Consider the following 72,089-nt stretch of genomic DNA (forward strand, 5'->3'; position numbering starts at 1 on the left):
AACTTTCTCGCTGCTGGCGTCCAGTAACCTGTCTGCTAGCCCCACTTTGGAAAGAAGTTTGAAGGGGCAAATTAGGAGATGCGGTAAGGGGTTGATTTTGGTCAAGGGCAAGAGCGTAGAAGGGAAAAACAGGGGAAAAAGGGAAACGAAGCTACCAGAGTGGGACGATTTCTCTGATGGTCGGGACTGTAGGTACAAGCAGGAGCCGGATTCCAAAGGATGTGTATAGTAAGTTGGAAAGAGGGCTCCCAGGGCCATGGTTCTGGCGTTGTTCCTGTTCCTGGGTGTGGGCCCTTCCTTTAAGATCCCTTCCGTTTTCCCATAGGACGCGGTGGGAGGAGGCTCCTTCCTCCCCCAGCACCTCACTGGCTTCCTTGGCACTCAGTACTGTATTGTCTTTCCACAGGCGGCCTTAAAATAAGCGCCTTGCACATTGCCGTGTCTCTTCTCTCCTTCTCGCCCGCAGTCATGTCTGAGTCACAGAGATGGGGAAGCTCGAGGACAACGAGAGGGTGATCCTCAACGTCGGGGGCACCAGGCACGAGACCTACCGGAGTACCCTGAAAACGCTGCCGGGCACCCGGCTGGCTCTGCTCGCCTGCCAGTCCCAAGGCGACTCCCCTGGCGGCGGAGAGGAGCACCATCAGCCGCCGCTTCTGCCCGCCCCCAACCCGGCGCCCAACCCTGGAGGTGGCGGCGGCGGCGGCCCCTTGGATGCTGTGGGCGGGAGCGGCTGGAGTTCGCGCGCCAATGGCGGTGGCGTCACACGTGGCGGGAGCGGCGCGTGCTGCGAATTCTTCTTCGACCGCCACCCTGGGGTCTTCGCCTACGTGCTCAACTACTACCGCACCGGGAAGCTGCATTGCCCCGCCGACGTGTGCGGGCCGCTCTTCGAGGAAGAGCTGGCGTTCTGGGGCATCGATGAAACCGACGTGGAGCCCTGCTGCTGGATGACCTACAGGCAGCATCGCGACGCTGAGGAGGCGCTGGACATCTTCGAGGCGCCCGACCTGATCACCGGCGAGCCGCCTGGCGACCCCGACGACGACGAGTTAGCCGCCAAGCGCTTGGGCATCGAGGACGTAGGGGCCTTGGGCGCCTCCTCGTCTTCCTCCGCTAACGGTTCTCCTCTCGACGGCAAGGGCGGCCGCTGGAAGAGGCTCCAACCGCGCATGTGGGCACTCTTCGAGGACCCCTACTCTTCCCGCGCCGCCAGGGTAAGGGGGACGCGACGGGGAAGGCGGGAGAGCACGCCTAGACAGGGTGGAGGAAGCGCTCCTAATCTCGGAAAGGGCGCTGCTGCACCGTCCTGCATGGGTCTGTTCAAAAGTAACTCCTGAACGAAATGGAGTTGTAATGTTTACTATTTTTATTTTGTACACCACCACCACCATAAGAGGCACCTTACTTCAACCTTTCCCAATGTGGTTTCTGCTCAAAATCTAGCCAGTTTGGGGAAGGCTGTCTTTTTTCCCCCATTTCACATAAGGCAAACCAAGGCTTATAATGGTGACTGGAACAGATGTTGCACTGGCACAGGTAAATTCCTTGCCAACATACAAATCTCAGGTAAACCGCTCATGTTAACAAGATCTTGCCGTGTGCATTAGTCTTTTAGGTATCTGTGGCTTAAGTAGCTGAAATAGTGATATATTGGCATTACACAAAATAGGTGTGGGCATATGAGGATGCTCCAGGGATGGTTATGCACATTATTTCAATGCCCAGATATTGCACAATACTTGTCCTGTTTTATTAAGTGGGTATGAAATTAGAAGGCAGGCATGTCATATAAAGGGAGGGTAACCAAGTTCCCATTCTCTTACAGAAGACTAACCATCACCAAATACAGATGCATAGAAAGAAGTCCACCTTATATCTGTATATTTGTCATATGATTGTTTCACTAATAGCTCAGATTGGTGTATGTCTGTGAAGTTATTTTGTCAGAATAGATTTTCTGTCCAACTTTCTTTAAAAAGTGATGACAATGGTTGGATGTGGGAACACCATATTGAAGTCTGGATTTCTCTATGTCAGGAAGAGGTGGTACACATACAGGAAATGGCTTAGTTTTCTAGTATCTTGGAAGTCAAGTGTGTGAAAGAGAACACTGTTTACAAGAGGAATTGTGGGAAAAGTCAATATCAAAAACTGGCATGAAGCTATGTACTATTTCACTCACTATGTTATTAAATAACAAAGTTGTGAAACTTCAGAAGGATCTATAGACATGAAGTAAGCCTGAATGAGAACAGAATGTCAAGTGTGTAACAGGACAAATAGCACATGCTGATTTTTCCCCCTTTTTCTGCAGCAAAACCTCTGATCCATAACAGTATATTAGAGGTATGAGTCCCAGAAAAATATGAGTGAGTAAATCTGCACAGAACTGAACTGAAATCTTGTAAAGTACCTTTGTCAGGGAAGTAGAACAGAATGGGCAATTTACAACTTACAGCCCTATACTTGGAACTGGCTAGCACATCTCTGAATAAAGATCCACTGATCAAAATGCAAACAAATGCCAAATAAACTAACAGTCCACTTATGCATCACAACAAACTGGCAAGATTTTTCCTGAATCATATGAATTAAGTGCTTCCTCATCTAAAACCCACAGAAAGCTAGTGTTTCATGTAGAAACATTCCAAACAGCATTACCATCTGCCTGATATGTTGGACCTCAGTGTGCAGAGATACATGTTTATTTGGATGCATTAAAATACTGAATCACCACTTGCAGTCTGAAAATAATTACTAACTTAGATGATTTAATCGATTAAAACTTTTCATGGAATGAAAATGTGTATGTGAAGAATTACTGATGAAATCTATTTAAGGGCAGTTTATTTTGAATATCAATTATTGAGGGGCAAATGACAATGGAGTTTCTTTTTAAGAACAAGAAATCATAAGAATATGACTTGGTAATGAACATTGTTTTAAATTAATTCAATTTCAAAAAGTGTGGTGCAGAGGAAAAAGCCAGGACAAACAAAACAAAACAAAAATGTGACCAGTTGTGTTTTAAAATACATAATAGCATAGAAAGGTTAATAAATAAGACTTGTAGCTGACTGCTTAATAGAAAAACTGACATTAAAAGTTATAAAAGTCCCTGGTAATATTATATCAGCTAAGCAGTTTTACATAAATTACAAGAGTCAGTTTTGTAATTAAGCCAAAAAATTTAACTTCACTTTCACTTTATTCTCATATTCATCTAGATACTGTTGATATCTGAAGCAACAACTTCAACTGATACTTCTGTTCCATTTGCTCTTTCACTATAGTGTTCCTGTTGGAACTGAGATCTTTTAGTAGTCCACCTGTCCACCTTGTAATGGAGAGATAGACTCTGGTTGTATAAACTAACTGCCTGTAGGAAAAGACTGTCAGTGGGGAGTGGGGGTGATGAGAGTGGGGGAAAATGCAGTTTTTGTTATATTAAAAGCCACCACTCATATCAAAAGCCTCTAGGATTCCATTGGTGTGGTAAATTTGTTCCAAGCCACTTGTTTTAAGCATAAGCACCAGACACGTAAAAAACTAATGTGGCACAAGCCTATTCATCCATTTTCTACTTCGGCTTAAGCTTTCCTTCATGTTATCTGCTTACCTATTCTCTTCATAGCTATGGCTGCATATGACCAGCCAGCATATATCCTACAGATGAAAAGGAGATCTGTGTACACTGAGCACTTGACTTGGGAGGATGAGTAGAGGGAGAATACTGAGAAATCTCAGTGGTTTCACTAACTCTCTCCTCGCCAACTTGCCTGCCGCATTTTTCTGGTAAGATAATTTCTTTCAGAAAACTTCTGAACTTAAGTTTAGAGAGCCAGGGTGTAGAATAAGTGTGTCCCATTTTTTTTTTCAGCTGGGGATGTAGGAAGGAAATACATATTTTTTCTCCTCAAGCCTCCCGTCCCCATTCTTAATTATTCCCCATTAATCTACTAAGCCATCCCAAAGAAGGTTGTTTATATATTTTCCTTGTATGACATGAATGGAACTTGCAGATTACTAAAGTATACTTTTCTGAAATACAATATATATGTAAGAAATAGATATATGTGGCTATCAAGCTTGACTCCTGGTAACTATATGGATACATCCATACAGTAGTTTTCTTGGTAATAATACAATATAGTAACAAAACAGAAGCTGTTCACATTGGCTTCTTCCGGGATATATTTCAGTTTTCCAACCTAGTCTACACCCTTGGAAACCCCAGGAAGTCCCTCCTCCAAAGTTCAAGTTTCAAGGGCAACTATATGCTGTTACTTGCTGAAGCATATAGAGTATATCAGCTCAGAAAGAACAACATAAATGTAATATAAAATGTTGTTATTAAAGTATATATACTTGTATTACTGTCTATTGGCGTGATAAATAAAATAGTTGAGCAATATCACGAGAAAAAATGAAGAATAATTTTAAAAAATGCATATGAACCTCACTAAAAATACATGATAGTGATTGAACTACTTAGAAGTTTAATGACCTTATCAGCATTGTGTGTCTAAGTCGAAGTAGACATAGCACTCTTCTCCAACCAGCAACTTTCGGAATTATTGGCACATAACTTCTACCTTTCAAAGATAAAAAGATCTGGAAATTATTATATTGGGAATGGTTGGTTGAGATTGTCTTGCTCCTGTATGATAAAATACTGAATTTCTTTATTCATCAGAAACTGTATTTCATTAACATGTTTTTACAACATATAGAGGTGTCCTTAACATTTTAAGAAATTTTATTCAGTTTTCTTTACTGATATCTGGGGCCCCATTTTCATATAATTACCTTTGTTTCTGCCTTATTTTAATTTCTAGATCCCCCAAGATTCTTAGATTACTATTAATCCTAAACGCACTTACTAGAGAGTAAATACCAGTGAACTCAGTGGGACTTAGTTTTGAATAAGCATGCTTAGTGTTGCTGTATATATACGTGACATAACAGTTTCATGAGAGCCAGTTTGGTGTAGCGGTTATGGCACCAGGCTAGAAACCTGGAAGCTCATGGGAGATGGTGAGTGCTAGTCCCGCCTTAGGCACAAAACCAACTGGGTGACCTTGGGCCAGTCACTCTCTCTCAGCCCTAGGAAGCAGGCAATGGCAAACCACTTCTAAAAAACCTTGCCAAGAAAACTGCACCGACTTGTACAGGCAGTCGCCGGGGCTCAACAATGACTTGAAGGCACCAACCCCCCCCCAAACCATTGGGTTAGTCCTTGATTCACAAGATGATTTATAATATAGTTTGTATTAAATATAAATGCAAAGAAACATATGATTATATTAGAATTTTAGCATTTCCTTTTCCCCTGCTTTTGAATGTGACCTTGACCTTAGACCTTTTAAAAGTTTCTACGTAGCTATAGCCATCTATATCTGATCTCCCTCACTTAGCCTAGATGATTAGATGATTGGCATTTTCTTCTCTAAAGCAATCACTAAGGAAAGGAATGAACATCTTGAATCACAAGAGATTCATTGGCCAGTGCTACATTGCCAGAGGCAGATGATACTATTATGGTTCCTGTGATCAGCTAGACTCACCTCAAACAGATTTCAGGCATGGAAGATTTCTACAGTGAGAGTGACTTTGAATAGCAATCAAGCAATAAGGTTTCAACTGTATCTTGGTAAAACAAAGAATCAAACTTCATACTTCTTACCAAGTATTTAATATATTAAGTTTTGTCTTTAAAGAGCACAATAGAAACTAACTACATATGGTGCTTAGCAGAGTACTTTGGATCAGGTGAAGATCAATGTATGAAGGCAGTTGATCCTCATGGATTAACACTCTAACTGGATGTGGGTGAAGAGTGAGCAATTGCTATAAGAAAAAGGGAGGACTGATTGTTAATTTTAGGTTTCCTGTGACTCATGCACTTGCTTCATATTTATTAAGGATGGTTGCTTTCATTTTGTCATACTATTTGACAATGACTGTTCTTCAGAGACTGTGACATGAAAAGATTATTATTAAATACGACCATGGCAATATGGAACATTTGCTATGAGTCCTATTACATTATATAGTGTTCTTATTTTCCAGAATTGGTATAAATTAAAGTTTAGGGGATTCTTTTAACATTTTTGAAATAGCTTGAGAAAAAGCAGTCAGATGCCTGGCTCTTTGTTGTTAGAGAGGCAGAAGGAATGAGATTCCTTACTGCCCAGCATCTGCATTTTCCCTATCTTCAGCTCAACTGTCTAGTGCTCCTCTTGTTGCCATGGAAACAGATCAGCTTCTGACTTCTTGTTTTCATCAAAAATAGCACCCTTCTGCCATTTATTATTCTTAGAAAATATTTCCCATTATTTTGCCATAAACATTTTGTGGATTATCTACAATGTCATTTCAAACAACGGTTGTATATAAACGTATGTGCGTATGTCCAAATTCAGATATGCTACAGTAATCCAAAGAAACACTTCAAAGTCATGATTCAGCCATAGTTTGCGTAAGTCTATCTGGAACAGAAGTTGGCTTGAAACTGTAATGTTCACACATGCAGTTCCAGATAAATAAAATGTGGGCTTTTAAATTGGAAAGCTTCACAGTCAAGTGTGTGTGTGTGTGTGTTGTGTGTGTGTGTGTTTAAATGGCTAAACAGAATGGGCACTTTCTCAGATTTCAACATTTGTTTATATTTAAATATTTTTAAATATAAAATATATCTGGTAATGAGCATGTGAAATGGACAGTTACAGTAAAAATAACTGAGAAGAGTCTTCTGAACCTGACTGTGTTGTCACAAATCTCAGTGGTATAGTGCATGATCTTGCAATGATGGGATTCAGCGAAGGGAAGATGATGGGGAAACACATTTGCTTTGTTGTTCATGTAACTGGAAATATGATGCTGTAACCTAGAATTAGTTAAGATTTTTTTTTCTAAGCTTCATAAGGAGTGTAGTGAAAGTGATATCAAGTAAAAAAAACAGTCTAAATAATTAATCTGCCCTTGTAATTACTTCTTGCCCTAATTTTAGCTACACAGGGTCAATATACTGAAGGCACATTAAAATATATTTATTTTACATATTTCTCAGAATATCTAGAAGGCAGAAATAAAACAAAACCTTTATCTGTCATTCAGTGTGCTAGGGTGTTTCAGAATTCAAGATAATATGACCTTTTAAAAGTTAACATTTTTAACATATTTGTTTTGTCATCGCTTCTACCATGATACATTTGTTAGTATTTTTAGTGTTACAAAATTTTTAGTTATTTTTACTGCAATAGATTTAGTATGGCAATCTCATTTAGACCAAATGTCCCACATAAGGCAAGGTTGATTGGAGATTCTAGCACCATTTAGATATTCCACAGAAAAGCACTGCTAATGCAATAGACTAACTGAGGCAGTTTGAAAGGATACACACTGCAATACATGTATTGTGTTGAAATCAGAATAAGGAAAAACATAAAAAGTCATGAACGGTAGTATAGACAATTATAAAATTATCTGTAGCTTGTTTTCAGAGAGTCACTGTAGTAAAGCAAAAGCAAAAAAGGATTACATATTAGATGTAGTGACAACTATAGGCAAATTATTTGGCATTCTTCCAAATATTTCTCCTTCAATCTCCTGGTCTACTCTTTAACTGTTTAAGTTTAAGTGTTTAAGTCAGGAAGTACAGTCAGGGGACCTCTGGCATGTCATCGGTTTGACTTATGTGACAGAGCAAAGCTTGTAAGTTTTTGGGAAGAGCAATGTTGTGGTGAAAAGCAGTGCAAAAATAATGCAGAATACTGTTACTACTGCATGCCAGTACCTTAGCATCTCATGAACTACTTTTCACACTAATAACCAAACAATATGTAGTTTATATACACACTCAGTTAACAGTTGTTAACATTTCAAATTCAGCATTTTGACAGATAGACAGATATAAATATCTTTTTACTAATTCATTTTTTCTTATTATTCAAGTAATCTTGAATAATGTGAGATTGAATGTGAAGGGCTGCTGAGGAAAGAAGGAATTGCTCCAAATCAATTGGAGTCCATCTGATTTTGAATGGGTGTTCCTCTCACAGTAGCCACAGCCCACACAGTTCAGGAAGGACCAAAATCTGGAGAGCCATTTCAAGGGCACAGGTCAATAGTATAGGAACATCTTCCTTCCGTGAATTCCTCATTTCTTTTAAGGATTCATATAATAAATAACTAGATGACAAATATTGTGAATGGTAGATACATTCTACATAGAAAGAAAAGGCAGCATGGAATTATCTAAAAGAAAATGAAAAAAACTAAAATGAAGCATCATGAGATATGCCTCATGGCCTAATCCAGTGTGAACCCATGAATGAAATTCCAAAAATTATTACAAATTTGTGTATGCTCTATTAACTGAAGAAATCCATTAATTTCATAATGATTTCACTACAGTTTTTTAATACCCAGAATATTACATTATTTCTACTAATACAGTATTTTATTTGATATCACTTAAGTTCTGACCAACTCACTATTACGGGATTCTAGTTTAGGAATAAGCCAGATTATCCTGGTATTGTTATAGTATCCTTTTTTATAATTGATAATTCTGGCTGATTTCATAAGAGTTGCAGTTCAACAATATTTGGTGTGCACAAGTTCCCCATCCCACTGGGGATAGTACATAAATATATACTGCAACTGGGTGTGAGACCTACTTAAATTTAGACCATCCTGTGAGTAATCATGTACAGGATTATTTTGTGGGTCAAATAATTCTAAAGTTGATTGATATTGCATTTAATATCTATCTGGTGTGCAAACTACATGTACACTACAAGCATATCAGAGAAAATGGTTCATTGGAATTCTCCCTTATGTGCTAGTTTTTCTTTATACAGGGACATTTTGATTTTTGGAAAGTTTTGAAACAAGCTTATCTCTGCTAAAACAGTCCTGTAAAGATACTAGATGATGCCATGCTCAGTATTTAAACTAGCATTTGAAAGAGGAGATCAAAGGTATTAATTCTATTGGCAAACAAACCCTTTAGGTCAGTAGTTGTACAGGTTTGGGGGCATTTGTGTGAAGTTATTTAGTTCTTTGTGTTTTACAGGGAATGGAGATTATTCCGAGACCTTTCAATCCTATAACCATTAATTTCATGTTGGCATATATTTTAAGGACTGTAGGAACAACAAGAGGCAGGGGATGTCCATCCAATTCATTACATGCAATAAGTGAACTTTAGAATTCCAGACACAGCAAAGTTCTGGATCTGATATCCTTCATCATGGAAAAGCTGCTATTTGTTAAAGGAATAAAAAGTTAAGAACTCAAATTCAATTTTGTGGAACTAGAGATGTGATAAGAGAAAAATATCCTTTAAAAAGCATTCATGTTTTACTTTATCACAAGGCACATTGCCTTCTATAATATTTGCAGTTGTTTGAATGACTCATATGTGAACAGTATCTTGTTACTTGTGGACTTATTTTTTGAGAAGAAAATTCCACAGAAAATTATTTCAGCTTTGAAATGTGATTGTAAATAAAAGCACCAGGATTAACTATCACAACAAACTTCTTAAAGGAACTTTTCCCCCCAAAGAGCCTGGCATTAGCACTAGCTAAACTTATAGGGCCTAACAATATACAGCATCAGAAAAATACTGATAGGCTGAAGTAACCTGAATACTCCGTTGCAATTGTCCTTTACCTGATGCTTTTCACATGGTTTTTCATATAGTTTCTTATATTAGCCTATGGGATTTTAATTACACACTGTACTTCCCAAATGAGAAGTATCTTTGAAATTACAAGGTATAATAGAGAGAATAATATAATTAGAAATGGAACATGGAGCATTGGAATATTGTAAATTCTGTAATCTGCATTAATAGAATCATTGTATCCACTACAATAATAAATAATAGTGCAACTGTATTTTGCATTATTCAGCGTGCATTTGGAATAAAACGCACTGGATATAGAAGCTTACTGCAGTAACACCAAAACAATGAATCATGTGTCTAGATGTCACAATGCAAGCTCTCTCCATTACATACTTGTGTGCAGCACTGTCACATAAGTACAAAAGTGTGGAGTTTGTGTAATGATTTCATAGCACTCATTTTGTCACTTCCTCCCCCTTAGCATCCTTTTGTGGACATCCATGTCTAGGAAACACCTTTTAACTGGATATTTGCAAACCACAGTGTGTCTAGACAGGAACAGCCAGGAGCCTGGAAATCAAAATCAGTGAGGCTTGGTTGAAAGAGCTTGGTATGCTTAGCTGGAGGGGATAAGATCAAGGGGAGACATGGTAGTAATATTCAAGTATCTCAAAAACTGACTTGCAGAAGATGAAGGAGTTGTATGTTATTCTGTAGAGCAGAACAACAAACAGTGGGTAAAATGGCAGGAAAGTGGAATTTGACTAAAAGTTAGAAGAAACAAGAGCCATTATTCTGTGGAACAGAATGCCTTAGAAATGGTCAATCCTGCACTGATAATATTTAAAGTGGGGAGGTTGACAACTATCTGTCAAGATGGAGTGTTTAACTGTTATACAGATCTTTTAAGTTTTCCTTATATTTAAACTCAATCTAGGTACCTCCACCTTATACCCATTATTTCTGGTCCTAGTTTCTGTGGCGATGGAAAATAGTTCCTGAGCATCTTCCCTATGGCACCCTTTTATGTACCTGAACACTGATGTCATGTCTTCTGTCAGTCTTTGTTTCTCCAGACTGAACATCCAAATTTCTTCCACTCAAGTCTATCTTTCACCTTTGCCACTCTCTTCTGAATCTGTTCTAACTTGTCCAAATCCTTCTGGAGATATAATGACCAGAAGCACATACCATACGTCAGGTATGCTCTCATTAGTGCAGAGCAGAGGGGAATAAGGCCTTCATATTAGTACAATACTTCTTGCATAGCCTAGAAGTGTGCTAGCTTTTCTAGTAACTGTCTCACACTGCCGGCTCATGTTCATCTTGCTACCAATGACAACACCCAGTTCCTTCTGTTGAAGTAATACTCCAAAGCCATGAATCCCCAACTTGTCTCTGTGTTATTTTTTTTCCTCTCTAAATGTAATAACAGCTTCCTTTTCAGTCCAATTTTTCATGTGGTCCAGATTGCAATCACATTCTGTCATCCTGGTCAAACTTTCCAATTTTGCATCATCTCCAAATTTGATAAGCAGCTCATCAATCATGCTATCCAGGTCATGAATAAAAATGTTTAATAATACTGCTCCAAGACAGATACCTGTGGGAATCCTACTGGTTATTGTTCTCAATTTGATGTAGAGCCATTACTGCTGATTCTCTGAGTGTGGTTTTCAGCCAATTATGGACTCAACCTACTGTAATAAGTTGTTCCACCCTCTGTAATGTTGCCACCCATTCAAAAGTCTGGGATTAGTACAAATGATTACAAGGATCATTCTGATTTGAGGATGGACCTGCCAATATCTGAATCAAAAAGTTCTGAGACTTTCAGAACTGGCAGTTTTTTAAAGAATATTTTTTCCTGTTGAATGTGCACTGATACTTAGCGTACTATATACCCAAACTACATATTGGATTGTGAGAGAGGAACCTCAGTGCAGAATTTTGAATCAGGCAGAGGATGAATTAGATATTTTTTGTGTGCATTAAAAACTACACAGAATTTCCCCTTCTGTCCTGGGCTCAGTTTTGTGGTAATCTGTCAGACCACATCCATATTCTATGTAGCCTTTGAGTCAAATTCTTTTTAGCTGACAAAAGTAGCATCTGGCATAGAAAACGGAGAAGTAAATATAAGCCAATCTGCCTTTAACACAGTAGAAACCATAACAATTTCTGTAGGTAAATTGCCTTGAATACGTATCCAAGAACCAAGAGCCAGCTGCAGCCTGACAGTCTGATTTGAAAGAGGCTCATTAACTATGACATATTTTTGAAATCCAGATGAAAAACATTGCAGCCCAAGCTTACCATTTAGACAGAAATAGAAGAAAAGGAGTTATCAAAGAAATAGCTTTAAAGTGGTACAGAGAAATTCAAGTTGTGATGCTACTGTACACAATGAAATAAGGAACATTTCAAATTTAAACTTTAATATTGGGGAATCTTTCTGCAGATTAATTGTAAATAATATGCCTTAACCTTTAAAATACTTTTCTAACAGTTGATCCCTTGGTTTATTCATGTAGGTCCTTTAAGGTGATATCTTTATATTATGCATAATTAGGCTGCTTAAATCCCATTGCCTTCAATAGAATGTAAATAGCCTAAGAGTACAGAGAATTACACAGTAATATTAAATATAGTCATATTTAACATGACATAAATTGTTTATTTCAATGGAATTTACAGTCTTTCCAGGCCATTAAAAAAAAAAAGGAAACGACAGTTTAGAAGCAGGCTTTCATTAACCCTCATCCAGTTCTTGCATTGTGATATATCAGCCTCATTTGCTAGTTCATTAGAAAGTAGCCTTGCTACATGGAATATAGTTTAAATGTTTACTGCTTTATTAAAAATAATAATGTGGTATCTAACACTGAAGGAATTATTCAGCTATAAAAACACAGAAAGGCATAGAAAGTAGAGAGAATGGCTTATCGATAGTCCGCATAACATAATCAAGTAAGCATATAAAAATTCCTGCTGGATCTGACCATGGTAAAGAACTTACTAAATTCCCCAGAACCTCCTTGCCTCACCAATATTTGGTTGCTATGAAATACTATATTGCAGGACTTCTATTTGAAAGTTAGCAGAGTTGGAACTCTGGGTTGATTGGCTTGATAACTGACTGATTTGTTTTCTTGGGTGTCCACAGTATTCTCAGGGGCCTTCTCCAACACCGAATTCAAAGGCGTCAGTGCACTTCCTATCCTGCTTCTCCAAAGCCCAACTTTTGCTTCCATAGAGTGTCACAGGGAATACCATGGCTTGTACAATTCTGATCTTTCTAGGTATAGATACATTCTCTGTAAGAAATAGTATCCTAAGGATGCTCACTGTGCTATCACTGAGAAAGAAATTAAGCTGTGGAATCCCTTTACTTATCTCAAAAAGTATTCTGGGAGATACTCCATTTCTAAATAGAAAAGGCAATGCAGCCCATAGTTAAAGATCTTTTCTTCTATAAGATAAGGAACAGAAGTGTACCTTCCATTATCTGTATGGAACATGGATGGTAGATATGGATCTACCTACAAAACTGTCCTTTACATCTTTGACAGAATTTTGTTGGTGTGGGTGAAATGCAATCTCCTATCTGATGTATTAAAAAATCAGATGAATATTCATGGGAAATGCCAACTGTATGATTGTCTTCAAAGTGCTGACATTATCATGATCTAGTTCAGTTGCCTGCTTAATGAAAATAAATAAATAGGGAGATAGACAACAGGTTTTGGATATGAGTGTAGAGGAATATATTTGCTCATAGCACAGGGAACATTTTGTTATTAATGTCTGTAGCTCAGAGCACTCTCAAGGTTAACTTGCTGCAGCAGATATTCCAGCAGGAGTGTTAAATTTCTGGTGACTGAAAGTTAGATCTCGTAGCAGTGGTGTATATTTTCTTAGGACTGTATTTCTAATATCATAGAATACTTTCTCTGCTTAGAACAAATATGTGACCTTGCTAAAACATGGACAGAGAAATGATGAAATTGTGGAAGTATGTAATCTTGAAGATAGAATGTTGTGAACTAAGGTAACTGGTGGAGAGAAAGTAAATGTAAATGAATGTCATTTTCTAAGAGAAATATCACTTAAAAGAGAAACTGCTCATTAGACTTTTACCACCATTTCCTTATTTTTGGAGGTGCCAGTTTTATTATAGCCTGTTATGTTGAAAACAGATGTTCTGGCATCAGTATGATCCACAGCAGGCCAACTTCTGCATGTTTACAATCCACAATATTCTTCTTGCTATGTCTTTTTCTTTCTTTTCTCTACTTATGTATTAAAAAAATAAATATGGGCTAAAAGTTGTCTGCCTAAAGTTCATCCTAGTTAAAGCTGATGAATAAATATTTTGATCAGATTTTATATAACTACATTATATTGTAGATGGTAGGAGTGTTTAATATTTATTTTCTTGTTCCAATTTAAAAGATATTTCTGGTGTAAAAATAGACCAACAAATGAATCTCAGGCATATGACATATTTAGAAATTATGGATGAATATAATTGCCCCAAAAGTCTTGATTCACAACTCAGCTCCTTCTACAATACTGAAAAATATGGTTTAATGCTTCTTGTTTCATAAATGTTCTTTTCAGGAAACAATATGTAAATTATTTCATCCTTTAACACCAGTCTAGCTTTTCTGCAAATTTCATCCCATTCTGCTGACCATTAAACATTTGCAGCTGTTTGTGTTTTCTGATGCTAAATTATGAGAGGACAAAACTCCGTTTTTCCAGTCCACATTTTGATCTCAGGGTCAAGGTTCTATAATGACCCAGAGCAGGTCAGGCCAATTTTATAGCCCCCAATTCCACCTTCAAAGCAGACTGATTGACTTCTGTCTTCCCCTAATTCTAGATATTGACATTTGTGGTGATAGCAATCTAGGAATACAAGAATTACCATTCACATGGGAGATAAATGAATACTATGTTGTATGGGTTACTATGTTTAACTGCTTTTCCTGATACCTTTCTATATGAAATCTGTATTCCAAAGAAGAATCCTAGCCATATCTCATATTCATCTGTCTAGATAACAAATCATCCCAATTTGGAGGGATGAGATCTGTTCTGAGTGTTCATTCATGACAGACAGTGACTGTTAACAGCCCTGGGAAAAAAAAAGTGTTAGTAATCCCAAGTGTTAGTAATTTTTGTGTTGTTTTCCTTTGCTGTTCATATAATCCTTTATTGCTTAGGGAAGGAGGTGAAGACAGCTGTTTTTTCAGGGGTTTTAATTTATAGAATTGAATGCTATTATTGGATGCTTGGGGCTTGATTTTTTATGACTTGTTTCATGTACTGATTTTATTGTTTTTATGGAATAACTAGTTTATAGTCTTGCTAAAGTGCAGCAACCTATAAAAATAGGTTAAGTTAATCAATAGTTATATCTTAGGGTATAAGTGTCCTTCCAGTATACTTTTCTCTTAGTGCATCCTGATTATTTACTAAGTTGGCACAATATAATATTAATTCAAAGCTATCAGTGCTCTGGTCAGACTTTGCTATTGTTATAATATTGATGTGTTTAGTTCCAGGATTAGCTGGGAGTATATGTTCAGTTATAGAGGTGTTAGCTAATTTGGAAGAGGTAGGGGAAGGATTTTGTATAGGGTAGTACGACAAAACCAAAGTCAGTAGTAGATTCATTACACACATTTTGGGGGAGTAAAGTTTCTTCAAATATGGCACAACAGTAGATGTATACTAAGATTATCTGTAAGTGAAACAGGATTGTAGTAAGAAAAAATAGTCTATTATTTATTGTGGATTGTTGTATATATGTATGTTTAACTCTACATTTTAAAGGATATTTGGTTTGAAAATTAACATCACATAGAAGAGAAATTAAAATTCCAAATTAAATATCTTAAAATATCTTATTTTATATCTGTAGGATTTTATTTTACCTTATTTTATTTTATTTTACTTTAATGCAAAGCTTTTCTTCAACTTGAACATTCATTAAAATGATAATTATTGCAATTATTAATACATTGTCAGTAATGTAAGGTTGGAATCATTATGAATTGCAGCTTCTTAAAAAAAAACAATTCTCCAATGATAATTGCATTAATTAATTTGTCATTTTGTTCTTTTGATGCATTGTACCTAAATCAACCATAGGAAAAATATTACTATTATATTCACTTCAGTTTTCTTATGTCTAATAAATCTTTTATCACAACATATTAGACAGAAAAGATTTTTGATTTTTTTTCTATAAAAGTTTAAAAGAAGGTCAGTAATGAAAGAGATGAAATACAAGTCACCCACTTCATTTTTTATATCAACTAAATATTGGCAATTATATGCCTTTCTACTGGTATTGGGTTCACTTTATTGGGAAATATATGCATATATTTACTGTATATGGGATATATCTTTTTACAGTACCTAGGTATCTCTCTCTATATATGTAATTTATTTAAAATATATTTCATATAAATATATGAAATTATATTTCAGTTTTTTGGTTAAAACTCCCAAACCAAGTGAACCAACCTAATTTTCATATGATGTTGAAAAATCATTGCTGGTCTGAGACTGTAACAAAGCTTACTATTCAACTAAATATGAGTTGGTAGCATGATGTGGCAGCAGAAAGACAAGTTTAGATTGCCTTAAGAAATATAGCTTCTGAATCACAAGAAGTAAGAATTCATTTTTATTCTGTTTTAGACAAAATAACATCCAGTTCTGGCCAACTCACTTTAAGAAGGATTTAAACAAGCTGGAACAGTTTCAGTGAACAATAACAAGGATACCAGAAACAAAATTCTTTGAAGAAAGATTGAAGCAATTGGAAATATTTATCTTTTAGAATATGAGAATATAAGGGATATATCAGTCTTCAAACACATGAATGGATATCCCCGAGAGATTAAGGTTAAGATCTAGTTAAGGTTAAGATTAAGGTTAAGAGCTAGTTCCCTCATTCTAGAACACAAGACATAAATAAAATAATAGATTCACTTTACAGAAAGGTGAATTCTGAATGAATGTACATCAGTGGAAACCGCTATCAAGGGAATTGTGGGCTCCTTTTCATTGGACATGTTCAAATGCAGACTTGAAAGGCATCTGTTGTGGATGCTTTAATTTGAGGGAACAAATACACAGGTCGGTGCACCAGTATTTGCTGGGAAAAGGTGGATAGGTTAGTTAGAAAGATATTTTGGGATATTGGAAGCAGTCGGATGGGAAATGAAGATGTCATGAAGAACAGAGGACAGGAAGGTTAAAGGGATATGCTGTAATAGAAGTGGTAGAGGGGGGACAGGAGGTACAAGCTTGTCCTACTTACCCATGATATCACTCTGGGACTCCTCTAAATTTTGTTTTGACCAAAACCAAAAACAATCACCAAAATGTTCCAGGTCTATTTCTGGTAAACTGTGGTTGATTAGAAACAAGTCTTGGCAAAATTGCTGAATGTGATGGACTGATCTAGGTCTGAAACAAAACATGGTCTCCATTTTGTATGTACACCTCATTAGTAAATTTATGAAACTGATTAAATGTATTTCACCATTGTTGTGTAACAGAATTCAGTAAGACTGTGAGGTATGTTAAATTAAATGGAACTTTCCATTAAAAGACAGTTCAGTAAATGAGTGATTAAATTTTTAGTTATGTAGGCTTGATGGTTAATTCTGATATTTGAATATGACTTCTACTTGTGGTGGTGTTGTTTAGTGTTCAAATTAATGCTACAGAAATAAAACTCTGTTTTTATGATGTCTGAAAATAGGGACTGGCAATCTATATGGATTGGGGATACAAATGCACATATGTACACACTATGAACGTACATATTCATAGATGCCCGCACACAAACCACAGACATGTACAAAGCCTTGTCACACTCCAGATAATATTAGTCTAGATACAATGGCATGAGATGAAAGTTGGCAGAGAAAAGGGCATTTATAACCTTGCTATCACACCCCTAGTTTTAGAACAGTGAAAGTGTGTGTCAGTGTCTTTAATTGTTAGCCTGACAATAGATTTAAATCATGCAGACTTTAAAAGTAATGTATGAACTTGTATTTAGAAAGCTGAGAGCTGTGCTGAGTTCCCATTTGTACTGTTAAGATCACCTGGAAGTGTAACATTCCATTAGCTGAACAGACAGCAAAGTTAAGGCTTATAGCTGGCCACATTAAAGAAGTAGAGAGCTGAGAAAATGAAGGAAGCCCAAAGTACTGCTAGCCTTGCTACTCCAAAGGGCTAATAGGCAGAGGTGTGATGTTGGATTGGCTACCTCCTCATCTCAAGTCAAAGAGCCCATTGTACTCGCTTAACCCCCCCCACCCAAATTTTCCCTATGTGGAATTGGTCGCAATATTTTAAACTGTTTTATTGTGAACCGCCCAGAGTCCCCTGAATGGGGAAGATGGGCAGTAATAAAAATATGATAAATAAAATAAAATAAAATAAAATAAAATAAAATAAAATAAAATAAAATAAAATAAAATAAAATAAAATAAAATAAATTGTATGTTGTCTGAAAGAAGCCCCAAAATTACTGAGAAACCATTGAATCTCTGAACCATTTGGGAAGGCTTCAAAGCACTTTGGATTCACTTAATTGAATTTATTGCTTCAAGGCAAGTCAGTTTGTAAATCCCCTTTAGTTGGGTGATTTGATCGAAGCTTCATCAAATCAACTCACTGATTTGAAGCTTCACATTATAAGAGCCCACCAAAAAGGCGTTTAGAGGCTTCATGAGACCACAGGTAGTGGATTACTTCCTTTATTTCAGAAAGAAGTATCTGGAACTTTATTGTAAATGAAAATTCAGTGTTCTTTTAATTAATCGAAAACAATTTAGCTCTGGTCAGTTGGGTTTATATAGAAAATGAGAACCATATTCTATTTCTTAGACCAGCAGTTATTAGGAGTTTTTTGTAAAGAGGAAAATAAATGTAGACAGCCAACCTGTACTAGTCTTCCTATGCATTGTGAACTTTTTTTTACCTAAGAGGTCAGTGTCAGTTCAAATAAGCTTAATAAGAGTTATTTAGTGTAGTTTTTTCTCCCATGAAACTGAATTCTTTGGAAGTGGAATTAAGCTTCCTATAAAGCTCTGATTCACAAAATTCTGTGTTGTAATACAGATTTTCCACAGTAAAATGCCATCTGATTGCTGTTAAAGTTCTTTGTCATATGACTCAAGGAACAGTTTCCTTGAAGAAAGAATGCTTGAGAAGCAAGCTTTCAACTGGTAGTCTTTTACATGGTTGTTTTATAATAACAGAGATGGCTAATCCAGGCTAAGCCTAGCTTAATATCTTGTCCTCATGGGTTAATAAAACTAAAATTGTACAGCACATTTTTGAATATGGGCATTAATACCAAACAAGATCCTCTTAGAATTTGGATTTCTGAGGCATGGATTTGGCTTAGTAAATATTCACATGAGAGTGCCGTAGTTGATTAGACCTTCTTATGTCTGCTGCACATCTTGCTGAACATTTCTTGCATTACAGGTTTTGTCCTCTTTTTTATTGTCTAGTAGCATCTCTGCCTTGCATTGCAACCTAACTGAAGTACCCACAATTACTCTCCATTTATTTTTATCATGGCTTGCAAGCCATACTTGCCTCCTTACATCAGGCTTCTAGAATCTACTAAGGGTATTAATGGTACTAATTCTCTCCACCACTATACCAGAAGTCTTTTTATACTGAACTTTTGAAAAACAACAAAAACAACTAGACAAGATGAAAATAGAGCTTTCTTTGCCATTCTAAGGTCTTAGTTACCCTTCACTCTCAGTCAGTTTTCGGTTCCTCTCTCTATGTTGTTTGTCCATGATTGCAAGTAGCGTTCAGAAGAAGTTGCTTCTGAATACTGAGGTTGTATTTACCTGTCGTGCTACTAATTATGGATAGGCTGATCCTCTGCCTGTGAAATGCATTAATCTTTTTCAAAGCTATCTAAGCTAACAGCCATCACCATTTCAATCAATTAAATATACATTATGCAAAGAAATTTTCTGATTGCAGATGATGATTCACAATGCTTCATCATGGAAAAGCATCTCTGCCCATGACTTGTATGTCAGACAGAAGGCTTGGCTGGAAATATTCCTCATGCGCTAGCATTCTGTGTACGAATAAATTAAGAAGGTTCAGGAAAACATTTATCACTTGATTGGCTGTTGGTTTTTAGCCTGGCACATGCATGTTAACTCAGATGTTCTACTGAGGTTTAAAATTATAGGCATAAATTGCCGACTCCACTCCATTCTGCTGAATCAGCTTTCCTATAACAAAATTTTCAATCCTATCTCATGCCTATTTACTGATTTAAAAAATTATGCTACTTTAACTGGATCATTTTCCAGTTGTATGTATGTTTGGATTTAATAAACAAGGAGATTTGCAGTGGATTCTGTTTCTCCTGTCACATGCTTGATATACCTACCCAATCAAAAGCCTGTTTTCCCATTTTTTCAAAAATATGATTCTTGTGATTTTTACTAAGTTACATTATTAGATTTTGGTAGACTGTCCATCCTAGCAATTTATAGATCATCCAGTGTTTGCTGTGGTGATATAACGCTTGTATCCATTAGTGATATATCACAATAGCAATGGCTAGATAATACAGGTAGTCCTTGTTTAGTGACTGCCTCATTTAGAGAACATTTATAGTTATGATGCTGATGAAAAAGTAACTTTATGACCTATCCTTGCATTTAAGACCTTTGCAGGTCTCTAAAGCAAAAGAAAGCTGAAGTAAGATCATAAGCACAGTTGTGGCTTCACCTAGCAACCACTTCACTTAACAACCAAGTTGCCGGTCCTAATTGTGGTTCCTAAATGAGGACTGCTTGTAGTATAAATCACTTGCATGCATATATTCTGGATGAAACAGTAATTACCCTGTGCCAGCTTTATTAACTGTTTCTTTAAGATGTCTAAAACTACCTGCTGTGGTTGCCATGGTTTAACCATGTATGTCATGTATGTGTATACATGTGTGGTTATGTATGTCTTACTTGATAAGATAGAAGCTATAATCTAATTATGACTTTTTCACATGATATGTGATGTGGGTAAAGTGTTCAGCTACACAGAAATGAAGGAGGGCTTGCAACTCGTATGATCTTATTGATGTCATTAAACAATACTTTCATCAATATATTTATATCTCACCTTTCATTCAGAAGCTCAAGATGGCATACAGTGCACTCCTAATTTTCCAGAGAACAACCATGGACATTAGCTATTTGGGTCATACAAGATTCAACAAGCAGTTCTTGCACAAACATGCCTGTGTATATGTGTAAATGAATGTTAATAATTTATTTCTTACTATTTAGTTTCTCCTTTTACTTTAAGTATTTCTCTTAGCCTTGTCTTTATATTTCTACATTAAAAAAATATATTCTTCCATTTTTTTGAACATTTGGTTTAGGTACACAAATCTACTCAAAAGGATATGAAGAGTTCTAAAATTGTTATAAAATTATCATAGTAAGAAACTATGCAGAATTAAACTTTTCTCAGTCTATTTACATGGGTTCATGTATATCAAACTGTGTAAGATTCAATGATTCAGCATTTAGTAAGATCAAAAGGTTAATGAGAAATATATAGGTGATTTGGACATATACAATTTTATCTAACTGACTTCATTACCAAACAAAAAAGGGTGATCAGGGCTGCTCTGCAGGATCAAGAGATAGAAATAGGGTTCTACAGGATACTGATGGCACCCAACTCCTTCCTAATAATTTCATAGTGATAGATGTTAAACTCCATGGAAGACAAAATAGAAACCCACCTAAGAGTGGGAATGGAAGCGGCAGCTTCCTATTCCTATTCTTCCATTAAAATCCTCTAAAAACACTACAGTAGCTGTATATTACACTGCAGGAATTTTGGACATTTTGGTGCTAAAAATTGCAGTATAACCTCAGTCTGGGTTTTTGTTTTTTGCTTTTTGTCAATGGGAGTAAAAGGGGGGGTAAAAATGGCAATGGAAGTATTTGACCTCCCAGAGGCCTCCATTCTCACCATTAAAAGATCACCAAAAAACAAAACAGCAAGCTGAAAAATACTAGCTTTTTCTGTGCTGATCATGTCCCTGCAGTTTTGTTCAGTCTATTGGTAGATTAGGAACATAATTTGCAGTCCCTGAAACTTCAGATGTTGCCCACCCCAGATTTAATTACCTGTTTTCTTTTTCCCATAATGTCTAAAACTGTTTTGCTGCTAGTCTTTTGAGCACTGAGCCCCAAAGGGGGATACTGAAACCTCATATACCTTTACTTTCAGGGAGATTTCAGACCTCACTGCGTCCTGTTCCAGCACAGCTAATACTGGTCCAGGACATAATGAGGTATTCACCATTATTTATACCCATCAATCTACATCACCTTGTCATTGTAACCCATGACCAAAATAAACACAGATTGGGACAATGTGTATATGTTTATAGAATTGTATCTTGTACTGGTCAGTGACTGTAATAAAATTGAACTGAACACAGATTGGGACTATATCATTGAGCCAAATATCTTTATTTACTTTGTAATGACACTGATCCTTAAAAATCTGATTAGGCAATACTCCTAACATTTTCCCCCAATGATTTATGAATCAAGTTTTATTTGTGAATGTCTCAGAGACATCTGGTTCATTATTGCAGAAAAATACTTTGGAATGTATGGTTCTTGAACTGGTTTAACAAGAGAAATCTTAGATTAAGAACTTTCTTGTACTTTTTAAGTATCAGTGCTTCAAAATATTCCTAAAGGCAGTCAATTAGCATCTCTCTCTCTCCCCCCCTCGCATATTTTACAACTGTCTTTTAGATATTTTAATGGATAGAATTTGGTGTTGTTTCATTTTCTATATAACAAAAGAACTCTTACCCCAAGTACAGAGGTAAGTAATGTTAATATACATGCAAATCAGATGGGATTTTACATTCAGAGTAGTTAGAAGGAAGGACATCATTATCTCTTTGTTGTTTGGTTGGCAGCTGTATATTAGAAGGCATCTAATAATGATTAGTGTTATTTTAGATACTGGAACAGAACAGCAGTTTTGCAGCTGCAGTGCTTATATAGTGAGAATAATCTGTGTCACCAAGTTCTTCCTTTTTTCCCAAATTAATACCCCAGTTCTAGTGAATTTGTGTCAAATACTTTTGCACCACTAATTTAGGTAAAGGTAAAGGTTACCCTTGACATTAAGTCCAGTCGTGTCCGACTCTAGGGGGCGGTGCTCATCTCCGTTTCAAAGCCGAAGAGCCGGCGTTTGTCCGTAGACAGTTCCATGGTCATGTGGCCGGCATGACTACCACTAATTTAGTGCATAATAAAACCCACTGAAATGTCATTATTATACTATACTAAGTCGCAGTCTCAGTATTTGAACATTAAAAGCCTTTGACCAATATAATGAAAGCAAAAGAGGTAAACAGTCCCCTTAGCCAAGTTGGACTTTTGGTGACTGCATGGACAAGCCCATGTAGTTTTCTTAGCAACAGTATGGAAGTAGTTTGCCTGTGCTTTCTTCCAGGATGATTTTTCAACTTCCCTATCTAACCTACAGCCCTAGGATTTCCTGGTCCAGCACTGATTTTTTAAGATCACCCATGTTGCCAGGTGCCACTGAGATTTAGGAAGTGTATATTCCAAATGTTATTTTACAAGAAATATAAAAGTTAATAAATTAAATTTTAACCTTATGCTAAAAATAACATTTTTTCATTTTTCCCAATTTTTTTTTTAATCTGTTCAATTGTGTTCGATTCTTGGACACTGCCTGGACAAATCCCTGCAGTTTTCTTGGCAAGGTTTTTCAGAAGTGGTTTGCCCTTGCCTCCTCCCTAGGCCTGGGAGAAAGTGAGTGGCCCAAGGTCGCCTAGCTGGCTTTGTGCCTAAGGTGGGACTAGAATCCCAAAACTTAGCTGCCTCAATTTATTTTATCAGATGTACATCTTGCCTTATCTGCAGAAGCTCAAAGAGCCTTACATAGTGCTCCCTCTTCCAGTTTTTTCTCCTGACAAAAACCTATGTGGTAAATTTGGCTGAGAAATACTGTCTGGTTAGTGGACTACTGATGTGATGGATAAAATTGTCATCTAGATAGCACCCTGAAATAATGGATATGTTCATTACTTGGGGAAGCAGTCTGAGAGTAGCCATTATGGTCCTCTAAAAATGGATATGGTTTTGTGCATGCTTCATGTTTGAAGTCCAGAGAAGGGAAAGAAGATCAGGTGAGTCTGTGGTATATGTACATAGGTCATGTCTGAGTTTCTGGTAAGGGGAGGGGAGGGGAAAGAGGCAAGTTGCTAAGGAAGACAGGATGGGAAGGTGGATGGTATATCGGGGCAATTGAGATAGCTGAGTATGAGGGATGCCATAAAGGTGATGGGAAGATCAGATGGGTGAGCAGTGCACTGGGGCAGTAGCTGATGAGGGAAGGGAGAGAAGGTTCTTGGAAGATTGCTCAGTCAAATGGGTGAACTAGTAGGTATACACAGGAATAATGGCAGTAGCAGCAGTTAGTTTCTCCTAGCTTAGCTCTTGTATTTACTTGCTGGCAGAATAGTTGGAAAAGAAAATGGTCCTTCATATTCCATAGATGGTTGTCTTTATAAATGCTGGTGGTCAACTTCAGGAAGAGAAAGGAAAAAAATGGGAGAACTTGCAGATAGTCTGGTTTAATAGATATCTCTTCACCCTGGAGGGTATGCATTATTTTTTCTGGGTGTGTGTGTGCAGATGCTCAAACATTCCCATGTTTTCTGATGTGAACTTTCAGGGGAAAATATGTAGTGCTTTTGCTTCTCATCTAGCAAGATACAGTATACTGATGATACTTAATCCCATGCTGACAGGTGTCATCTCCCGAAGCTTTTTGTGCAGATGTTAAAAGTGGGGAGAGAATGGATCCCTGAAGCACTCCATAAATCTGAGGCCTAGGGCTATACCTTTTGCTCCCCTCCCAGCACTGAATCTAACTGACCTAACTGAAATCAAGGAGGTCCAGGAGGGATATAATTCTCCCATCCATTGCAATAATTCTTTTGTAGTCAGGAAGACTGGCTATTATCTGGTAAGAGCCTGCCTTAGTTAATCGCTACAGATCAAGGCTGACTTGAACAATTTCTAAGGAGCACCTGAGAATGTCTCTGCTCTGCACTGACAGTGTGTGAAAATTAGTATATTACCCCAGATGCATGGTGTATTGTTTACAAAAAGGTCAAAACTGATAAGAAATATATTACCTTATTTTAGCTTGCCACTTTGCAGAATGATGGATGGATGTAAAATTAGTGGATCTTACATTGTGTCTGCCTGGGTGGTTTATTTCCTGTGCTTCAAAATATTAGGCTTATATTTTTCTTTGCTGTCTGATTATAAGTTGCTAAGCTCCACAGTTTTGTATAGGAATAATTGTGATCCCATCTAGTTGGTGCTAGAATAGAATGCTTGTGGCATGAATTGTTTGTGTTCCTAAGTGTTTATTCTTGATGACATTGTGCATGTTTTTGCACTGGCTTACCAATTTAGTAACTTTCTTTCACTAAGATCCATGTAGTTCCACTTCTGTATTTTTAAATACAGATAATTTTCAGTTTACGTCCATTCGTTCAGTAACCATTTGAACTTGTGACAGCATTGAATGAGTGGTACTTACAGCTGGTCCTTGGAGTTTCCACCATCACAGCATCCCTGAGGTCATGTGATCCCAATTTCAGATGATCCCTGCTGGCTTCTCACAAGCAAAGTCAATGGGGAAGCTGGCAGGAAGTTGAAAATCATGGTCATGTGAGGTCCTCGCTTAATGGCCTGGGTGGTCCTTGCTTAATGATGGCAACCAGGACTGCCAGAACTGCCAGAATTGCAATTGCTAAGTGACTTGGTCAGATGACGTTGTGCTTTACAACTGCGTGACTTACTGATGGCAATTCCGGTCCCAATTGCCATCATTAACTGGGAATACCTGTACTGTTCAGATTTTGCACTTTAGTATTGCTTGCTAGTGCTGGGATCATGCAAAGAATATTATATTATAATTTGTAGGGTAAAATCAGTGAGCAGTGAGTTCACAACAAGTTAGATTTTCAGCTGTGCAGAGGCATGTCATTTGGGCACAGTGGTGGTGCTATTAGAGAAGAAAAGGAAAATTAGACTTTAGGAAGACTTGGGGACAAACTAGTGTTCAGAACAAGGAAGGTTTATCCAGGAACATACTGAGTTATCTAAGAACATAAACAAAAGAAATAATAACTGAAGATAATAAGAGATAGTACATTGAGGTCTTATAAGTGATGAGGGCAGTTGCATTGTGGTTTATTTAGTGGAATCAAGGACACACGAAGAAAATTAAGTAACTTAGATTCTTCCACACACTTGTTCCTCTTATCCTGTGTTGTGGTTTTGGATCACTACTCAAATGTTCTTGTTTCTGCATCCTGTGGCTTGAATTATTGAAGAAGGGAAAAGATTTAAAAACCAACTGGTTAGAGCTCGAGCAAATGCAGTGCTCTTTATTTCATGCACCACAGGCAGCTGTCCGTGGAGTTCCTGAATGCTCCTGATTATTTTCTTTTTAAAACCAACATCAATAACATAATTGGAAAAATTTGTAGGAAAAATGGACCCTTTTTTAGGATTAGGCCTGCTAAGGTTTGGATCAGTACATTCAAATTTCTTTGTGCAACTGCATTTATATTTTGGAGTTTCCTAAGAAGGATCTGTGCATTTTTCTATTTTCTGAAAGTAACTGTTACAATAGAGACTAATAGCATAGAAATGATAGCTACTAGAAATTTTCTGGTCAGTTTGCACAAAACTCACACAATTTGCAATAGGATAAAGGTACATGATAAATATAGAACAAACAGTGGCAGAGATAGGAGGATAACCTGCTCTTTTCAAGGAAGACCTAAGAGCCTGTTAGATCCCAGAAAATTCTTTTTTTTTTTTAACCTTTTCTGTTACTTCAAGAAAAAGCAGAACTCTAGAACAATTCTACAAGGCACTACTTTAACAGTCCTCCTGCTTCAAGTACTGAGATTGCTCAGGAAAAACTAAATATCAGAGCTGTCAGTCACAAAAGAACATTCACTCTTTTCCTTCACTTCTCACTCTGAGATCTTAGAGGAAAAAATGAATCAATTTTTGCTGACACCATCTGTAGCTATTTAAGGGCACTCCTGTTTTTTCATATTGGCTAGTCCTGAGTTGGAGAAACTACCCCTATTTGATAGTTGAAAACATAGTCACAAGACTTCTTCAACAACAGGAACTTGGTTCATCCCCAAATAATTTCATTCAATTGATAAGAAACATGTTCTGTTTTGAAAATAAGTGACATACTTTGGACTTTGCTGGAAAACTGGTTAAATGTATTAAAAGTATTATTTTATATCCAGTATCCTCCAGTTCCATAACAAGTAATTAATATATTAAGATCTAAGTGGCTCCCTAGGACTAATTTGATCATAAAATCATACAGCTTTGAAAGAAAAGTGTCACAGTTCAGCTCTTGACTAAAAGGCATGTCAGCCTGGCATAGATCAAACTCTGCAATTCAACAAATCACAATAATGTGCATTTATTTAAACTATTTATATATCACCCCATATAAATACGTATTCCAGAACATTTTACAATGTCATTTAATTATAACAGTGGGGGAGAAAATAGGACTGCTATACTGATAGAAAGGCTTTTGTTTCCTATACTCAGCCTGTTTCACTAGGGAAAAATACACATAGTCTGGAAAACTCCAAAATGGCAGAAGAAAACAAAACCCAGTTGATAAGGTGTCAGAAAATACCACCAAACCTGGCATTGGCAGTTATGCTAGTGCAGGGGGTGGGGTGATAAAACCAGTAAATGCAAGTTGCTTCAAGTATGCATCTGTCACATCATTAAGCTCCCACAAATGTACCTCCGTGGCCACTGATATAGATGCAGCCAAGGGAGATTCAAATCCACATGGGTGAAATACACCTTCCCCCTTTTCCCTTCTTTTTTGGAAAAAAAATATTCAGTTGTGCAGCAATGGCAAACAAGGTGTTTGTTAACCAATGAATATGCTCCCAGAGTTTCAATCTCAAGGAGATTTTCATTCCTTTTCTTAGTAAGTAGCATGCATTGCAAAGGAGAAGATATGTACCCCATTTTTAGGGGCAAAGGTCAGCTCAAGTTCTTTGCTTTGTCTGTTAACAATATGTTTACCATTGGGAGCTAAGCTATAGCTTCCATGAAATATGTAAAATACAATGAACTGGCATTTGTCTTTACATACTAATTAGTATCTAAAATTCAATCAATCCATACTGGTGGTCAGAATATTTATAAAAATAGTACAGTACAGTCATAAAAAAACCCTATAAAAATAACAGTACCAAATAGTATAAAATTGGCTATCAGCAGAATTGTAGCATCATAAAAATACTGTGAAAACCATTAAAATCAAGAGAATTCCAAAATTATTTAGAATATCATTTGAAATAAAAATCCTCTTACAGATCTGTGAAGCAAGGAATATCAGTGCTTCACCCTGGAAATAATTATATGGTTTACTCTGTCTTCATGAGCAAGATTCCTCTTAGAACAATGTAACACATACATTGTATAGAAATTCATTCTTAGGGTACAGAATCAACTGAAAGGCACATTTAGCTAAATTTCAACCTACCCTGCAGAGATTACAGACTGAATACTGTATACAAATAAATAATTTTTGACACATCCCTTGTCAGCTAGGTTTCTTAGTCTCCACAGTGCATTGGGATGACTATTACTGCTTCCCATGCGATTATGTGTGTACATATGCTGTAACTTCACATTCCAGGAATTAAGCAGTTTGAACTTAGTTATAGTCTTATAGAAATATCCACCTTTCTTACAAAATGAAAATTTTTTATTGCATGATTCCAAAGTTTATTAAGTTTGAACAACAAATCAATTTTCTCTTTTACTCTTACCTATTTTAAGTGTCAGAATTAAAGGAGAAGGAGAGCTGACCATATTAATGATTGATTGATTGATTTTCTATCCCTTTATTATTTTTATAAATAACTCAAGGTGGTGAACATACCTAATACTCCTTCCTCCTCCTTTTGTCCCCACAACAGCAACCCTGTGAGGTGAGTTGGGCTGAGAGAGAGTGTCTGGCCCAAGGTCACCCAGCCGGCTGGGACTAGAACTCTCAGCTTCCTGGTTTATGAAACAAGGCTGAAACTTTGGCTCTCCATACTAATTAGTATCTAAAATTCAATCAATCCATACTGGTGGTCAGAAATAGGAATTCTTTTAAAAAACTGATTACTATTTGAGCCCATTACATAACTGAAAATTGAATTATTTTTATATTTTTGGTTAGTGGCACTTATCAAATCAGGTTATATAACCTTAATTCCCATCAGTAGATGTCAGCCATAACTACCTATTCAGGAATTACCTCCAGAGTTCTGTGAACTCAGTGCAATGTTAGTCTAGATCCAACCAACTGTAATACATTGCACTATATATATTGTATATGTAACTGTATTGCTCTGTCCCCAACCTAGCAGGATTGGGTCACAGATTCTTTTGGATTTGGAAGCAGTGGCCACGCTAGTATGAATATTTAAGGCTTTATTCCAAGGTAGTATAAGAAAATAGCATAACAACATAATGTGAGACAGCAACCAAAGAATATTCAAGAATACTAAAGAATACTAAAAAAATATAATGTAACCCAAGACAGCAATCAAAGAATACTGAAGAATATAATAAGACAAAGAAAGAAAGACTTTACACTCTTTCTGACAGTCAGGGAACCCCAAAGAGATGATAGCAGGTGGACCCTTCAAAGCCAGCAAGCGTGCAGCATTCTCTTGGTTAGGTCTGCATTGACGTTCCATCCCAAGAAGTTTTCTGACTAGCTTTTATAGATTCTGAACCATAATTAAGCACACCTGATTTTCAGTGGTCTCATCTCACTAGATTTTACCAAGGACAAGGAGGATGAGTCTGTCTTGTTTTGGAATGCTTTGCTTTCCTCCTAGGACTGAGACTATCAAGGTTCAAGAGTCCTTGTTTATATGAGGTGGCAATGAGACCATCTCAAAGTTAAAGGAGTATTTGTTTATCAAGGTTAATTGGATTGAAGATGAGAAATATTCTGCTTACACAGGTGTCTCACCAAGGACAAAGCACAATAAAGTATAACTCAGGTATGATCCTTTAGTGGCTAAAATAAATCCTTACTTAATTCTGCATTACAATACTGAACCATTATGTGAAAATATAACATGATATAGAGTTCTATGTATTATGCACCTAAGGTGCATGCCACTATTCAATTTTTCCTCACCAATCTTCTATTTTTTTCAAAAGGGTTGAACTGAGGGCTTTACAATGATAGTTTTCAAAGAATATCCAGAGCTGTTATTTTTATGCTCCCCCCCCCAATAATGAATGAATGAATTATTTATTTATTATGGACAATAAGTCACTTAAATTAGCCCAGAAGCACTAAAACAGCTAGACAATAAAATGATACATAGTAAAACCAGTAGCAGCATAAAATCAGTGAACGTTTATGTGCCACGAATACTGAGACATGGATTACTAATTTTGTTGGTGACCCCCAGTTAGCTCTTGCCCCACTGTACATGCCATGGTGCAGATTTTTGCTACCTGATAGATAAGAATCTGCCTGTCCCCAACTAAGGGTGAGCAGGAATTTATTCATGTGACCTGAAAGTTTGCTAATGGAGGTATAGCAACTTTACTGCATAGCTCCCTATTGCAGGACATGCCCAGCTATTTTGATCATATGTAAACTATAAGGGTAGGTGCAGTCATCATATATCCTATGCAAAACTGCAGTCTCTACCTCAGTATCAGTTTGGAGCAGCCTTGTCATGCACAGTAATGGACCTTGGAAAAAGCTACAAGTACAATAGAAGTTAATCATTGCCTCGATGTACTGCCTGTTAAATGGTGAGTGAGCACTACTGAGTTATATGACACCAATAGACAAAGCAAAAGACACATATAGATAAACCACATTTATACACCATTCAAAGAGACAACAAAAAACTAAGAAGGAAATATAAAAGTCCCGCAGAACACATCCCCTCCAGCGGCCACACCCAGATAAGCAGGGATTAACACCAGGCAAATAATCAAGGAGAAAGCAATCCCCTAATCAAGGAACTACCAAGGAGAAAACCCCACCCCCACCAACACTGGCAGGGCAAGCTACTGTGTATAACAGGGTGCAAACCCCGCAGTCCCTCGCACTGATGATGTTACCTGGTTGGGTAATGAAACGTCTGCAGGCAAACAACCAAGCTCAGACAGCACCAAGGACTCCCCATATGACACCTTCAAATAATTGAAAGTTATCATTTTAAAGATGGACAAGAGATACATCTCCTCACCATTGAGCCTGTGTAGCTCCATTTAAAATGAATAAATCAAATCAGTTTGCCATGTGTGCTAAGCATAAGCCTGCCAGATTGCAAGTCCTGTTTTTGGAGGGGAGTGCAGGAAAATCTCATTCTCAGATGTAGGGAGAAAATTATGATCTTGTAAAAATAGGGTCTTATTTTTAGGCCCTATTCTGAAATTCAACTTACTATTACTATTGGAGTAAGGTGCTGGGTAAATGGATAGTGAATCATCAATATACTTTTCCAGACCAGGTCACTTTTGCTTAACTGCCAAATGCAAACATTGTGAGGAAGAGAAATATGTACTTATTAGGAAGAAATACAATTTAAACTTAATTAGGATTACAATAGCCCAATGGGCACATAGAGAAAGATTAATAATTTCTGCTTGTAAACCCGTGGAGGGAAACAGATCTAGCCCGCCTCCTATTCAGCCACCCTTCTTGTTAGTTGTAGCACCAATCCATTTTATCTATCAAATTCTACTTCCTGTAGGAACAATATACCATGATTGTATAATAAAGGAAATGTCAGATCTTTTACCAACAAGCAATGCTCCATGAGATCATGGAAAGATTATATGGCAACAGTAAACATCAATATAGATGGTATTTTGAGTTCTGGAAATAGGACTTGAAATCTGAGTCATCTTGCTGGCTAAATAAAACAAGGAAGGTTCTCAAGAAATCCTTGCAGGTTCAGCAGTGAGGCTGATTCTGGCACTTGCTGACAGGATGAATCTGCAGATGAGAACTATAAACACTAATAACAGAAAATAGCGCCCCATACATTTTATTCCCTGTGATGTCTGCAAAGGAGGAATAAACACCAGTGATTTCACTGATTCCTGGGAGTCTGACTCTGGAATCAGGGCTTCTGATTTGTGAGTCTTTAAAAGGTCTTGGTGTGAATCTGTATTATGGAGACTATATTCCTAGTGTACAGTATATTTACATGCTTCAGACTAGCATTTAGGTTTAATACAGCCTCTTCATGAGTTGAAACCAGCATGATCTTGGACATAGGTGGACATATCAAGTTGAGATGATTGTGTTGAGGCTGTCAGGACATACTTAGTTGATATTGTAGTCTCTGTGTCTACTTTCCTTGCATTTGGCTCTAATGGCACCGAGCCCTGCAAGAATTCAAAGGGCTTACTCTCTATAGCATGGGATCTTGCCCAAGATACCTTCAGTCATCTCACTTCCTATTTCAAGAGGTTTTTTGAGTGTTAATTGCAGCAACTGACTGAGTAGTTAAGCCTTGGTAATTTCCAGACCTATTTGCTGGAATAAATCTGCTGCTATCCTTTTACATCTCTTCCTTCTCCATTTTCTTTTTAATAAAAAGAGCAAGAGACATAAATATTATGCAGTCCATAGTATTATGCTAAAATAATACAGAATGATCATTGTGAGTTAGAAATGAAAATAATAAATTATATCAGAATATTAAAGAGGAGAGGCTAGTTATACACCATGTAAAGTATATCATTTGTAAGCAGGTTGTTTTCTTAAAGAAAATGCAGAGTCATTAGGCTGGTTTTTTTCTTTTTGCATAATATCAAGTTCTTACATGAATAATTGGGAAATGATGTTGTGATCCAAAAAGCCTCTAGCTGTTAGAATAATGAGCAGAATAATTATTTTAAAATACTACGCCTTTGAAAGGATTTGGAATCTCAATACTTCAAGCAGTGGGTTCAGTACAGCATTTTGGTCACTTTCTGAAGCACCTCTACAAATTATTCATACAGACCTACTAAATGTACCCATATGACTTCTGGTATATTATCCCTTTGTTTATTATTCATGTCTCTAACTGGCTTCTTCTGATAATTAAGCGATAATCAGTCAACCAGTTTTATGTACAAGACTTTCCTCCGAAAACTCTGTTGACCTTGGTGAAATTCCAATTATGAAGGTTCCTATCCTCAATAACTTCAGCAAAGGATCGTTACCTTGTCGTGGTGCTGGAGCTTGAGCACCTCAATGATGCCATGAGCTAAACTGTGAAGGGCCACCCAAGACGGGAAGGTCATGACAGAGAGGTCAGACTAAATGCGATCCCTGGGGAAGGTAATGGCAACCCACCTCAGTATTCTTGCCGTGAAAACTAAATGGATCAGTACAACCAGAGATATGTCGGTATACCATCGGAAGATGAGACCCCCAGGTCGGAAGATGGTCAAAATGCTACTGGGGAGGAACAGAGGATGAGTTCAACTAGCCCCAGACGTGATGACGCAGCTAGCTCAAAGCCGGAAGGACGGCTAGCGGCCGACGGTGCTGGTGGTGAACGGCGAATCCGATGTTCTAAGGATCAACACACCATCGGAACCTGGAATGTAAGATCTATGAGCCAGGGCAAATTGGATGTGGTTATTGGTGAGATGTCAAGATTAAAGATAGACATTCTGGGCATCAGTGAACTGAAATGGACTGGAATGGGCCACTTCACATCAAATGACCACCAGATCTACTACTGCGGACAAGAGGACCACAGAAGAAATGGAGTAGCCTTCATAATTAATAGTAAAGTGGCTAAAGCAGTGCTTGGATACAACCCAAAAAACGACAGAATGATCTCAATTCGAATTCAGGGCAAGCCATCTAACATCACAGTGATCCAAATATACGCCCCAACCACAAATGCTGAAGAAGCTGAAGTAGAGCAGTTCTATGAGGATCTGCAGCACCTACTGGACAACACGCCTAAAAGAGATGTTATTTTCATCACAGGAGACTGGAATGCTAAGGTGGGCAGTCAAATGACAACTCGAATTACAGGTAAGTATGGCCTGGGAGAACAAAACGAAGCAGGACACAGGCTGATAGAATTTTGCCAAGACAACTCACTCTGCATAACAAACACTCTCTTCCAACAACCTAAGAGACGGCTTTATACATGGACTTCACCAGATGGACAACACCGAAATCAGATTGATTACATCCTTTGCAGCCAAAGGTGGCGGACATCTGTACAGTCGGTAAAAACAAGGCCTGGAGCTGACTGTAGTTCAGATCACGAACTTCTTCTTGCACAATTTAGGATCAGACTAAAGAGATTAGGGAAGACCCACAGATCAGCTAGATATGAGCTCACTAATATTCCTAAGGAATATGCAGTGGAGGTGAAGAATAGATTTAAGGGACTGGACTTAGTAGATAGGGTCCCGGAAGAACTCTGGACAGAAGTTGGCAGCATTGTTCAGGAGGCGGCAACAAAATACATCCCAAAGAAAGAGAAAACCAAGAAGGCAAAATGGCTGTCTGCTGAGACACTAGAAGTAGCCCAAGAAAGAAGGAAAGCAAAAGGCAACAGTGATAGGGGGAGATATGCCCAATTAAATGCAAAATTCCAGAGGTTAGCCAGAAGAGATAAGGAATTATTTTTAAACAAGCAATGCGCGGAAGTGGAAGAAGACAATAGAATAGGAAGGACAAGAGACCTCTTCCAGAAAATTAGAAACATTGGAGGTAAATTCCAGGCAAAAATGGGTATGATCAAAAACAAAGATGGCAAGGACCTAACAGAAGAAGAAGAGATCAAGAAAAGGTGGCAAGAATATACGGAAGACCTGTATAGGAAGGATAACAATATCGGGGATAGCTTTGACGGTGTGGTCGGTGAGCTAGAGCCAGACATCCTGAAGAGTGAGGTTGAGTGGGCCTTAAGAAGCATTGCTAATAACAAGGCAACAGGAGACGATGGCATCCCAGCTGAACTGTTCAAAATCTTACAAGATGATGCTGTCAAGGTAATGCATGCTATATGCCAGCAAATTTGGAAAACACAAGAATGGCCATCAGACTGGAAAAAATCAACTTATATCCCCATACCAAAAAAGGGAAACACTAAAGAATGTTCAAACTATCGAACAGTGGCACTCATTTCACATGCCAGTAAGGTAATGCTCAAGATCCTGCAAGCTAGACTTCAGCAGTTCATGGAGCGAGAATTGCCAGATGTACAAGCTGGGTTTAGAAAAGGCAGAGGAACTAGAGACCAAATTGCCAATATCCGCTGGATAATGGAAAAAGCCAGGGAGTTTCAGAAAAACATCTATTTCTGTTTTATTGACTATTCTAAAGCCTTTGACTGTGTGGACCATAACAAATTGTGGCAAGTTCTTAGTGGTATGGGGATACCAAGTCATCTTGTATGCCTCCTGAAGAATCTGTATAACGACCAAGTAGCAACAGTAAGAACAGACCACGGAACAACAGACTGGTTTAAGATTGGGAAAGGAGTACGGCAGGGCTGTATACTCTCACCCTACCTATTCAACTTGTATGCAGAACACATCATGCGACAAGCTGGGCTTGAGGAATCCAAGGCTGGAGTTAAAATCTCTGGAAGAAACATTAACAATCTCAGATATGCAGATGATACCACCTTGATGGCTGAAAGTGAAGAGGAACTGAGGAGCCTTATGATGAAGGTGAAAGAAGAAAGTGCAAAAGCTGGTTTGCAGCTAAACCTCAAAAAAACCAAGATTATGGCAACCAGCTTGATTGATAACTGGCAAATAGAGGGAGAAAATGTAGAAGCAGTGAAAGACTTTGTATTCCTAGGTGCGAAGATTACTGCAGATGCTGACTGCAGTCAGGAAATCAGAAGACGCTTAATCCTTGGAAGAAGAGCAATGACAAATCTCGATAAAATAGTTAAGAGCAGAGACATCACACTGACAACAAAGGCCCGCATAGTTAAAGCAATGGTGTTCCCTGTAGTAACATATGGCTGCGAGAGCTGGACCATAAGGAAGGCTGAGCGAAGGAAGATTGATGCTTTTGAACTGTGGTGTTGGAGGAAAATTCTGAGAGTGCCTTGGACTGCAAGAAGATCCAACCAGTCCATCCTCCAGGAAATAAAGCCAGACTGCTCACTTGAGGGAATGATATTAAAGGCAAAACTGAAATACTTTGGCCACATAATGAGAAGACAGGACACCCTGGAGAAGATGCTGATGGTAGGGAGAGTGGAAGGCAAAAGGAAGAGGGGCCGACCAAGGGCAAGATGGATGGATGATATTCTAGAGGTGACGGACTCGTCCCTGGGGGAGCTGGGGGTGTTGACGACCGACAGGAAGCTCTGGCGTGGGCTGGTCCATGAAGTCACGAAGAGTCGGAAGCGACTAAACGAATAAACAACAAATCCTCAATAAGCTTGCTTATTACACAATCATTTTGCAGTATAATAATACATCAGTGAATGTGATATATTCACAGTTCCAAAAGAGAATTTTCCGGACATGTTTATACTTATATTTCATGGAAATTTTGTAGCTATACAAACATTAGAAACATTAGCAGCTATACTCCAAATGTATGTAGCTGTACATCAAAATGGTGCAATATTTCAAGAAGGACATTTATTTCCAAATTCCTAAATTTGGAAATTATTTCTCCAATATGAACAAAGGCCAAGATGTATATCATTCCCTTCCCATGCAATTTCATCTTATGGCAGCCCTCCCCAATGTCTTCCAGATGTGATGGAACAACAGCTACAATGCCTAGGCAGGATAAACACTAGTAATGTTGTCTAGGAATTCTGTGAGGTTTTGATCCAGCACATTTCAAGAGAAAGAGGTGACATTAAAGGAGGATCCAGCAACAAAGAAGCATAGTTGGTAACAAATGAAAACATTTTGTAAAGGCCCAAATATCTAGCATTTCTGGTACTTTTCACTTCAGTAAGAAGCATAGTCACTTGTTGCGATGGGTGGCTATAGAAATCAATCAATCAATCAAATAAATAAATAAATAGTCTTATCAGTTTATTCATTATTTTCTGAGTGACACTGAAAATTACAAGTCATGTATCCTAGCAATATATTATGATTCTGAACATATTCAGCATCATTCAACTTCAGCTCTGGCCACCTTCCTCAAAGCCATAGTGACAGTGGTGTTTTGATTTCAACATGCATAATGAGTGATGACACCATTATCCATGTACCATGCCACCTCCTCTCTAACTTGATATCAGATCATCCCCACATCTTCTTGTTAGAAAAAACTCCTGAGAATACCATGGACAGCCAAGAAAGCAAACCAAACCAAACCATTGAACAAATCAATCCATAGTTCTCCCTCAAAGCACAAATGACCAGGCTCAAATTAATCTAAAAAAGGTAAAGGTTTCCCTTGACGTAAAGTCCAGTCGAATCCGACTCTAGGGGGCGGTGCTCATCTCCGTTTCTAAGCCTTGGAGCCGGCGTTGTCATAGACACTTCCGGGTCATGTGGCTAGCATGACGACACGGAACGCCGTTACCTTCCCGCTGAAGCGGTACCTATTGATCTACTCACATTTGCATGTTTTCGAACTGCTAGGTGAGCAGGAGCTGGGATTAACAATGGGAGCTCACCCCGCCGCGCGGTTTCGAACCGCCGACCTTCCGATCGACAGCTCAGCGGTTTAACCCGCAGCGCCACCATGCTACTCTGGACAAATTATGAGAAGACCCAGCTCTCTGGAAAAGGCTCTAATGCTGGGAAAGGTGGAAGGAAAGAGAAGAGGATGACTAGCAGCAAGATAGATGGGTTGTTACAGTAGCGATGAGTGCATAGTTGGAAGACCTGAAAGACCAGGTTAGGGATAGATCATCATGCAGAAGATCTATATGGTTGCTAGGAGTAGAAAATGACTTGATGTCATATGATCAATCAATCAATCATTGTCCCAAATTTTCTCCATTGGAAGACTGTGTCTCTGACTATAGATGGATGGAGTTCCAGAGCTTTAATTTTTTTTTTTTGACATTTCCTAGTCTGAAAGGCATCAATATCTTTTTAACAGAAGTCTTCTAACCATTTCTTTTTAGCTGAGTATGGTATACTTTTATGATCTGCATGGTGAGAACTTGAATGAATTGATTGAATTGGGGGAAATATTACTTTTACATGCTGGTACATCACATTCTGGGTTACTGTTTTTGGAATAAGTAAAATAAGCACTAAGTTGTTACTTGTTCATTCAGACTGTCTTCATATATCAGTAGGACACATAAGCTGTTATAACATTTGTGGCAAAGATATGCAAAAATGCAGAGAATCCAAATGGGATGAATACTTTTTCCACAGAACTGTATATGCACGTCTGTGAACGGATATACCTATATCAGTTTTTATTAAATTGGATATGTGTCAGCCCTTCCAGGTAGACCAGACTAGGAAACCAATGCCATGTAGGTCAGTACTATTTTTTATTGTAAAGCTATAGTAATAGAATTTTGCAAGTCTGAATGTGCTTTCCCCCTCCCTCCCTCCACCGTCATGTGAACTAGGGAGGGGCTTGTCTGAGAAGTTAACTCATGTTACTTTCTTGGCATGGACTCAGGCCCCCTTTTATCTGACTGTTGCCTTGGTAGTGGCTCTTCCTCCTGTCCTTCAAGGCCATTCCCTCCATCCTCTTCAGTATGTAGAAAAGTAATTTTATGCCAGCATTTCCTGTTGCTATATGTAATAACATATTACATAATACAGTAATACCCTCTGTAGCTTCTGCCAACACTGTTAAATGTAAGGTTTATTCCTATTCATTAGTAAATAAATCATCTAGGCTCATTTATTAAGAGAGAGTTCCTAGCCTTTATGGAGAGAGTTCCTAGCCAAATTCTGGCTAGGGTCTCAAGTACTGTCTGAACAAAAATGAGATAGAATTACAGAACTCAATCTGTTATACTATGGGTATTAAATTTTTCATATTAGACAAATTGGAATGAACTGATCTTTTCATAAATCCTCTATGCACAATTTGTCTTTGAAATTGGAATTTATAAATAATAAATATTGTAAAGACTTACTTTTCTTTGAACTAGCCTCTCCAGCCTAATGCTCTTCAGAGGTATTGGCACTATGATTCTCAGAATTCCTAGATATCATGGACTAAAACTTTATTTTACAACATTTGTCTACTGTCTCAATCGTGAAGACTTTGTGAAGTTACCTGGGAGTCATTCAGATGTAGACTCCAAGGATGTAGTTAGGATAGAAACAACTCTGCTACTTCTGGACTGGACTAAACTCTCCTGGCTCCTTTAGGCTACCCTAGGGGTTGAATGATTGGATCTGTAAGGTAATTACAGTCTTATCTAGAGTGGGAGGGCCTGATGATAGCAACTCATGCCCTTATCATCTTGAAGGTAGACTTGGGCAATGAACTTAATATGGAACTGCCTCAGAAATGGAACTGAAACAAAATGGACAGCCCCCTTGCTGGTGATATGAACTGTTACAGCCATATAACACCAGTTTTGGGGGTGCTGCATTGGCTTTTGAAATTCAAAGTGCTGGTTTTAGCCTTTCATGGTTTCGCTCTGAGATATCTTCAGGATCATCTTCAAATAGGATTGGCCAATCCTGTATACTCATCTTGGAAAAGGATGCTTAAGATTCCTTCCATATTCATTCAAGATATTGGGAGGGGATAGAAACAGTGTTCCTCTGTTACAATCCTCTGCTTTGGAACAGCCTTCCCTGAGACTCAGTTGGCACCTGTCCTTGATATAATTTAGGAAAGCTGTAAAAACAGTGTTTCTGCAGTCATCTGCATCGTTGCTTTCTTTACTCTGCAAATAAATTAACTGAAGTTTAATGATGGCTAGTGAAGCCTGTGGTTGAAATCTGTGATTGAAATAGCAGTACATTATATGGGAAAGGAAATAGAAAAGGAGGTGATGAGAATAGAAGGCAGCGTATTTTTCAAAGATTACTGCCTAGTAAAGTAAAGAAAAACATTTTTATAGAAACAGCATAGCAGCTCAAGGAAAGTGAAGCTTTTCCTAATATCATTATACAGTATTGCTACAATAATAGCTGATTATTTTTAAACAGTTATGTGAATAGCCTGGGGATACCTAAAATGTATATTGTAGATCATCATACCCACAGAAGAAACATTTACATATGCAGATTTACTTGGCATGGAACATTAACATTATTGAATAATTGAAACTGAAATAATAGTTCATAATCCCAAAAATCAGTAACAAATTATTAGCTGGTATTGGATTTTTCCAGCTTCATAAAAAGTGAATTCAAATCAGGTAACAATAGACAGACTGAAACAGTACACAGATGGCACATACATGGCGAAGTGAAGAATAGAATGTTGAGCTATCTGCTATGCTGGGACTTGAAATGAACTATGATAATAAATTGGAATAATTTGCAAATTAATATAGTTTGGGAGAAGGGTAATATGGCACATGTTTCAATAATTTTTTGAAATTCCTGCCAAGTCTGCTAGAAGGTGCTAAGTTAACTGCCTTAGCACATTAAAAGTACTATGTATTGTTTTTTTTTATGGGTTTTTTTTTAATCCTTTCAATTGTGTCAGATTCTTGGAGACTGCCTGGACAGATTTTTGGCAAGGTTTTTCAGAAGTGGTTTGCCATTGCCTCCTTCCTATGGCTGAGAGAAAGTGACTGGCCCAAGGTCACCCAGCTGGCTTTGTGCCTAAGACAGGACTAGAACTCACCGTCTCCCAGTTTCTAACCTAAAGCCTTAACTACTACACCAAACTGGCTCATGGGTATATTAGCGCTTGTCTATTTATTAGGTCACAGCTGGATAGTATATTTATCCATTCTTCTTAAGGTAACATATGGGAGAGAACCAGTTTACTGCACAGATAGAAATTACAAATAATAAAGGCATGAAGAATAACAATCAAGTTAAGCCAAGAGCAAGACTAAATCAAGGAAGCAAAGCAGACAAATTCTAGATGTTCTAAACGGTTTAAAATAGAGGAACTGGCTGTTATAGAAAGAAATAACACATGAGTTACATTCTTTTCTATCTCCTGGCAAATATGCTGTGCTGGATTTCAATAGTAAAGAGCTATCATGCCTGGAGAAGGGTTGACTACGTGAAGGGTTGACTACAGTGCAAGACATGGAGAAAAGGAAGCTAATACTTCTTCTCTGATTTGAACATTGTAACTAAAAACTGTTCAATAGCTCTGTCATCTGACTCTATGATATATTAGTAGTGACTAGTAATAAAATAGATGAACTGAAAATCCTGCTTGAAAAAATATATGCTCAAATCAGAAGAAAAAGTATTGGAGGTTAAAAATCAAAGGAGAATCAGAATGAGAATATAGTACAACAGTAGTTATCTAAACAGGGAAAACATGGTTGTAAAGGAGTCTGGAAAGACGAAACACACCATTGATGATTACTAGAATGAAAGGATTTTTAAGAAAATTTCAAATAATTCCTATCTTGGAAAAATGGTAATATTTACTGAACCCCAGAAATCATCCTCTAGCTGTAAGATGAGACTGTGGAAGTGAAAGGGTTAGTGCTCATAGCACTGCTAACCAATCTGAGATAAGATGTCATCCACTCTGAAGGTCAAATGACAATAAACACAAAATCTCTGAACAGAACAGGGAGGGGCAGGAGGAACTGTGGGACAAAGTAGTGGTAGGTGGAGGGGGGGAATGTTGCAGACCTTTAAAATTTTCCCCAGCTTGAGCAAAAAGAAAATTATATGGATTGAAGGCATTAAAAGTAATAATGGAGCAACTTATGCTTGAGTCTTTTTATCAGCAGGATCTTTTGATTCAACTTTAGAGAGTTATAATAATTTAGTGTAGGAATTACAAAAGTTACTAATATGAAAATATTTGTCTTGTTTCAAACCATGGTTTAATTCTAAATTCATAGAAGTTTTAAAAAATGCTCACTGCAAACTCTAATGCCCATAAAGCTAATGCTGATCTAATATCTATGCAGGGTTTTCCTAAACAAAAGAGGCTTTACAAAAGTAAACGGCCACTATGAAAGGCACTTGGTTATGTTTTACCTGGGCAGGAGGAACTAATGACTTTTCTTTTTTGGCATATCACAGTGGACCATCTTAATAATGGCCTGATGATTTTGGATAGTTGCATCCTACCAGAGATTGGCAAAGGTATTTTAGGGAACTTTATAGAGATAAGTAGTGATTCAAAGAGGCCCCACTATGCTGCAGAGAATTATCTGCTTGGCTGGTGGTAATGATTGCAGAGGTAAAGCATTTAATTGCATAATTAAGACTGGTGGAAGACTCTGGCATGAATTAATCCTCCTCTCCCAGCTAATTAAGAATAATAAAGTTTGGTGAATTTCCATTGTGTGTCAGGCTCTGCCTGCTACCCAGTAAAAACACAGACGCTAGCGTAGGCTTAGGTTCTGGATTTATTCGAGTAACAGTATGCGTGCCCTTTAAGAAAGCTGAGAGTGAGTGGAGCGCGCTGGAACGGGATTTAAATAGCCTGCGCCGGTCAGCGCTCCACCCCTCCTTACTCCGGGTGCGCCCCCGAGCCCCGCCGGTTCCATCGTTGGTAGGTGAGGGGTCGTGGAGCCCCTCCTGTGCTCCGGGCGTTTCCTTGATTGCTTCCCTGGCCGGTGATGGTTCATTGCCGGGCGATCAGGTTTGTAATCTCTTTGACAGCTCAGGCATGCCTCGTGGTCTGGTCTTGTCAATTGCTTTCTTTGCAACATTGTATCTTTCTCTTCCGTGCTGCCGGCTAGAGTCGATACTTTGTTGCCAGCATCTGTTGCTCTCTTTTGTTATCTAGTTACCTTTTCCCTTAATCCGCCAGGGACTCATTTCCCTGCATTGTCATGCGAGCCGTTGCGATGTCACAAGCATCGCAACGGTGATCATGACATTGTGGCCCCACTATCTATGATCAAGCACAGTTGTATCTTGAGGGACTGGGACTTGCAGTAATAGTTCCCATTTTAAAAAAAAAAAACACATTTGGGTAGTTTGGATAATTAATTTTCTACTCTGTCCTAGTTTACTCTATGTTTATAGATCAGTAAGTAGAAAAATATGCTGGAAAAGGCAAGGACAAACCACTTACACACTCTTGCAAAAAACCTACATGATTGTGCCCATGTAGTCACCAGAAGTTGAGCTCCACTCAAGATCATCTTTACTTTATCCTTTAGTTAAAGTTGGAATATATTATCAAATCCCAAATAAATATTAAATTTGTATCTGCATATGAGGTCATTTTTCTCCTCATAACCTTGTTCCACTGTTTCTTATCAGCTAGAGAAAGAACGTACAGTATCTAACTCTAGACCTTAACTTTTTATCCCAGTTCCATTATATATGGAGTCAATTTGCAAGCCCTTCCAACAAAGCTTCCAAAGAGGCAGGATAACTTTGGGTAATTTTGGAAAGAGCAATGATTCAGTCTTGTAAACATTCTACTCAGAAGTAAGCTTCAGTGAATTCAATAAAAGAGATAACTGTATATATTATTGCAGCTTAAATATCAGTTTGGTAAGTACAGTGTTGGGAGCATATACTTTCTTACTGTTTAGAGATGTACATAACATCAGCCACCTACCTACTTACTTACTTATCAAGGTCTTCTCCCTTGGTAATCAATGTTGTGTAAAGTGCAGAAAGAAATAACAATGAAATTAAAAGCACAAGATAAGAAAAGGAAGGGAAATATAATATTCACAATAACTCTGTTCCATACTTTTCTATCCATTACTTTCTGTTCTTTAAACTTGTCACCTCTTCTTGAGGATGTTATCGATGTCTTCTTTGGCAGGTGGATGCCATAAGTGGAATGAATGAATGAATATCAACAACAACTTAGATGACATCAATTCATATATTCTGTTATACATTTAGCCCTTTCATTTATAATAATGCTTACATCTTCACCTCTGCATAAATTCAAGAATTCCACTCCACTTCATTCAGCTCTATTACATATCCCATTTTCAGTTTCATACTCACAAATCTATTTTAAAAATTTTATTTCATTCTTTAATTTATGTTCTTCACCATTTATTTCTCTTGCATTTGATCTAATTTGCTATGGAAGGCAATACATGATGGACCCATAGATAATGATGTCCACTGCCCATCATGGTTTTAGACAACTGAGGCTTTCACATAATACTTTTTAGTAAGATAGGAAAGATGTAGATTACCCATGCCACATGTAGCATTCCCTACTAATTATCACATTTGGCCCAATTTGGGCTAATATTCCATAAGTGCCCAAGCATTCTCATACTCTTCTATGCCAGCTCAGTGTTCTAATCTGGAGATGTTTAAAGCCAACATATTGTTACCAATCTCACCACCATGGAAGTACACATAGCACCTGACATACATTCACAAATCCAGAACAACATTAGATTTACTGCAGTTTTCCAGAATTCACTTGGCCAATAAATTGCCTGTAATATTCTTTTCGTATCAAGTGCGGATTGCCCCATTGGCTGTGATATTTTTTTTTTGCCTTCTGGTCAAGTTTGTCATATGAAATTTATCAGCTTTACCTCAGACCAGAGACAATGGTAGGTTAATTCTTGGTAATTCTGTGAAGCATCTTGAGAACAATCAAGTTTAGTATGTTAAGGTATAAAGTTCTAATTGTTATATTTTGTGGGACTATGTTTGGATTTTACTGTCTGATTCTAACATATTTCTTATTTCGTTTTTTTTACAGTTCATTGCTTTTGCCTCTTTATTCTTCATCCTGCTTTCGATTACCACCTTTTGCCTGGAAACCCATGAAGCATTTAATACCATCAAAAATAAAACTGAACCTATCAAAGGTAGTGAGCCAGTTCTGCAGTATGAAATAGAGACAGATCCAGCTCTAACATATGTTGAAGGAGTCTGTGTGGTGTGGTTTACATTTGAGTTTTTAGTCCGTGTTGTTTTTTCACCCAACAAACGTGAATTCATAAAAAATCTCTTGAATATCATTGACTTTGTGGCAATTTTGCCTTTCTATCTAGAAGTGGGTCTGAGTGGGCTCTCCTCTAAAGCTGCTAAGGATGTGCTTGGTTTCCTCAGGGTGGTGAGGTTTGTGAGAATATTGCGAATCTTCAAGCTCACTCGACATTTTGTTGGCCTCAGGGTGCTTGGTCATACACTCCGTGCGAGCACCAATGAGTTTTTGCTGCTGATAATATTTTTGGCATTAGGAGTGTTGATATTTGCCACCATGATCTATTATGCTGAGCGAATAGGTGCCAAACCCAATGACCCATCAGCTAGTGAACACACAGAGTTCAAAAACATCCCCATTGGTTTTTGGTGGGCTGTGGTCACCATGACTACTCTTGGATATGGAGACATGTATCCAAAGACTTGGTCAGGCATGCTAGTGGGTGCTCTGTGTGCTTTAGCTGGAGTGCTGACCATAGCCATGCCTGTGCCTGTTATTGTCAACAATTTTGGAATGTACTATTCTCTGGCCATGGCGAAACAGAAGCTTCCAAGAAAGAGAAAGAAGCACATCCCACCTGCTCCTCAGGCAAGGTCCCCTACATTTTGCAAGACAGACTTGAATATGGCCTGCAATAGCACACAGGGAGAAGTCTGTCTTGGCAAAGACAACCGGCTGATGGAACATAATAAATCAGGTAGGACACAATTCCAGATGCATGTCTGGTATGTCTGGCAGTATGAAGAATGAGAAAGCATTCCATCTTTCTTCAGCTGAAGGAGATAGATCATACACGTCTCCCTTCTCTCACTATTTGTGTATCCGTCTCATAAATGGCAAAGTAGCTGGATGTTCTCGGATCTGTGAATTGCTTTCTGAAGAGTTTTCTAAGTGTATTGTGAATGCTAAGTTGCTTTTTGTTTCCTCCTTTTATTTCTAGTGGGGGCATCCACTGTTTTTGCCTGTTGCACTGTATACACGTTTGGTCCATGCATGCTTGTGCCATACAATTGTGCCTCCATTCTATTTTATTTGATGTTTATCTTATGTAATGTTTCCCTTGTTTGTCTGCTAGTATTAGGAAATACTAGCAGCAATCTATACAACATTACTTAAACATAGGTGACTAGCTTAGGCCAACCTATCCCAAACAAATGGCTTTGAGTCATAATCTCTAGCCACCATGGAAGCTGAAGGTTTCTGAGAGTCAAGAATCCATGCATCTTAGGCTGGGAAGGCTGGTCTAACTTACATGTAGTGGAACAAATAATAACACAAAAGTATGCTTTCTAGATTACAGTAACAGTATCATTTCATATATTAGAATGTGTTAGAACAGATAGTAATTTCTCTGATATTCAGAGAGCAGAACAAGTTTTTTGTAATAAAGTTTGAGAATTCTGTAAGAATAGCAACATCTTTTATTAATTTTTCTATCTAATTTTCACTTCTCTTTTCACAATTAAGGCTGTGATCCTTGACCTAGGAAGCAAATGTTGTTAATTAAATTTAAATTATGAACAGTAAGAAATATATTTAATAGTTTGGATTAGGATCCAAAGTTAAAAGTACCTTACCTTAAGTAGACTAAGATATGAATGCTACAAGACTGTAATTTAGCATTATCTAAATTAAACAATCCATAGAGCCTTTTCATAATTTTATTAACAGTGCAATCCTACATGTGTCTGTTTAGATATAATTACTGGTAAATTCAGAGAAACTTTCTTTCAACCAATTGTCTTTGAAATAATAAAACTGCAACCCTATAGTTGTAAATAATTTTAATAAATCTGATACACACACACACAGTTTCAAAAAACACAGAAAAGAAGAAACAATGTTTATGTTTCACAAGCTTTCTCTATTGTATACCAACATGGAGAAGGCACAGTTTGCAAGTAAGTAGGATAGTGGGTGCTGGTGAGGAGAAATTAGGGGGGAAAGTAACAGATGATCAGAGCTCAAATGTATATTTTCCTTTTCAAATACCTTTATATTCTTCAGTTTCTACCGCTGTCAATCGAATTGCTCTATCATTAGAAATATTTATATATATGGCATAATAATATTAGTGCAAAGAGGTTGAGTTATTTATAAAAAAAATAATAAAGGCGGGATAAAAATAAAAAAATTAAAAAATTAAAAGGCTTAGATACTATTAAGGAATTACAGTCTTTCTTAACATGGTTTTCTTGGAATCTGGTAATATAATTCTCAACTAAAATGGCTCTATCTTGGGAGCACCATGATGGGAGAAGGTAGCTTAGCTTAGTCATTATCGTTCAAGGGAACCTAGACTTATCTGTAAAAACAGCAGACCCCAGTGTATTGCTAAGGAGCACTAGCTGATGTGTCTACTATGTAATCCTTGCAACATACCTATACAATTAGGGACTTAACAGCTGAATTCAGCCCACTAGCCATATATTGCAGTTTGCCTGTTGATTAATACCTTCCTGCTTTTGCTGCCCCATGAATATTTTACTAGGTAATATATTTATCAACATCTTACAGGTGATAGGCTCATGAGCTGCATTTAAATTTGTGACTTACAATCCTTATTGAAGAACATTAAATTACTCGTCAGTGTCTTAGCCTACCATTATGCTGAGTGACAGTTTGGCCTTAGACTGCAGGTGTTGTATACACAAAAAGCAATAGTGAAGTGTCAGAAAACAGAGCTGTGCATCTTATGAAGCCTATCCTGCATCTCCTAAGCTAGCCTGTTGTGAAATATACTGTCCCACTGCCAGAACTGAAGAAAGATTCTAGTCTCAGTGGCTTTTCTTCATGAAATAAACAGGAGATTGCTGCCTTTTTTTTAAACAGCAAAATGTTTTGGATCAACCCTGATGAATTCCTAAGTCATTAATTATCTAATTTAGAAAATATAATAGCTGCTGTTGTTAAATTGGAACTGATTTCTTTTAGTAGTGGATGGAAGTGCTATAATAGCAAAATTTGCTGCCTTTTTTAAATTCTGAAGATACTGAGGCAATATATAATACTGAAGACAGCATCAGTCTAAAAAGGCCAGTTTGTTTGTTCCATAAAATCCTAGATTTTCAACTTTGTTAGTACCATTTTTTCATTTCAAGACTTACTGCTACTTACTCTTCTTTTCCACCTTTAGTAGTAAGAGTATGAGGCAAGTTATTTGTGGTGTCTCATTTATTCATTGGCCATATGATGTAAATGGGCATGATGCTTTGACCAGTGTTATCAGGTGAAGACAGTACAGAAAGTGAGCAGCCACTGTCGCCTATGGAAAGGCCCCCACCAATCAGACGCTCTAGTACCAGAGACAAAAACAGAAGAGGGGGAACATGTTTTCTGCTGACAGCAGGTGATTACCCGTGTGCTACTGATGGAGGGATCAGGAAAGGTATGGACTCTTTCATTAGACTATCAACATTCAGCACTATTCTTCTGAACAAATAAGCCTGGAATAAAGCAGATGTGAACACAGGCTATAGGAAATACTGTATTTTGACCAGTGCATTTTTCCTTCATACTTTCTTTGTTGTCCTTTTCTTGTTTCCTATTAGAAATGTCTTTGGCTCATCAATTCATTGAAAAATATGTCAGTGTTTCATTCATGATTTCATTTGTCTATCCAAAAGAATATAGATGTAGCTTAGGCCATTTTCATTAAATCGTTTCCTAAACAATTAGAAATTGCTGTGGGATATCTTAAATGTCAGTCAGTTACTAGTGTAATCTAGTTATGTTGCAGAAGTATGGTTTAATTAATTCTGAAGTGGATAAAACAAAATTATGAAAAGGAAACAAAGTGTTTAAGATAATATTTTTTGGAAAGTGCTTAAATTGAAAGAAGAAAGATTGATACCCAAAGCCAGTAAATTAAGGATAGTTCCACTATGTTGAATAGAAAATTGCTTCAGCTACACCGGTGTTACAACATTTTTCCCTGCAGCAAACTACTGAAAGTTCAATGGCATGCCTAGGTCACATGCATCTTTGAGTCTCACTCCAAACTTTAAAAAGACAAAAAACATTTGTTATTCATTGCTTTATTTGTTTAAAAAATTATATACTACTTTGCATTAGGATCTGGAAGCAGCATTTTAAAATCCATATCAACTTTTGTTCACAGTTTTCCATAACATATGGCACTTTAGTATACAAATTCTATTGCTGTACATAGTTGTTAATGTAAACTCCCCAAGAAATCATTTTTAAAGCAAATTTCCATGATGCTATTCTCTATTTCATAAATTTCCCAAATAGGGACTTTTAAAATGTACATTTCCTTAATATTTATGTAACTACCCCTTTCTGTATGCAACATTCAGAAACATAACACTCTTTTTCAGATGCATCTTTCACAAACAAATGGAATTTTTATGCGGATTTTTGACCAGAGAAAGATGGACACTAGCGGACTCAGTTCAGTGCTACTGTCTTTATTGCCACAGAGTCCGCACTGGGGGATCTTGCAAATCTGCTCCCACAGATTTCTTTTACATCCCTAGGTATGTCATCCCTATTTTATGTGTTTGTTGTGGAAAACCCTGGTGTATTTGCAGCAATTATGGGTGCTCTCTTAAGGAATGTTGCTTCCAAGGCCAAATAGCATAGGCATTTGTGTTTCTATGTAATCTCATTCTCTATGGTTCCTGTTGATTAGAGACTCCACATGGGTAATGTGTGGATCAAGACCAGGAAGACCAAGTCCACCCTCTGCTATCAAAATTCATTGGGAGATGTTGGGCCAATCATTCTCTCTCAATCCAACCTACCTTACGGGGTTGTGGTTGTAAGAAGAAATTTCAGGAAGGAGTATGGTGTATTCTGCCTTGATATCCTGGAGAAAAGGAGTGACATAAACTTAACAAAAATAATTAATACATAATTGTTTACATATGGGTGAGATTTCTTTGGAAATCAGTGGCTTCTTTAGATCGTAGCTAATGAAATTATTAGTACATATCTTATGAAAGCTGTAAGAATTATCTTTATTTTGTGTATAACTCAGTTATATATTAGCTGCCTCACAATGGATTCTTTGTAAGTGGGACTTATTCCCAGGTAAACTTGTATGAAATAGTAATCCAAATAAGGATGCCATTTTGTTTATATTGCATTTACCTGAGAATTAGTCACTTTGATAAAGATTCCATTGCTGATTCAAAATAGATCAATCTTACTAAATGAAGCAGGCCACAGACCAAACTTGTTTTGCAAATTTAAATTTCACTTAAGTTACATTTAAATGATTACAACTATAGTTTATAAAGTCTTGGATATACACTGTGACTGCTTCTCTATTGCCTTTGCCCAACTCACATGGTGCATAGATTTTAGTGTGGAGACTGTTATGCCTGAATTAGTAGGCTCTAGCTTAATGTTGGACAATAAGGCAGGATCATACTATGGGTGAAGAAGGGAGGAGCACACAGCCTAATGCTTATTTCTGGCATTATAAAACATGGTTTTATGAGGCATGATCAGTATCCATGAAAAGAGAGTTTCAATAAATGCAGAAGTAATAATTGCTTAATAACATGTAAATATTTGTTATTTTAGTCTCCTAAGTGCACATTCTGCCTTTATTTTTTAAATAGCCATTGGATGAAACTGCAATACTATGGTTTTACTGGATCACTAAATATTAAAAAAATCCACATATTTTAATGAATTTCAAATCTTGTAAATATTGCAAATGTATCAGTTTTAAAATAATATTAGATGTAGGATGTCAGATGCCTAATGGAAACACTTTTGTGAATAGAGCTTCTTAACCATAATAAATTTAACCTCTGCGGTTACAAATAAAATGACTTCATGAATGTAGATGTGAAATGTTCTAGGTCAGAGAACTGGTCTAGTCAATATATTCATCAGCCTTCCTCTGCTACATTCTGATTGCCTGATGGGGAAAGCTGCTCTGTAACTATGATATTGAGTTACATTACAGGAGACCCAATTATACCCTTCATTAAAAAAAAAAACATCACTGATGAAACCAGTGGACATAGCAAGTATACACCAGGAGTCTTTGCCCTTAAAATCCATAAGAAAATATGAGTGCATTTAATTTTGCTGATAAGAATAGTGGCACTTTATCTTTTTATATATTATTAAAAGGATCTTAGGACTTTCTATAAGTACCCACTGAAAACATATTATTACATTGCATTGTGTTGTTTGTTTACTGACTGAATTCAACTAATGTCTGCATTTTCTCATGAAAGGCTATGAAAAATCCAGAAGTTTAAACAACATAACTGGCATGGCAGGCAATGCCCTGAGACTGTCTCCAGTAGTATCACCCTACAGCTCACCTTGTCTAAGACGCTCTCGATCTCCCATCCCATCTATCTTGTAAACCAGATGCTATACGTTGATTACATAACTGTAATTGAAGTGCTGCTTATCATCTAATGGAAATAGCTATAGCGTTAACCAGGTTCCATTGACAGAAGCATAAATCTGTGTTGTACCTGTTAGCGTCCAGCAGTAATACTTGGATAGCTGAATTTTGCTTGTAAGATCCTCTAAAGTAGGTTTGTTTCTTCTTCACTGCTATTGTCCTACATTACCACAGCAATAAAATAATGTAACTGGCCAGTGTAAATAAATGACCATATTTTCAGGGAGATATATTTAAATAAATGTGCTTCCATTGATAATTACACCATTGGACCTTCATTTCTTGTGTTTCCAACCTGTTCTGAATATGTCTGAAATCTTGTCATAATTGCATACAATGTGACTTCAGTCTAATCATGTTCATTGACCATTCTGTTTCCATTATCTGAAATCCATCTTGCAGATTAATTGGAATCACAGATGACCTAGGACTGTGTAGATTTGTTGTTGTTTTAATTGTACCATCTTATTGAAATCAGAGCAATGTTCAATGGGTCTGCATGTGGGATTGGGTACTTTGTGTTTATTTTGGTTCTCTTTGCTTTATTTTAAGTTATTTTTTAAAAAAAATGTTATTTCTTGATTGATTTATTTTAGTACTGGGCTGATATATCAGAGTTCTGAATATTTCCGGTTGTTTGCACACAGATAACTGCAAAGAGGTTGTCATTACTGGGTACACGCAAGCAGAGGCCAGATCTCTTTCTTAATGACTTGGGGAAGGCACAAAACAGAAAGAAAGGTAAACACAATCCAGGCTTGCAATATTAAGTTAGCAAGTGCTGCTTGGTAGTACAGTCATTTCTCTTCTCCAGGATTCTTCAACATTTTCAGAGGCAGAGTGCCAAGTAAAACCAAAAAAATATATTGGAGGTTTCTTTCTTTTCTTTTGTTTTGTTTTTTGTTTAGTTTTGTTTGGGTTTATTATAGCTGGTAAGAGGACAATAGTTTTAAAATGGGGTTTTGACCAGCCTTAAACTTCTAACTCTAAGGCTTTCACAATTTATTTGTCATTTTTTTTTCTTTTTCCTTTAGATGCTTTGTCCTGTGTGTTGTTTCACTGTTTCCCTGTCTGTATTTTTCATCTGTCTTCATGTTCCACAGTTGCCTTCTTCAAAAATGCTCTTTTCATGTAAGATTAGCTGCTAAAAGCATTTCCTTCCTTTCCCCACTTTTTGATATATGTATCTATGCATATGCCAAATATAGCTTGATAAATGGCCACTTCCTTAACATTTTTCAAAAGGTGGGATTTACCAATGGTTTTGTCATTTCATTAGGATTGCTGCTTCAATCCCACATTTTTACAATCTGCATTCATTTTTATGTTCAGATTTTATTCTCTATAACTGCTTTTTCTTTATAATAAAACAAGATAACCTGATTTAAGCAACATCATGAACATAGCTGCAAATATGATGTTTTGGGCTGGTGAGGTAAAACACCCAATAATGTGAAAGACTTAGATATATAAGGAATATTTTAAAGAAAGTATTATAAGAGATCCTTGAGATTGTTGAAAAATCCCAGATTTTTGTATGTTTAAGATTGTTAAACTTGTAACACTCTTTGCTTAAGATGCATGTTATATAAAAATGTACAAGAATGTATTTGAAGACTTACATTTCTTAAATTTAGAGATGTACATTTTGTTTTGGTAATAGCACTTGCAGATAAAGGTTAATAATGATGTACAGTACATATATTTAATATGTAAATAGATTCATCAAGAAATAAATATCTGATGCTGCTATTATTGGCTGCAGTGTTATACAGAATTTATCATGGATTTTTGACTGCTGAAAAAGGGACAATGGAATTTAGCCATACCAAGGACTGTACTGGAAAGAGATTGCTCCTCCTGAATGGGCCCTGATCATCACCTAACGCCTTGAAGAGATTCTTCTAATTTCCTATAGAAGTGGAGCTTGTTATGAGGATTAAGGACCAATTTCAACTGCTGCTGCCAGCAGATGCAGTTATTAGTCACTATTGATGAGTCAACTGTAAATACGATGTGTGTGCATGGAATAACAGTTTTAGTCATCTATGCCAAGGGATGCTGCATTGGAAGACATCCTCTCTGAGACCCCATGAAAAAAGACCAACACAACTCTTTGTGTATTCTTCTTGGTCCCTACAACAGACCATACTGCGGATCATAAAAGGCACACAATTTAACAATAGTGATGTAAGCACTCTCTGTCATAGGTTTCCTCATAACAATTGTATTTTTGCAAAGTTTGTAACTTAAGAACATTAATGTCATAGGATTTTGCAAAAAGTCTTTGCACTCTCAGTTTGCTGTGTCTATATTTTTATGAATCCTAGTGAATGTGCCAACATATGGTTTACTTTTGATCTGGATCAGAGATGTGTGATTGCAGGTGAAAGTAGTAAGAAGAAAAAAAAATCACAGACTTTGCCCAGAATTGTATACTTGCTTTTTGTTGTTGTTTTGATTTACTTCATTGTTACCTCATAGGTATTGAAAGAAATAAAATATGGGCAGTTAAATATATTATAGTTTTTTTATTGAAATGATCACAAAACAATCATCAGTAAATATAAAGTAGGAAATATAAAATAGATCTTAAAATGTATATTTTGCATAAGAGAGAGATTCTTTACTTTTTTGTGATTTTTGTGATAAAATTGTTCTAGTCTATTCAACGTCTATGATGCTTTGTAGCCAGGTACTGTGTGATAACTTATGTTGTCTCCCTCCTGTTTAATAAGAACTTCTCCAGAAACTGTTTGTCACCCTATTTTGAATGTAGGGATGTTTCCCACATATGAAACTCTGTATTGTGGACCTTTTTGTGAAGCTGTCAAAAGGTGCATGCACAATCCTGGTGGAAACCAGTGGCCATGTAACTAACCAAAATGGAGAATAAAATGCAAAAGATCTTGGGGAGGAAGTTGGAATACAACTCACAATGTTGCTCATATTTTTTTTTCTCCACTGTTTCCTTTTTCTAATTCCTCTTTGGTTTAAGAAGGGTTTGGCCATTCTGATTACAGCGTGTATCTTTCATACAGATTGTTTCAGGATGAATTCAGTGTCCCATAAAACAAGTGGAGGAAATGATTGAATGAGGAGAAATGGTGCTGTAGTGCATCTCTCCCCTAATTACAACCAATCTGTTACCTCTTAAGTGAATTGTTTCCTGTCTCTAAGTTATGTTCCTGTTCTGTACAGTTCATTATGCTGCAATCCTATACATATATCAAATGTATAGCAACTAGTTTCTGTGATGCTTAGTGAGACTATGGTACTATAATTCCCATAAAAATAATTTCATATTCAATACAGTACTTCACTTAATTGTGAAACAACTATCAAAGGGGATCAGGTTATTTGTACATGCTCAGAATGTTTTTCAAGAAATTGTTTATATCCATATATAATTCCTTTTATGTAAGTGGAAGTCTAAAGCAATGCATCCACCTTTTGTTGGTAACTGTGCATGAAGGAGGAAATATACTAACTGTGGCTAACAGTGGGCATATGATAAGCACTTCCTCTTGTAAGATATGATGACTGAAGTCAATGGTACTGTTGGAGAATCCAGACAGCCAAGATGCCAATCACAGCAGCACAATTGAAATAGCACCTATTTTGTATGTGTGATGATGTCAAACACATGTACAAAGGGGACAGGCTTCAGTCATGCTGCCATGACCCCCATCTTACCTGTTTTGACAGCTGTCCTGGAGACCTCTGGCTGATGACCTATATGTCTGCTGTTAGACCATAATCCAAGAAGTGGCATGTTATATTTATTTAGCACTATATAACATTGTATAACATTTTTAAAAATCAGTACCTATTTTCTGAAACTTCTGAACTTTCTGAAACTGAAACTATTTCTGATATAAGATATTTTGCTGCCTAGAGACTTTGTCTCTAGGCAGCAAAATATCTTATATCAGAAATGTGCAAAGACACTGTCTAATTTAAATCTTTGGAATTTCCAGACTAAGGGTTGCTCATTCAGATCCTGTGTGTGTTGAATAGGCTTTTTTTTTTTTTTGCAGATGCTATAAATATCAGGTATGATGAACTAATGAGACTAACAGGGCAGATGCTGCCCTCTCACTATACTTGTATTTGTACACAAATGCAATGTTTGCATATTAATTATGGAAATATTTTAGGACTATATTGTTAAATTAAAATTATGTAGGAAGTTACTATATACAAAAAACCATGGACATGTACATTATTACAGCTTCTGAAAAGGAAATGGCTGAATGAGTAGTAGTAATGGCGGCAATAATGGTAAATTTATTTATCATGCACCCATAAGTAAGTGAAGTTTTCTTAGGTTTGGCCAGAGCCTAATAGCCTTTTCTCATTTTGGACTTTGAAATGATGTTTTTCAGCTACATTATACACATATCAATAGGGACTCCATATAGGAGCTATTTCAATTTACTATGTCATAGAAATGGACACTAGTTCAAAGATCACATCCTACAACTATGCTTTTTAACCTCCTGGAAGGCCATAAGACGTTACAAGAACAAGCATGATGGTGGTGATGATGATGATTTGGCTCTTTCTGTATTTGGGAAGAAGATTAATGGTGGGAATATGACCAGGGAAAAAACACAAACTCCTCAACAATGGAAAAATGCAAAGAATGGCCTTAAATCTTGTTACTGATTTTTTGAGTGTGAAATAATGGCTTAATTTTAGGATGGTGTTTTCGTTTCTTTATTTTTAAGAATTTGGGAGGGACTTAACAATGGAAATGGAAGCAATTTTTATTCTCATTTTGAAAAAAAAAATGCCACCAAAAATCATCAATCTGGGCCACATGCTACCTGTGGCTGTGGGTTTCCCATCCCTGACTTGTGATGTGTCCTGCTATCACAGTGGAAAAGGAATATGTAGAAGCTTTCCTATAGTTCACTGATGTCTTCCTTCCTTCCTGGCCTGGAAGTTTAACAATATTCTGCCAGCATCTTTTAGATACAAACCTTCTTGCTTCCATAATTTCCTTGTTCTTAATTTAGTGGGCTGCTTCTTGATTGGAAGAGTCTGTTTTGTTTCTTTACAATGATGTTGGAGTTTCACAACTCACAAATTCTTACTATGTATAATAAACCTGAACAAGATGTGCTCAGATGTTCTGGATTTAAAGAGATTCTATCTGTAAGTACTGTAATATGGACGTAACTCCCAGATGTTGTGAATTCTAATAATAATTTCAAAAGATAGCCAGGAACAAAATCACTTTGGAGGGAAATGGAAGGTTGAGAAAATTTTTCTCAGATTCAAATTCACCAAGAAACACTATGGAATACTGCCAAGCAGAACTGCAAGTTATCTTTTTTATATATGAAAATGGCTGTTTTTTTCTTGCTGCAAATGTCAAGGAATTAAATTATTAAATTAACATTTTACACAATTTCTTTAATCTCGTGGAATTATTAAAGGGAAAAAAAGAATACTAGTTGGAGTTATACTATATGAAAATACAAAGGCCGCTGCTGTACCTTGAGAAAAGAGACAGTTGCTTTAAGAAACTGCTGGCAAGTGTTACATGGGCATCCTTGCATACTCTGGAATACCTGTTTCATTTCAGATCCAGAGTGCTGTACAGGCCTATAGTGTAGAATCAGCTTTCAGTATTGATAAGAAAATGGAAAGTAAGAAATGACAATTAATTTCTTACTGCCTCATTACAAAATATTGGCCCCAGATATTTGCCAGCTGTTTCTGTTTCTCAAATCACTTCATTACCATTACTTTCCAATTCCCTTCACTAATTCTATCTGCATTTCTGCAACCTCTCAATGCTTTCTAGTTCAGTTTCTTCTGTATAACCAAAAATGGAGCATTTGTTTTGGATTCATGAGATATTGGCTGTGTTCACACATTGTGCTAACCCAGAATTTTTAACCATGGCCCAATTTATACAGTGTACCAGGCCAAGAATATAGAGGTATGCAAAATATACACATTACACAAGACCAATTAATAAAATTGTAGTTACTTTCTCTTCTTTTTCATTTTTTTAAAATTAAAGAGTACACAAACACAAAGGTAAGAATATCATTGACTCAATACCCAAAGGAAGAAGACATAATAAAAAGTGATACTGAAAAGTGGCTTTGTATCCAATTTTTGTAGAGCATTAAGAATTAACTTGATGAAATGGTCAATTCAGAAGACCCATGTAGAAGAAAATGTTAACAGTGACAGAAGTGATCACAGAAACATTCATATATCTGAAGCATCTCTCCGAAGTGCAGTTGTTGTTGTTTTCATTACAATGAATGCCCAACCTTGGATTTCTTTCTGCAAGACAGAATAAGTATCTTCCCATGGGCTTTTGATCATCTGCACAATGAGTGAGCCTGAGATCAGAATATAGAACCCTTCAGCTCCAGAGCACAGAATAAGGTAAAGAGACTTCATGTTTACTAAATAAATTACATTTTAAAAGTGACTGTATACTGGATTAAATCATTTCTTTTTAGTGGTAATATGAAAGGGGAATTATCTACATAAGACATATCCTATAACCTAATGGATCTCAATTTATGAAAGTTTGAAATTTGTAATACACTTATCTACAAAGATTGGGGTTTAGCAAAAAATTAAAGGGAAAAGAGATAGCTAAAAGATAAACTGCAGGTACAAGATAGTACTAATTTTCAACATACAAATTATTATTCATATAAGTAATCATTCATTATAGTTTGCTAGGATTGAACTTTGTGTGGCTTCACTAAAGTAAAGGAAAAACGTTATTTTATGAAATTCCAGTGCCATACTTTAGAAAGTAAATGGAAATGAAAGGTTGTTTGGTTTCAGCCATTACTTTTCTTGTGGTAAGGATTTTTTTTTAATAACTAGTCATGTAATATGTATTGTCTGAGCTGAGGATGATTGATTAAAAATCAGAAGGGAAGGTTTTTTTTTTTAACTTGTTCAGTGTGTTTCTCTTAAGTAATTTAATACAGAATGAATAAAATCTACAGCCGTGTGGCATAAAATCCCCATAAAAACCTCCAACAACTTTGTAACGTGTTGATCTTAACTATTTCTGCAGACAATGAAGTATAAGCAGCACCAGCTGAGGAAATTTCAGGTTATTATTAGGTGCTGTCATCCAGTCTTAGTAAGGCAGATCAAGAGGTTAATATCAGCCCTTCAAGGTTGAAAACAGACACCACAAGAATTCCAGGAATGATGCTTTATTATTATTGTATTCCAGGAATGATACAATTATTATTGTAGGATAAAAATTGAAATATTGAAAGTCTGTCAGAGTTTCTCTTTTATACAAAATAATATCCATTAGTTTTTTCAGTATCTCTCAGTACCCTAAGATGCAATCCATCTGGCCCTGGAGACCTGAATTCATTTAAATTAGTCAAATTATCTTTTACTCTGTCCTTGTCTATCCTAAGCTGCACTTCCCTCATTCCAAAGGAGCATAAAGATGACAGCTAGGGCTCTACTATCTTTTGAGAGAAGACTATGTAAAATGGGAATTAAGAAGTCCTGCCCTCCTATCATCACCCATTACTGATTCTTTGGTTTCTCCTCATAATGAGTCTACATCCTCTTTGGCTTTCATTTTATTTCTAACCTACTTCAAGAACCCTTTTTATTGGTTTTTGGTATCTCTCACATTGTCTTTAGCATTTTAGAGAATTCTGCATGTATTCATACAGACCTCTTTAAATTCCTCCCATTTTTCCTTCTTGTGGGAATGGTTTTCAAATTTCTCTTCAGTATCCCATTCTGTAGAATTTCCCATCCTTCCTGGATACTTTTGTCTTTCAACATTTTGAACCATTGAATCTGACCTACCTTCCCTTGGAGTTAATCAAAGTCCTTGCTTCCAAAGTCAGGATGCAGGTCTGATTTCACTCAGTTTTTCCTTCTCAGGATATCCCAAATTGTAGGTCAGAGCCCATTTCTTGGTTATCTTTTGTTTAAGTTCTGTTTTTTTATTTTGAGAAAAGAAATGTGTTAAAGCAGAACAGGCTTCAAGCAGTGGGCCAAATATCGGATTTAATATGATATTCTTTGTTTAGGTTTTGTTTCTTCAGCATAGTATGTACCAATGAAATTGATAATACAGTGACAGACCATTTGGACTCATGATAAAATGGGATAGTTATTACCTGTTATTCAGGCAGTGTGGTAGGAAAGGCAGTTGCAATGCCTTTGTATGTAAGTCCAGGGCTATAAACTAGAAGGCAGAAAAATAATGGAGCGAAAGGACAATTAATATGCTCATGTACACCAATTAATAACATGAAGCTAATTGTGCAAATCACTATTAAAAGTATTTTGTATAAAGAGATATCAGATTATCACTGATATTTTCACACACACATACATGTCAGTCACTCCTTGCATTATGTAATAGAAAACCAGTATTTGCCACTACATGAATAAGTTACAACAGTCATTGAGTTCACATAGTTACTTCATCCTTTTCTTTTTCCATGCCCACAAAGGGAAAACTAATCTTTCACATATAGTTTTAATTTACCCTATTATTTATGGCTGCAATACTTAAGATATTAGCTGACTTAAACATTGCTTCCAAAACAAATCTAATTTAAAGTCATAGTAACTTGATTTTGCTATCATTTGAATGAAATAATTCAGACATTGTGAGAATTACAACTTATTTTGAAGCAGAACTATATAAATTACCTAACAGTTTTCACAATGTATCCTGTTGTTAGTTTACTATCCATATTTCCTAATGTCCATAAAGTGATGAAGCATAATACATTGATTCAATTTTCATTGTTAGATTTACTATTACAAAACACTACAAAACTAAAGTAAATCTTTCTTTAGATCAGTGGTATTCAAACATGAGAAATTACACTGGCATAAAAAAAATAACTACTAAGAATTATGAAAAGTTACAGTGAAGAATATTCAACTCTAAGAACCACAATTATTATATAAATAATGTGCTTCCAAATATATTACCCTCCACTATATACTGTATATGTTGTTCTGGATTAACATATTGAATATGGGTGACTAATTTATTTGTGCTCTGTTGTAATAGAAATGTGTTTTCATAGTTTTGTATGCATGTCTGAATCATAACTGCCCAAAAGGAAGGCAACAGTGAAAGTAAGAAGATCTCTGACCCTTGAAAGTAAGAGTAGATAGCAAAAAAAATTATAAACCCAGTGTCTCTGTGCAATGCTCAGCTTTCCTATCTGTTCAATTAAGCTGCCAACTCAAGCTAAAATAAGTCCTACCTTTGACCAGTAGATGTTTGTATGTCTCACATTTGTGTGTGTGTGTGTATGTGTAACTATATATTTCAAAAATTGAATTAAAGTAAATTGCTATCTCTGATCCAATGCATTAACAGTTCTATCACACAAGAACACAGAGCCAGACATTTTCTTTCTAGCAGAAGAAGGAAAAAGCAGGAGGCAAATGTGTTGGAAGGGAAGAGTAGCTGTGTTGATAAAGGAAGGAAAAGAAAATTGTGGGGATATGAGCAAAACAGGATGAAGAGAAGTTTGGGGGAAGAGGTATTGGAACAGGAAAGAAATAAAAATCAAGCATGTTTACTAAAAAAGTTAAACACAGGCAAACAAGCAGCCTTTCCCAAGCAACTGGCTAATCTTTAAAGGCATCCACACTTTTCAGCAGCAATATTTGGAGTCCTGCCTATTCCTGTTTCTCCCATTCTTTTTCTCAACTTATCAATAACGCTGACCTAATCAATTCACTGGCAGTTGCACTATGTATTTGTGGAGGGGAAACATGTTTTCCTATCTGATTTGTGCTTTCTGAGTCTAATTATGTCCGTATGTGTAACTTTTTTTGTTGTTATTATCTTTCTGTTTAAGTTCTATATTTTTAATCTGGAAAAAGAAATGTCTTAAAGCAGAACAGACTTCAAACAGTGGAGGAGTGGGGAGATATGTAAATCAAAGGCATATGCAAGATAATTTTCATAATTGAAAACTATGATGTCTCATTACAGCTGAATTGGACCCTCTGAGGATGTCATTTTGTAGTTTTAGCTTTTAATGTGATATTCAAGATCACATTAAGGCCACAAAATAGACACGATGTTACAAGAAAATGCATTTTTCCTTAACGACTGAATCAAACATTTGATCCGTGACTGAAAATCTCTATTGGGTATTTGGTGATCTTAGATGACTCCAAGAATGCTTGAATGTCCTCCCTAGATACATATGTTGAATTATTTTTCAAGTTGTCAAATTTGCAAGCAGCATTACTTCCCACATGATCAGCAGACCATAGGAGAATGATTTCAAGTCCTTTAGAATATTTTAGCCAACTGTAAAATAAGCTGCTATTGCAAAGATGGTTGTCATTTCTATTACCAAGAATTCAGCCACCTATAATCAGGAACTGACTGAAGGGTCATGACATCTGAAAACAAAACACTTTAGCATTATGATTAGCCTTCTGGTTATTGAGCATTCACATTTCCGTTCATTCAGTTATTTTTTATAAAAACAAAATTAGCTAAAACAAACTTGTGAGCCTGGAGTATGCATATGGAACCCCATTCTCTCTGAATTATTTCTGCCCTGGTGTCATATCAATTGTAATTGAGAGATGACAATATGTGCAGTGTAGGAGGAAGGTTAGACAAACCAGCCTAAAGAAGGCAGGCAGAGTCTTGAAGAGAGATAGATGTTTTCCTACTGGCTGGTATCATGCTAAAAGGAGGCAGCAGGAAAGAGAAAATAGAACATTTCTGTGAACACATTGACACTTTGAATCACTGAATATTTTGTAGCTCATGTAGATCAGTGCAGTCTTCCCAATGAAATCTCAGCAGGTAAAGCTTTTGTTAAAAAATATACTGGCATATGATTTAAGTTCATCCTAGTATATTCAAATGACTCTGGAACTGTTGTTATGATATGCAGCAGTTTAAGTCCTCATTTAAATATGTCAGTTTAAAATGGATCTTGAGGCATGTGAATATTCATAATTAGCTCCAAAAACAAACAAAAACAAAACAATACTCACATTCTTCACTCATTTAAGGGTCCCAATATGATATACATTCTAACATTATTATGCAAGCATATCCACATCCATAAACGGATGTATAGTAATGACTAACTTATCCTGTATGTGTTGCATCAGTATATCATTCTTTTCTTTTCTTTCTTTTCTTTCAATGAGTACATTGCAGTTTAAAACTCTCTTGCATAAATGTATTGTTTTTAATTATATTTTTATATCTGTGATTTATTTACAGTCTGTCTGCAACATCAGCATTCTGCTGATCCCCTCTGGCAAATATACAACATATTATTTGTTCATAGTAGTTATATTACTGGTTAGATCTGTCCATCTCACATTTCCAGTTCCTTATTCCTGTGGAATGCTTTGACCCATCCTCTTTCTACATACTAGTTAATATCAACATTTTTGTTCAACTTGCAGTTGAACAAAATAGAAAATTGGCTACCCGATACATTTCAGGAATGTAATAGATTGCATTGACTGGATAATAAGTTAAGATTTGCCCATCAGGACAGAATAACGTATAAAAGCTACAAAGCTTGAGGATTTCTAGCAAAATTAAATGTGCAATATCTTGCAAATTCATATACTGTATCAAAATGGTAGCATAATGTATTCCTCCTGAATTCACATTTTATAATCTGCTTATTACAGATTCCATTACAGGTAGTCTTGTTTACCAACTGCCTTGTTTAGTGACCCTTCGAAGTTATGATGGTTGAAAAAAAACTTTTGACACCAGTCCTCACATTTACAGCCATTGCAGTGTCACATGGTCACATGACTGGCATTTGCGAGCTTCACAGCCAGCTTCTGACAAGCAAGGTCAAATTGTAGTCACGGTCATGTCATATTTTGCTTAACCACCTGTGGTGATGCTCTTAATGATGGAAGCAGAAGTGACATCCTAAGTCTGGCGCAGTTGTGATTTTTCACTTAGCAACTGCGGCGCTTAGTGATGGAGTTGCCAGTCAGAAATAAGTGTCTCTAATATGCAATGTCTTAATTTACTGAAATGGTATAGGAGTGCAGAATAGATCAATAAGACTTTTTTAGCTAACAAGACCTAAAAGGCCCCTTACAAGTCTGTGGTTTTAAGATGGAGTAATGGCTGCTTATTTGTACCATGAAAAAGCTGAACAACTAATGAACATGAGGAAGTTATAAAAATAATAGACATGCAGACTGTTAATTTCCAAAGTCTATATAATCTACCACTGTTGGAAATGTGAAAATCATGGACATTTTATCATGCATGGTGGACTTGTGAAAAAGTGAAAAGATACTGGATACAAATACATATGGTGATGCAGGAAGTTTTAAATATTCAGATGAAACAAGAACTTTTCTTATTAGAACTTATGGACACTCAACTAGAAAAGGCTTATGGACATAGTTTTGTTTATGGAAACTGCAGCGAGGCTATTATATGCACAAAGATGAAAGACAACAGAAATACCAATGATGGAGGAATAGATTGTGAAGATGGCTGAGTTTGCAGAAATGGCTAAATTGACTTGTTTGATCAAGGAGGGAACTACAATTAGTTTTATAAAAGACTTGAAACATTTTATTAACTTTTTGCTGAAAATGGATAAAAATGAACTGCTGATTTTGTGCTTTATTGATTAAAAAGTTTTGTTTATGGGGAGAAAGGAACTATGATACGCAACATGGGAGGGTGGAGATGGTAATTACTATGTCTGTAACTGCTTCAAAGAAGATCGGAAGTAGCTTCTTTAGATATCTTTCTTTTTCCTTCTTTTTGTTATTCTTCACTTCTTCTTTTACCCTTTTATAATCTTTTTTTTTCTATTTCTTCTCTGTTTCTGTAGTTTTTAAAATCTTTGTAAAATCTTCTTTTAATAAAAATTATTAAAACAAAAGAAATTTCAATTTGACTTAAATATCTAACTGAACTGGAATGAATAGGCTGCCTACCAAAATAAATTCCTCTTGGCATATGAGTTTGTACTTCTTGCCCTTCTATATCAAAAGCTTTCTACTTTAGCTTTGACTTGGCCTGATCATAGCCCATTGTTAATAGACTTCCTTGTGTATGTCTGCACTGGTATAACTTTTGCATAATAGATCCTCCCTGTTTAGTAGTAAAATTATCTGCTAAAACTAAGAAAATCAAAGCAGCAGGAAAAAAAAGAGATAATTTTAACCCATAATTTAAAATATCAATTCACCACGCAGTTTCTACTCAAATTAGGCTTGCTTCTTGACACAGAACCTTATCTGGGACACATTGGGTTTATTGGACATCTCAGTGAATGTTTAAGATAGGCTGGGTGTCATCCTTTTTATGGTGAAGATGTAATATATTAGAGGGGTTCCAACACATGTAATTTGGATTTGCCTTATGTTTGTCCCATATTGGTCTAATATTCACATTAACAAGGTTTGGATAATTAAAATAAGGTATAAAATATTAATTAGATTTTGAATTATATACTGAAAACGTGGAATTTATCCATTTATGAAGAACTTTGGATTTAATGAGCTTGGAGTGCAGCTAAAAACATATTTTTGAATTTTTGGAAAGAAACTACCACTCCAGGCCTAACATTTTGGACTGAGGAAATGTATTCACTCTTAGCTTTCTAAGGTGGCACTTTATTATATAATGGCAAGAATGATCAACCTGATTCCATGTGGGCAAACTTTTACTCTTCTTTTTAAAAATGGGTACATCTGTTTCTGTTTCTTTGTCTCTTTCTCTTGTGTGAATTATTTTGTTGATTTTTTTTTCTTTTGTACTCTTTGTTTGGGATATCTCTATCTATTGTATCTTCCTGTCATTTTTTGTTTGCTTATTTTTTTGTATGTTATAGCAAAAAAATTATAAAGATTCTTATTTGATCACCTTGCCTAAGGTTATTTATTTTATTGAAGAGAGAAATTAGCAGCCAAATCTGTTCTAAGAGCAGTAACTGGGGCTCAGTGGCCACTTAAGAACCTCTTTTTAGAATAAAAATCTATCAGGATCTTGTTCTTAATTAAGGCTCTGAAGAAATATATTTGCAGATGCCCATCATCTGCCAATGAGATCCTGTACTGTCAGCTATTTAACCAGAATTCTGATTTGGACATGATTTTCCACTGCATGCAATAAACCACTGCACCACAGCAGCATATTTGGTTTTATTCTGGAATTATCCCAAAATGATACAGAGAAATTAAAATAAAAATGAAGCTGTTTAGATTTGAAAAACAACCAGCTTTAATGAGAATCTTTCTGAGTCTGGTAATCCATCGTCATATTTTATTTATACATAATCTATGCTTCATCATTAGACTCTCAGATGTTGCAAGGGAGAACAGTAGATTGTACATATGCCAATATCTCCAGACTGTGCAGCTGCTTCTGTTTTCAATATCTACAAATTTAACATTGGCAGATTGTAGTTTCATCTTTTTTCTGGTCCTTATACTCAAATGTTTCTTTCTTCAGACAATCAGTTTAATTGTAATGATACAAAACTATTTCTGAAGAGTTATCTGGCTTGTCAGCTACTGTGATTGGTTCTTCCCATTACACTGAAGAAAGACTGACAGGTTTAAGAAGGAAGATTTACAAAGATTTGCCTTTTTTAAAACAACAACAACAGGTTGTTACCTTATAAATGCAGGCAATGTATAACAGAGTATCAAATTACATTGAAACAGATTAATTCAGTCTATATACCACTCTACCTTATGTGCCAGTTGTGGACTTTTTTTTAAAATGTCCTTGCAACAGTGATTCATGCCCTAATAATCTTGCATATAGAGTACTGTAACACACCTTAAATGGGGCTGTGTAATGGTTGCCTAATCCCAAATACTCAGTCTCACAAGCTCGGGCTTAAAGATAACTGATTTATTAAAGGAATAGTATGCAAATACAGAGAAAGCTGAGAATGAGCAAAAGCGCGCCAAATACAAACTTAAAAAGCATTGCCTGTGAGCAAGTTGACATATCGCCCCCTCCCCAAAAGGATGCTATGGAGCAGGCTTGTCCGGATAGGCAGAGTGAAATTGGGCTACTAGACGAGGGGAGAGTACGTCTGTAGCAGCGACCCATTCAGGATGAGGGAAATGTTTCCAACGAACGAGATATTGCAAAGTGGAGCGCTGGCGGCGAGAGTCCAGGATGGATGTCACCTCGAAATGTTGCTGGTTATCGATCATGAGCGGAGGTGGTGGAACGGGCTGGGGATGCCAGCGGTCCGACGGCAGGTAGGGCTTGAGTAAACTACAATGGAAAACAGGATGTAAACGTTTTAGGTTGTGAGGCAAAGCAAGTTTAAAAGTAACAGGGTTAAGTTGTGCCACAATTGGAAAAGGTCCCACGAACTTAGGGCCAAGTTTTTTGGAGGGTTGTGGGGACTTGAGAAATTTAGTGGATAAGTAGACTTTATCCCCGACAGTAAAAGATGGTTGAGGGGAACGCTTTGCATCGGCATGGTGTTTGTAAGTAGCCTGGGCATGGAGGAGAGCTTGTTGAATGTTGAGCCATGAGTGTTTGAGAGAGTCAGCCCAGTCAGTGAGGGAAGCTGGTAGAGGTTGTGGATGGGGAAGTTCAGGAATAGGAACGAAATCGCGTCCAAAAACTGTTTTAAAAGGAACTTGACCAGTGCTTTGATGAATGGCATTGTTATAGGCGACCTCTGCAAACGGGAGTAGGTCGACCCAATTGTCCTGTTGGTAATTAACAAAAGCCCTAAGATATTGTTCATTGTTCCAGTGTAGAGTTAACCGCCTCTGTAGATCCGTCCGTTTCCGGATGCCACGCGGTGGAGAGTGATTGCTTGGTGCCCAGAAGTTTCAAAAATGCCCGCCAGAACTGTGATGTAAATTGTGTGCCTCTGTCACTCACCAAACGGGTGGGGATACCATGGAGGCGGTACACGTGGATGAGGAAGAGGCGGGCCAGCTGTTGTGCGGTGGGGATAGAAGCGCATGGGATGAAATGAGCTTGCTTTGAGAAAAAATCTTTGACCACCCAAATGACTGTTTTGCGTTGACTAGGGGGTAGATCAACGATAAAGTCCATGGATATGTCCTGCCAGGGGACAGAAGGGGTAGCGACGGGTTGAAGGAGACCCTGGGGTTTGCCCGGTTTGCGCTTGGTTGTTGCACAAACAGGGCAAGCAGTGACATAAGCTTTAAGGTCTTTAAGCAAGGTTGGCCACCAGAATTGTCGGCGGACAAGGTGAAGAGTTTTTAAATAACCAAAATGTCCAGCCAGCTTGTCATCGTGGCAGCGCTGGAGTATGGTTTTTCGCATAGCATCTGGTACATAGAGACGATCATTGTGCCAGGCAAAATTGTCGGTGAAAGTTAGACTGTGTCGATTGGTTTGTAACCAAGTATCTGTTTTAAGGTGGAGAAGCAACTGTTGTTGCAAATCTGATGGAATTGACAAGCGTGGCGAGTGGCTGGGAGGCGGAGCGGCTGGAGGTTGCGTTCGTTGCGCTCGCGTCTGGCTCCGGGTTACCGCTGCCAAACTTAATTGTTTGTCGGTCCAGACGGTGCCTTGGACCGTTGGCCCTGGACCAGCATCTTGGGGCCGGCGAGAGAGCGCATCAGCCAAAAAGTTTTTCTTGCCTGGTATGAATTTCAGGGTGAAGTCAAAACGGCTGAAAAACTCAGCCCAGCGCAGCTGTTTGGGGCTGAGTTTGCGACTGGTGCTTAGAGCCTCCAGGTTTTTATGGTCAGTCCAGACTTCAAAAGGGTTGGAAGTGCCTTCCAATAGGTGTCGCCACGTTTCTAAAGCCGTTTTTACAGCAAAAGCCTCTTTTTCCCAAACATGCCATCTCCTCTCAGTTTCAGTGAATTTGCGAGAGAGGTAAGCACAGGGTTTTAAAGCGCCAGAGTGGTCAGATTGTAGCAAGATTGCTCCTATGGAGAAATCCGAAGCATCTACTTGTACAACGAATGGTTTAGAGGGGTCTGGATGCTGTAAAATTGGCTCTGTGGTGAAGATTTGTTTGAGCACTTCGAACGCCTGCTGACATGTAGGAGTCCATTTAAGGAGCGCTCCTGGGTTCTTTGAACGTCGCGTATCCCCCTGCCCTTTGGTTTTTAACAGTTCAGTAAGGGGGAGGGCGATTTCAGCAAAATTTTGGGCGAATGCCGGATAAAAATTAGCGAATCTGAGGAAACTTTGTAATTGTCTCCCATGCCACAATAGCTTCCACTTTTGCAGGGTCCATTTCAATGCCCTTAGCTGAAATTCGATAGCCTAGATAATCAATTTGTGACTGATGAAAGGCACATTTTGACAGTTTAGCGTACAACTCTGCTTTTTTCAGTTTAGCCAGCACCTGACGCACCAAGTGGATATGTTCTGACATGGTTTCAGTATAAATCAATACATCATCCAAATATACCAGTACCCCCTTAAATAGGTGGTCATGCAAGACCTCATTGATTAGTTGCATAAAAACCCCAGGTGCTCCTGACAGACCAAAGGGTAAGACTTTGTATTGGAAAGCCCCGAGAGGACAGTTAAACGCTGTTTTCCACTCATCCCCTTCCCTTATGCGAATGAGAAAATAGGCTTCTCTCAAATCCAATTTTGAGAAGATTTTGCCTCTGGCCAGATGTGATAACATATCTTTGATCAGGGGCAAAGGATATTTTTTTAATATTGAGACCGCATTGAGCCCGCGGAAATCGGTACAAAGCCTTAATGACCCATCCTTTTTTGGCCTGAATAGGGCAGGGGCTCCTACGGGGGAGCATAATGAGCTCTTTGGGAGACATGGGGTATATTTTTGGGTGAGGCAATTTTACGTTTGGTAAGAATTCAATGGCACAGTCCATTTTCCGGTGGGGTGGCAAGCGATCTGCTTCCTTTTCCCCAAATACCTCAGCAAAATCCTGATACTGACTGGACAGTCCCTCCAGAGGTTGAAGCGTCTGTACAGGAGTATACGCTACCCCTCCACCCTCCATGTCTTCCAGTAGATCTTTTTCGGGTACTTTGTAAAATCCATCCGCAAAAGTCACAGTTCTATGTAGCCAGTTGATAAAAGGATTTTGTTGCACAAACCAGGGCATGCCTAAGATAACCAGAGGACCCCCCACTGGAGCTACAACAAATGGCAGCTTTTCCCGATGGGAGCCCATCTGCAAGGCGACCAGTCCCGTGGAATGATTGACTGCTTTCCCTCCCGCCATAGTTCCATCCAATTGGGTGAAGATCATAGGTCTTGGCAAAGGAAACGTGGGCAGTTCCAGAGCCGCTACGACATCAGGGTGCATAAGGGAACGGGAGCAGCCTGAGTCCAGCATAGCCCAAACTTCCACAGTTTTGGTTTTTGATCCCAGTTTAACTTTAACAGTCAGTGTAGGGAAGTTTCCACTCACCGAATCGTGGTTACGCCCGGTCTCTTCCACCTGCCCTAGGGCGCCCTTCAGGGCAGGTGGTAGGCTTTTCCCGCCGGCTGTTCAAATTGCAATTCTTCTTCCTCCTCCCCGAAGGGTAGTTCTGGTGGGTCCAGTTCTGCGACGGCAGCTTTCAGTTTCCGTGGCAGGGCAGGCGACTTTACTGCAGGTTTCGACTGCCGTTCGTCTGGACGGCGTCTGGGGCACGAAGTGGCGCGATGCCCTTCTTTTCCACATCTCAGGCATTGACCCTTGGAGAGTCGTCGTTCCCTTTCCTCTTCCCAGGCTTTTGGTTTAGGGTGGCTGGCAAGTCCAGTTGTGCGCGCTCCTCTGGCAAGTCGGGATTGTCTAAGCTCTTTAGTGTGGGCATAGGTTTGCAGGGCGTTTTCTGCGCTACCCACCAATTGAATCCACCCGTACAGCGTCTTTGGATCGTCTCTTCCTAGTGCCCAACGAAGGATTTCTGGTTCTAGCCCCTGCTTAAACATTTCAATTAAGGTTGGCTCAGACCAGTCTTCCACCTTCCCTGATAAAGCTTTAAATTCCAGTGCATAATTGGCAACTGAGAGGGACCCTTGGTAGAGTTTTCTCAGGGCGTTTTTGGCTGTCTCTTGGGCTAGAGGGTCTTCGAAATGCTGTTTAAGTGCCCACATAAAGTCATCAAAGTCCTCTAACTCTGTTGCCTCGGTCTGGCACAATTGCACATACCAATCAGCTGCCCTCCCTCTCAGTTTGTTGGCAATAAAATTGATTTTGCCGTGTTCTGAACGAAAGTTCCGGCCCCAATCTTCCATGTAATGCTTAGCATTAGTGATAAAGAAGGAGAGTGTAGTGGGATCCCCATCGAACTTCACTCCAAATGGTGGGAAGTTTCTTACCGGCTCAGCTGGCTGTGGCGGTTCCGTGAATGTCAGCGTATGCCGAGCCCCCATGGGTGGCCGATCCCTAGGCGGTCTTGCCTCTCGCCCCCCCACCTGACGGGCTGATCGAGTCTTGCTTCTCCCCCTGGGTGGCAGGGTGCTATGCCTTGGGTACTGTGGCGGCTCTTCCTCCCAATCTTCCTGGGTGGGCTCTGCACCCCTGGGGAGATCCTTAAGGATTGTCACTATTAGATCCATTTTATCCTCTAAGGCTCTCATACGAGCAGGGGTGACCGGCTCTTCCAGGGGTTGGTTGGTTACCACCACCCTCGGTGACAAGGGGACTTCGGGCTCCCAGGATAGTTGTGGAGACCCCCTCCCCGTTGTCCTCTCCATTACGGATTTGTGCTCACTCCTGAGGCTTTCCTGCATGGATATCAGCAACTCATCTAGTTGGACATCTCGCATCTCCCGACGTGCCGCTCTTTGCGCTCTCGAGGTTAGAGCTGGCCGGATCCTTGCTGACTCCTGCTCTTCCTCGCTCCCTTCACTTGCGCGCAGCTAATGTTCGGTCATCACTAGCGTTCCCTCTTATCCAACGATTGGACGGGGCTAGTGGAAGATGGTTGAAATGATTCTCAGCTTTATGTAATGGTTGCCTAATCCCAAATACTCAGTCTCACAAGCTCGGGCTTAAAGATAACTGATTTATTAAAGGAATAGTATGCAAATACAGAGAAAGCTGAGAATGAGCAAAAGCACGCCAAATACAAACTTAAAAAGCATTGCCTGTGAGCAAGTTCCGCCCCCATCCCTCGTCAGTGCGCACCCCCTCCCAGGTGCTAGGAACCGTTAGACGCGCCTGGGAAAGTAACCTTGAGCAGGAGCGCAAACCCAAACATACATTCCAAGCCCTCAAAACAACGGAGGGCGGAGGAATGGAAAAACCCGGGATGAGTGAAGGAACACGGAACAGAAGATGACATGTGAAACGTTACAATGTTAACAGAACACTGAAATGGGTAACATGACAGGCTGTCTTTGAAGACAAAATGTGGCAGTTCATCTGGGAGTAGCAGATTTAATAGTGCAGTTGCTGCTACATGGGTCACCAGTCTGCTTTTGGGCCCAACTCAAAGTTGGTTGTCAGATTTAAAGTTTTGCATGTCTTGTACCTAGATTCATACCGGATTGTTTCCCTGGCCAAACCTTGGCCAACCTTATGCTATTTTTAAGAGAAAGAATGTTGTGGATCCACATCCCATAAGATGTGAAGCAGCAAGGCCCAAATACACACCTACGGAAAGGAGCTTCTGCATGATGCCTTTTGCTGAAATTTATTTGAGGTGTGAGAACACAAAAGCACAAAATCCATGAATAATTGAATGGATTTCCTTTTTTTCCCAAAAGCCAACCAGAAACAAACCCATAATTTTCTTGCCCCTAAGAATTTGCAGTCTAAATGTAGGTACGTGGAAAGAATACTATAAGAAAGCATAATAACATGCTGGAGGAAGAACTGAAAAGATCCCCCTCTCACAATCCAGCTGTTAGCAACAATAAAGAAAAACTA

General features: G+C 37.6%; 1 protein-coding gene across 7 annotated transcripts; it reads left to right on the plus strand.

Annotated features, from left to right (window-relative positions):
- Positions 1 to 485: 485 nt before the first annotated feature.
- KCNC2 (potassium voltage-gated channel subfamily C member 2) lies at positions 486 to 53,723 on the plus strand. 7 transcript variants are annotated; one of them, XM_063308532.1, is made up of 4 exons: positions 486 to 1,217; positions 44,612 to 45,536; positions 48,060 to 48,227; positions 53,005 to 53,723. In XM_063308532.1, exons 1-4 carry the CDS (start codon positions 486 to 488, stop codon positions 53,112 to 53,114), a joined length of 1,935 nt encoding a protein of 644 aa, XP_063164602.1. In that variant the 3' UTR covers positions 53,115 to 53,723. The 7 variants fall into 7 exon arrangements, with proteins under 7 accessions (XP_063164602.1, XP_063164605.1, XP_063164603.1 ...); XM_063308535.1 differs by lacking the exon at positions 53,005 to 53,723 and adding an exon at positions 51,887 to 51,974; XM_063308533.1 differs by lacking the exon at positions 53,005 to 53,723 and adding an exon at positions 51,061 to 51,194 and having other exon boundaries at positions 44,612 to 45,564; positions 48,115 to 48,227.
- The last annotated feature ends 18,366 nt before the right edge of the window (positions 53,724 to 72,089 follow it).

Source organism: Candoia aspera, chromosome 7, assembly GCF_035149785.1.
Source record: "Candoia aspera isolate rCanAsp1 chromosome 7, rCanAsp1.hap2, whole genome shotgun sequence".
In the NCBI taxonomy this organism is placed as follows: domain Eukaryota; kingdom Metazoa; phylum Chordata; class Lepidosauria; order Squamata; family Boidae; genus Candoia; species Candoia aspera.

What these genes read in the sequence shown, in the direction of transcription:
- KCNC2 (XM_063308531.1), top strand. Translation starts at nt 486, where the DNA reads ATGGGGAAGCTCGAGGACAACGAGAGGGTGATCCTCAACGTCGGGGGC. An exon ending in ACTCTTCCCGCGCCGCCAGG is followed by an intron (nt 1,218 to 44,611) that starts GTAAGGGGGACG and finishes TTTTTTTTACAG; the next exon opens with TTCATTGCTTTTGCCTCTTT. An exon ending in GATGGAACATAATAAATCAG is followed by an intron (nt 45,537 to 48,059) that starts GTAGGACACAAT and finishes TGCTTTGACCAG; the next exon opens with TGTTATCAGGTGAAGACAGT.